The sequence below is a fragment of the Ochotona princeps genome, chromosome 4, assembly GCF_030435755.1.
Source record: "Ochotona princeps isolate mOchPri1 chromosome 4, mOchPri1.hap1, whole genome shotgun sequence".
In the NCBI taxonomy this organism is placed as follows: domain Eukaryota; kingdom Metazoa; phylum Chordata; class Mammalia; order Lagomorpha; family Ochotonidae; genus Ochotona; species Ochotona princeps.
In genome coordinates this window covers 96,313,236-96,384,330 of record NC_080835.1, presented here as the reverse complement: position 1 = coordinate 96,384,330, position 71,095 = coordinate 96,313,236, and the positions used below count along the sequence as shown (strand labels likewise).

General features: G+C 45.4%; 2 protein-coding genes across 10 annotated transcripts in view; both read left to right on the top strand.

Moving 5' to 3' along the window:
- The first annotated feature begins 21,575 nt into the window (after nt 1-21,575).
- MSANTD2 (Myb/SANT DNA binding domain containing 2) lies at nt 21,576-60,017 on the top strand. Of its 9 annotated transcripts, XM_058664045.1 has the most exons (7): nt 36,853-37,977; nt 39,780-39,960; nt 48,737-48,826; nt 52,818-52,901; nt 52,974-53,073; nt 55,205-55,265; nt 58,892-60,017. In XM_058664045.1, the coding sequence occupies exons 5-7, from the start codon at nt 52,998-53,000 to the stop codon at nt 59,739-59,741; spliced, it is 987 nt and encodes a 328-aa protein (XP_058520028.1). In that variant the 5' UTR covers nt 36,853-37,977; nt 39,780-39,960; nt 48,737-48,826; nt 52,818-52,901; nt 52,974-52,997; the 3' UTR covers nt 59,742-60,017. The 9 variants fall into 9 exon arrangements, 8 of the variants coding, with proteins under 8 accessions (XP_058520027.1, XP_036351687.1, XP_058520031.1 ...); XM_058664044.1 differs by lacking the exons at nt 36,853-37,977; nt 39,780-39,960; nt 48,737-48,826 and adding an exon at nt 21,576-22,220; XM_058664046.1 differs by lacking the exons at nt 36,853-37,977; nt 52,818-52,901 and having other exon boundaries at nt 39,532-39,960.
- Nucleotides 60,018-63,884: 3,867 nt separating this feature from the next.
- The window catches only part of ESAM (endothelial cell adhesion molecule), a 10,157-nt gene continuing 2,946 nt past the window's right edge, over nt 63,885-71,095 (top strand). Inside the window, exons 1-4 of the mRNA XM_004597677.4 lie at nt 63,885-64,287; nt 67,711-67,898; nt 68,949-69,150; nt 69,341-69,496. Coding sequence (XP_004597734.2) covers nt 64,026-64,287; nt 67,711-67,898; nt 68,949-69,150; nt 69,341-69,496 — 808 coding nt within the window. The 5' untranslated portion in view covers nt 63,885-64,025. The remainder of the gene's footprint in view (nt 64,288-67,710; nt 67,899-68,948; nt 69,151-69,340; nt 69,497-71,095) is intronic.

Genomic DNA, 71,095 nt, shown 5'->3' with positions numbered 1-71,095 from the left:
ATTGCCACAATAGCTGCGGCTTGGCCAGGCAAAAATGAGAAGCTTCTTCCAAGTCTCCTGCATGGGTGCAGGGACTAAAACAGTTGAGCCATCATCTGCTGCTTTTCCAGAGGCATTAGCAGGAAACTGGATCAGTACTAAAGTAGCTGCTACCTGAACAGGCACCCAGAGGGGATGCTGGCACCGCAGACAGCTACTTAAGCCAATATGCCACAACACTGGTCCCAATGTATAAATATTTTTTTATTTTTTATTATTATTTATTATTTTTAATTCATTAATTACATTGTATTATGTGACACAGTTTCATAGGTACTTGGGTTCTCCCCACCCCTCCCCAAACCCTCCCACCATGGTGGATTCCTCCACCTTGTTGCATAACCACAGCTCAAGTTCAGTTGAGATTCCCCCATTGCAAGCGTATACCAAACATAGAGTCCAGCATATTATTGTCCAGTCAAGTTCAACGGCTTCTTAGGTATACCCTTTCTGGTCTGAAGACAGAGCCAGCAGAGTATCATCCCAGTCAGTTGAAAGCTCCAACATACCATCAGCAAAAATTTACATCATTATGGAATTAATTGACATAGTAATGAGTAACCAATATGTTAAAAGTAAATGCGAGTTCCTAGCCACCTTCTGTGACCACCTCACTTACATTTCAATTTTAGTTTATACACAACATATAACATTCATAACATAACATGTTATACATAACATCATATCATCTTAAATTAAGGCAAACATGTGGTATTTAACCTTTTGGGATTGGCTCATTTCCCTTAGCATTATGGTTTCCAGTTTGGCCCATTTGGCCACAAAGAACTGCATTTTGTTTTTTTTAATAGCTGAGTAGTATTCCATGGAATAGATGAACCATAGCTTTCTTATCCAATCCTCTGTTGATGGGCATTTTGGTTGCTTCCATGTTTTTGCAATTACTGATTGTGCTGCTATGAACATAGGAGTGCATGTTGGTTTCTCATAAAACAAGTGTTCTGGATATATTCCTAGGAGTGCTATTGCTGGATCATACAGTATGTATAAATATTTTTTTTAAAAAAAAAGGAAAGAAAAGAAGTACAGTTCACACCTTATGCTTACTATTGGCACATGAAATGGAGGCATTCTTGTGGGCCGGGTTCTTAATCTATGAAAGATAATGTCAGCGAAGATTAGTCACTCTTCACCATGGTGTTGGGGACTTTCCTGCACACCCCCCCAAAAAATGTTCTGCACCTTAATTGTTGACAAATGTCTTGTTAGAGTTACAAGCCAGTCTAGATTATCCTAAAATCTGCCAAGATCAGTAAAATTATACTTCAACACAACAAATAGCTAAATACTAAAATGAAATAGACACGAGACAGCTGAATGGTACCTTATAGCCATTTTAAGGTAGATAGCAGCCGGTCCTGTATACAAACTAAAATTGAAATGTCAATGAGCAAATCATAGTTTTTTTTTTTAACATACTGGTTACGCAAAACCATGTCAATTCCATAATGTTACAAATTGCTGTTAATGTTATATTGGGACTCTTAATTGACTGGGATGATATTCTACCAGCTCTAACTTTGGAACAGAAATGGTCTCCCCAAGAAACTGTTCAACCCATCTAGACAATAAGTAGCTGGACTCTATGTTTGGTATATGTTTGCAAGGAAAGAATCTTGATTGAATTTGAACTGTAATACTGCACCAAGGTGGAGGAATCCACCAGGGGGGGGCATGGGGAGGGGTGGGGGGATTTCCAGAGCCTATGAAAATGTCACATAATGCATAATAATTAATAAAAAAAAAGTCAGAGGGCTGCGGGAGAGGACGTCTAGCTCGGATCCCGAACCCAGTCCGCCATGTGCCCATGGCTCATGGCGGGCTGGGCCCGGACATGCCTGGGTGCGGCCTGCTTCCTTCTGGGGTGAGTACGCCGAGGGGGGAGGCCTCCGTGACTGGGCATGTCCGGGACCCACCCAACACCCTCATTGGGTGGTGGGTGAACGGGATTGGGGAGGGGCGCAACCTCGGGCCTGCAGGATTTAACCTCCGGCTGCCAGAGGCGAGCCGAGGGCTGCGGGAGAGGACGTCTAGCTCGGATCCCGAACCCAGTCCGCCATGTGCCCATGGCTCATGGCGGGCTGGGCCAGGGTGGCCAGTGCGCCATTTGGCGCCAGGCTGTGTCTGCTGGCCGCCCGGCCGGGGAGCTCTGGGGTATTGGACATCTGAATCGCTGCTGAGATAGCTCTAGAGTGACCCCACTGTTTCTGGGATCTGAGTCAATCCTAAAGATTCCCAATGCCAGTAACTCTTCCTTTGAAGAACTTCCAATCCCTTAATAATGCTGAGCTTTGAACACCTATCAAGTAAAAGATAAGCTCCGGCTTGTGTAGCAGGCTGGCACCTAATGGTCCTCAGAGCAACCACGTGCAGGTGCGTGATTTACAGCTAGGAACGGTCCCAATCTGGGATGCCACAGCTGGGATGAGGTTCCCACCAAGGGGTGTATGTGCTGGAATGGGGGCTGCATTCTATCTAGGAAACAGTTGCAGTCACCCGAGGCACTAGTGTGGGCTGGGATTGGATGCACCAGGCCGGTTCAGATCCCAGCACCATCTGGTGTTATGGAGAAACAGGGTAGATGTGGGACTGACTAGGCTGGGTCTCAATCCCCTTCTGAGCCATGTGTGAGCTGTATGTGGGTATGGATGAGCCATGGCTGGGCTGAAACATCCAACAACAAGAGTCAGAATGGGGTGAAAGCCAGCCAGGAAAAGCCACTGTTCCTGCTAGGACAGGAGGTGAACTGAGTAGGGTTGGCTCAAGAACCCCCTGGCAAGCGCAAAATCTGGCATTGGGAGGGGTTCTGATGGAGGAGCCTGGGCAACTCCTCTGGCAGGACACAGTCCCTGCAGGTAAGCGCGAGAAGCATGATTGGAAACAGCCCAGAATAGGCCATGGAAAGTTTCCCACTGGCATGCATTCGGCATGGGTCAGGAGCAGGCCAGGCTGAATCAGTTCATGTCATCCTCTGGCAAATCCGATCACCAGAACAGAGTGTGGAATGGGCCGGGTCTGGTTGCGACAAAACCAGTACACATTCTGGAACGCCAGGGTGTGGTTGCCTGTACTGGATATGAATGCAGCACCCATCCAGCACACGTGAGATCCAGGAAGGGAGGGGCAGAGCTGGCGGGGGGGTTAAGGGGCTGGTCCCCTCGCTGGACAACCACTCCCACTGGAGAGTGTTGGCTGGGATAGAGACAGACACGACTAAGCAAGGCTACAACACCTGTGCGCTGCATGTGGACAAGATCAGGGCCACAGCATCAGCTGGCAGAAGCTGGCACTGGGGACTAATTCTATCGAGTCAAATCACAGGACCACCTAAAGAGTGCATAAACCGGGACAGAGAGACCTGGGAGGGAAAAAGTGGGTTCCCCCTTCTTGGGTCACTATTCCCGTGGGAGGGCATGAAAACTAGGACGGGGGCTGGGATGGCTAGACAGAGGCACTCAACAACATCTGTGAGGGCTGGATGGTTGAGTCGATTAGATAGAACTAAGCTTTAATACCCATTGACAAGTACCAGAGCCAAATGGGATGGGGGACAGACTGGTCTTCTGCTACACAAATTGGCAAACCAGGGTAGGGGGCAGGCTTGGTGGGGGTTATTGTGGGTCGCCCCGACTAGGCTGCAGCTCCCACTGGTTGATGTAAGGGCCGAACCAGACTGGACTGCAACACCCATTGGTTCCAGTGCAACTCGGGACTGAAAACAGAACCAACACAGCAATTGCAACCACCAGCTGATCAGGGTGATGGACTGTGCCGGGCCCTGTGCTTGCTAGAACATACAAGAATCTGGTCTGGGAATACCTCAAAGTATCTTTGGAGATCTCCCCACTTGAACTGCTGGACTCAGAATTCTAACCAAGAAAAGACAGAAGACAGAATAGGACAATCATTCATCTCAGCTACATGTTGGCAGCGAAATATGGGACAAATGGAGACTTCATGATGGACCATATCAATCAGTGGACCACCTCATCGAGCGAAACTGGCAGTGACTCATAACTGGAGAACTATTAACTCCACTTGAGCACATATCTCAGAGCATGCCCCACATCCGGGACTTGGGGTGGGCGGGAAACCGGGTGGGGCTTCTCCCTCAATATCCCCTTTTACCTCAGATACATGATGGAAACAATATGGACATAATAGCATTGCCCACCTCCCTATCCCCCTGAACCTTTTTTTTTTTTTTTTTCTTCTCTTTCTTGATTTTCCTTCAACTATAGTTAACTATGTAAAGATTGTCAACAACAATACAATAAAATGGATCATAAAAAAAAAAATAAAAAATAAAAAATAAAAAAAAAGTCAAAAAAAAAACTGCAAAAAAAAAAAAAAAGAAAGATAGTGTCAGGGCTGAATTGAAGTTGCCTTGGAAGGGCACCTGGAAGTGGACAGGCATCCACCGGAAAATTGGTTAGTGGATAGGAGACCAGCTCCTCCCCTTACACCTGGCGTCAACAATGTGAAACGGCTGTGTAAGAGAGTAGAGAATGGGGCAGATTTAGTGTGTGTGTGTTTTTCTTTACATGAGCAAATACTACATAAAACTCATTGAACTGCCACTAAGCCAGGAAGTGGCATCACAGAGATTTGGGATTTAAGGGAAATTGTTCTGTGTTGAGTAACAAGCGAAGGTGAGTGTATGATTGTTGGCGGATGCAGTGACAGACACCGAGACAAGGCGTTTAGTTGGGGAAGAGAATCATCAACAGGAGAATAGAGAAAGGAAAAGTGTGAGGATGAGCTGTGAGTAAGTCACACCTCAGAGGTGAGGAAGTTAGATAGTATCTGCCTCCTGACGCATGCTGTGGGCGTGGCATGTCAACAGAACCCTGGAAGTCTAAACTGAAACTTTCCTGGTGGAGTTTGCAAGACACTGGGTGGCATGCTCTAGGAACATGCATAATCTAAAATAGCAAATCCCCAGGTTTCTATAAATCCTCTAGATCCTGAATTTAATCTAGACGAGTCCTTCTTACATTTGTTCCTTAATGTCAGGAACAACCAAATGGCACTTGGAATAATCTGCCTGGTGAGTTCCTTAGTCGCGTGTTTTAAACGTTACTGAGTACATTTTCTAGCTTTCAATGTCCCACAGGCAGCGTCTCCCAGATTATTCTGTGACTGCATTTTTGCTCCTTCCCTAGCCTCCGGCAACTATTTGCTCACCACCTCTCCGGCTCTGCTGGATGTTGGCTCACCATTTCTCCTGCCTTTGCTTCACTTCCCTCAGGACTCTTCCACCCTCTACCTAGCTGCTCCAGTTTAGAATTTGGGGAGGATGAGAGTAGAAACTACAAGTGTCTACAAGGATAGGCTCTAGAACATCACTTATGTCACATTTTATAGGTCAAAGCAAGCCATGAGGCCAGTCTAGATTCAAATACTGTAGGAGAGTTCCAACCTACTGTGACGATGTGTTTCAACTTAGAGAATACATCTTTTAACACACATGTAGATTTATCTTTTAAACTAGTTGCTTGAGCACCTGCCACAATAGTGTAGTGGTTAAAGTCCTCGCCTTATACACGCCAGGATCCCCTATGGGTGCCGGTTCTTATCCTGGCAGCTACTTCCTCTTGGAGCCTTGGAAGTGCCCTGTGATTGGCCCTTTACCGCTTGCCTCCAACGTGTAAGCTGCGTAACGGAATTAACTGAATTAACTTTAGGCTTCTGGGAAACGAATTTAATGGATAGGATGGATATATAAGCTGGGGGCTTCTGCCCAAAGGAGGAAGAACTGAAGGTTGGAATAAAAGTGCCTCTGAAATGCTCTCCAGTACCGGGTGATTTCTTCCGCGGGACGGGAGACCCCAATACAGCTCCACTTCCCATCCAGCTCCCTGCTTGTGGCCTGAGAAAGCCAGGACAGCTCAAAGCCTTGGGACCCTGCACCAATGTGGGAAACCTGGAGGAGGTTCCTGGCTCCTGGCTTCGGATCGGCGCAGCACCAGCCGTTGCACTCACTTGGGTAGTGAATCATTGGACGAAAGATCTTCCTCTCGTCTTTCCTCCTCTGTGTATATCTGACTTTGTAATAAAAATAAATAAATCTTAAAAAGAATAGGTCCTTGAAGTGACTCTTGTAGCTTTGTGAGATATTACCACTTTTCCTTCTTCTTAAAAATTATTTTATTTATTTTTATTGCAAAGGCAGATATACAGAGAGGAAGATCTTCCGTCCAATGATTCACTCCTCAAGTGGCCACAGTGACCCCGGGACTGAGCCAATCCGAAGCCAGGAGCCAGGAGCTTCTCCTGGGTCTCCAACATGGGTGCAGGGTCCCAAGGCTTTGGGCCATCTTGGCTTTCCCAGGCCACAAGCAGGGAGCTGGATGGGAAGCGTGGCTGCTGGGCCCACCAAGTCTCCTTTTGTAGAGATGTGATAATTGTATTTATTTACTAAAATATTTACTTATTTATTTTAAAGGTAGAGTCACACACACACACACACACACACACACACACACAATTTCCCATCTACTGAGTTACTCTTCACATGGTTACAATGTAAAGGCTTTGCCAGACTGAAGCCAGAAGCCAAGAACTTCACATGTGTCTGCCACATGGGTGGCAGGCACCCAAATACTTGGGTCATCTTTCCTAATGTATTTGCAGGAAGCTGGAATAGAAATGAAGCAGCCAGGACTCGAGTTGATGCTTATATGGAATGCTGGCATCATGGACAGTGGCTTACCCCAGTGCACCACAATGCTGGCTCCAAGAAACATTTGTTAAAAACAAACAAACAAACAAACAAACAAAGCCTGGCACAGTAGCCTAATGGCTAAAGTCCATGCCTCATGTGTGCCAGTATCCCATATGGGCGCCAGTTCTAATCCCAGCAGCCCCGCTTCCCATCCAGCTCCCTGCTTGTGGCCTGGGAAAGCAATGGAGGATGGCTCAAAGCCTTGGGACCCTGTATCTGTGTGGGAGACCCAAAAGAAGCTCTTGGCTCCTGGTTTCAGATCAGCTCAGTTCTGGTCATTGTGACCACATGTGAAGTGATCCAGGAGATGGAAGATCCTTTTCTGTGTCTCTCCTCCTCTCTGTATATCTGCTTTTCCAAAAAAAAAAAAAAAAAACAAAAAACAAATAAATCTTAGAAAAAAATTTAGGCCCAGAGCAATGTTTCAGTAGCTAAATACTCATCTTACATATGCTGGGATCCCACATGGACACCGGGTTGTGCTCTAGCTGCTCTACTTCCCATCCAGTTCCCTGCTTGTGGTGTGGCAAAGCAGTCAAGGATGACTCAAAGTGTTTGGATGCTGCACCCTCCTGGGAGACTCAGAAGAAGCTCCTGGCTCTTGGCTTTGGACCAGCTTAGCTCCAGCGGCTGTGACCACTTGGGAAGTGAGTCATCGGATGGAAGATCCTTCTCTGTGTCTCTTCTTCTCTCTGTAACTCTGCCTTTGAAATAAAAATAAATGAATCTTTTTAAAAATAAAATTTTTTTTTTCCATTTTCAGTAAGCACAAGGAGTGGCTATGGCACTTCAGCCATGGGCTGCTCCATTTCTCGCCCACTCCCCCAGCTCAGTATGATAAAAACTCTTCTCAGAGCAGCTGTGGCCATGAAAAACAGGCTTTTCCTCCCCTGGAGGCCCCTGGCATTTCCTGGAATGCAAAAGTCATGTTTCAGAGGCTTAGTTTCAGGAAAGTGCTGCCAAGAGGTTGGAGGCTCTCTTTCTTCGTCTAACTCCCATTTTGCCCCTCTTCAGGGAATTTCTGCCAGTCAGGTTGAAGGGCTGTTGGCCCCCAATGTTTTCAGCTGGCTACACCTGGGAAGAACCTGTGACCTACAAATAACAAAGCATGAGAACAAAGACAAGCCATCACAGAAAAAGAAAACTAGGATTGGGCCCGGCAGCGTGGCCTAGCGGCTAAAGTCCTCCCCTTGAACGCCCCGGGATCCCATATGGGCGCCGGTTCTAATCCCGGCAGCTCCACTTCCCATCCAGCTCCCTGCTTGTGGCCTGGGAAAGCAGTCAAGGACAGCCCAAAGCCTCGGGACTCTGCACCCGCGTGGGAGACCTGGAAGAAGTTCCTGGATCCTGGCTTCGGATCGGCATAGTATCGGCCGTTGCAGTCGCTTGGGGAGTGAATCATCAGATGGAAGATCTTCCTCTCTGTCTCTCCTCCTCTCTGTATATCTGACTTTCCAATAAAAACAAATAAATCTAAAAAAAAAAAAGAAAAGAAAACTAGGATTATGTGTAACCAGTACTAAAACCAGCTGCATGCTACTTCAACCCACTTTAGAATATATCAAGGCTTATAATCATTAACAGGCTTTACTTCTGAGAGCAGTTTTAAGTTACAGAAAAACTGAACAGTGAGTACCAAAAGTCCTCATACCACAACTACCACACATACACACACATTTACCTTTTAATTGATTTAATGCCTTTGTTAAAATTTTCAAACCACTCTCGATACATTACTATAGCTACAATCCACAGTTTACACTAGGGTTGATTCTATTACTCCCCAGTAGGGCACATCAGAAGACTTTCATTGCCCTAAATGAGCCCTGTACCCTGCCTATTCATCCCTTTCTCTCTCCTCCCATCGCACACTGAGCTTTGAACAGTCCCTCCAGTTTTGTCTTTTCCAGAACGTCATCTGTACGGTAGGAATGATGTATGTGACCTTTTCAGATTGCTTGTTTTGCTTAGAAATATGCTTTCAAGTTCTGTGCGTGGCTTGACAACTCTCATTCTTGGCATCCACAGCCATTATGTGAATTACCACAGTTTATTCATTCATTCACCTGTTGAAAAACATCATTCTTTATTTCTCTGTTGTGTAATTATGAATACATTGTTGTAACACTCCCGTAAGGGGTTTTGTAGGGGCAATAGCGTGACTGCCAGATTGCATGGTAACTCCATGCCCAGCTTTGTAGGTAACTGCTCTATTTTGTATTTCTGTCAACCGTGAATGAGATATTCATTTGCCCTACATCCTCATCAGCATTTAGGAATGTCAATGTTTTGTATTTTAGTCGTTCTAATAGGTGTGTAGTAACAACACATCTTTTTAAAAAAATTTTAGTTTATTTTTATTGGAAAGTCAGATACACGGAGAGGGGGAGAGACAGAGAGCAAAATCTTCTGTCGTTCATTCCCCAAGCGGGCACAATGGCCACAGCTGAGCCAATCTGAAGCCAGGAGCCAGAAACTTCTTCTGGATCTCCTACGTGGGTGCAGGTCCCAAGGCTTTCGATCACGCTTGAATGATTTCCCAGGTCACAGAACTGGATGGATCCAGCAGGGAGCTGGATGGGAAGCTGGGCTGCTGGGATTAGAACTGCTTGGATTAGAACATGGGATCCTGGCACATGCAAGGTGAGGACTTGAGCTGCTAGGCTACTGCGCTGGGCCCACAACTCATCTTCTTAAAACCTTTTGAATTCATTCTGGTTTTCCACAAACTTTTTTTTTTTTAAAGATTTTATTATTATTGGAAAACCGGATATACAGAGAGGAGGAGAGACAGAGAGGAAGATATTCCATCCGTTGTTTCACTCCCCAAGTGAGCCGCAACGGGCCGGTGCTGCGCCAATCCGAAGCCAGGATCCAGGAACCTCTTCTGGGTCTCCCACGCGGGTGCAGTGTCCCAATGCATTGGGCCGTCCTCGACTGCTTTCCCAGGCCACAAGCAGGGAGCTGGATGGGAAGTGGAGCTGCCGGGATTAGAACTGGCGCCCATATGGGATCCCGGGCGTTCAAGGCGAGGACTTTAGCCGCTAGGCCAAGCCGCCGGGCCCTTCCACAAACTTTTTCAAATTTTTTCTTTTCCATTTTATTTGAAGGGCAGAGAGACAGGAAGAGACAGTGGTAGACAGAGGAAGATCTTCCATCTTCTGATTCTCTCCATTGAATGCCTGCAGCAGTAAAAATAGGGTGTGTCTGAATGTAACCAGGAATTGGGAACTCAACCTGAATTTCTCAGGTGAGTGCAGGAAACTCAAGCACTTGAGTCATTCCCTGTGCTTCCTTGTAAGTGCATTAGAAGTGCAGCTGGGACTTGAATCCAGGCACTGTGACATGGGGTACCAATGTCTTATGTGGAGAAGATCCAGAAACTCTGCTGGTTCCCCCAGAGGTGCTGGGGATCTTCTGTTGCCTCCCCAGGTGCATTGGAGGGAGCTGGATTGGAAGTGGAGCAGCCAGGACTTGATACGACATGCTAGTGATGGAAACACTGGCTTAACTTGCTGGGCCACAGCTCCTGGCCTGACACGTGAAGTGGCGTCTTAACTGCTGCGCCTAAAGAGCATTATCCTTAATGACATCTTATGATAAGCATATTTTCTATATGTATATATTTTTTGCTGGGATTTCTGTTTAGATCTTCTGCCCATTTAAAAAAATGAGTTGTTTGTTTTTAATTGTTGTCTATTAGAAGTTCATTATATATTTTGGATTGTGTTTCATGGATGTTTTCTCATTTGTGGCTTCTCTTTTTATTCTGAAAATAAGCTTATTAATTTTTCTTTCTTTTTAAAGATTCACTTGCTTGAAAGAGATGAGAGAGATAAAAATAAAGATAGATAGATAGATAGATCTTCCATTCCCTGGTTCTCTTCCCAAATCTCTGCTCCTTGCTCGGCCAGGTTGAACCCAGGAGTCTGGAACTCCATCAGGGTCTCCCGTGGGTAGTAGCAGACCTAATACTCAGGACATCTTCAACTGCTTTCCCAGGCGTATTTGCAGGAAACTGGATCAGAAGTGCAGTAAATGGGACTCAAACTGACGTTCACATGTGATATCAGCATTGTAGGCAGTTTAACCATACTGTGCCCCCTCATCATCCCAAACAACAAATACAAACATTTGAATAACAAAAATATTATAAAAATCTAAGTTAACTCATTTACCACATTGTTTTTATGTCAAAATTTTTTTTTGAAAAAAAAAAAAAATTACAGTTTCACTGGGAGTCCATCCTCAATCCAGAAGTAGAGCTGCATACTGCATTGTACCCTCACATCTGGACATGTCAGTCTCCACTACACAGTCACTACAAATTCCCTCCAAGTGAAAAGTCACAAAACAAATTCAACAACAGAAGAAAAACAGAAATTTACAATGCCATGAGGTTAAACAACATGCCACTGGATATGATAGTCTCCATTACACAGTTACTGTACATTCCCTTAAATGAACAGCCGCAAGACAAAATCAACAACAGGAATAAAATAAGAAATTAAAACACCATGCTGAAAAAATGAAAAAGAAATCAAGAACCTTCTTGAAGAAAATGATGCTGCTGTATGAGTCAGTGAAGAATTTAAGGAGAAAGAGTTTTGAAGAGATGAAACAAACAAAAAAACTCAAAATCCATGAGATACAGTTTCCACTGATATTTGTTGGTGAGATATGTCTTCTGTAGGCAACAAATAGATTTTTTTTTTTAAATTCAGTCTGCATATCTACAATGTTTGAGTGATGAGTTTAACCCGTTTACAATCAGGGTTAATATGAATGGGTGGTAATTTGGTCCTGTCATTTTAGCAATGGATTGTTCATTGATTTAGTCTTCTGCTATTATTTTACTGGGATGTTCTTCAAATTTGCCTTTGGTTTTGGTGGGCACTATGCCTCTTCCCTGTCAAGAGAACATCTTTAAGTATCCTTTGTAGGGGGCCTGGCAGCATGGCCTAGCGGCTAAAGTCCTCAGCTTGAATGCCCCGGGATCCCATATGGGTGCCGGTTCTAATCCCAGCAGCTCCACTTCCCATCCAGCTCCCTGCTTGTGGCCTGGGAAAGCAGTCGAGGATGGCCCAAAGCCTTGGGACCCTGCACCCGCATGGGAGACCTGGAAGAAGTTCCTGGATCCTGGCTTCGGATTGGCGCAGCACCGGCCCGTTGCAGATCACTTGGGGAGTGAATCATCAGACGGAAGATCTTCCTCTCTGTCTCTCCTCCTCTCTGTATGTCTGACTTTGTAATAAAAATCAATAAATCTTTAAAAAAAAAAAAAAGTATCCTTTGTAGGGCAGGTTTGGAAGAGGCATATTCTTTTAACTTTTCTTTACTGTGGAAGGATTTTATTTCATTTTCAAAGGCAAAGGAACGCTTTGCTGGGTACATTATCCTGGGCCAATATTTTTTTTTCTTTTAGAATCTGGAATATGATCCTCTGTTCTTTTCTGGCCTATAGAGTTTTCTGTGACAGATCAGCTGTGAATTTAATTGGCATTCCTTTATATGTTAACTGATTTTGTTTTCATGTGCACATTTAAGGATCTTTTCCTTCTGTTCTGTTGAAGAGAGTTTGATTATGTGTCATGGTGAAGACTGATTTTGGTCAACCCTGTTGGGAATTCTGTGCCCCTCTTGGATATTGTTTCCCAATTCTTTCTCTAGATTAGGGAAGTTACCCTTTATTATTTCGTTAATATTTTTAAATCCATTATCTCTTTCTGCACCTTCTGGGACTCCCATAACTCTTATGTTTGGTCTGTTAATATTGTCTCTTAATTCGTGAATACTTTTTTAAGCTTGACCCAGCTCTGCTCCAGCTTTTTAATTGTTTCCTCATTGTGATAAGAAATATCTTCCAATGCTTTCATTTCTTTTGAGGAAATATCTAGAAATCATATGGCTGCTGCTCATGACAGGTGTATGTTTAACTTTTTTATATAAAGATTTTATTTATTTTTATTTGACAAGCAGATTAACAGGGAGAAGGAGAGACAGAAAGATGGCCAGTCTGCCTGTTCACTCCCCAGATAACCATGCCTGATGCTGAGCTGATCCAAAGCTCTGGGTCTCCAAATTGGGTGCAGGGTACCAATCACTTTGGCCATCCTCCACTTCTTTTCCAGTGTATAAACAGAGAGCTGAATGGGTAGCAGGGCAACTGGGACACAAATCAGTGGCAATATGGGATGCTGGCATTTGCATGCAGAGAATTAGCTAATTGAGGCATTGCGCTGACCCAACATAAGCCTTATTATAAAGCCACAGTAAATAAGGCAGTATGTTATTGCTACAAGAAACACATATAGAAAAATTAAATGGGAAATAGATCAACAAAATAGAAGAGCCCAGAAAAAGATTCACAAACAGACACTTGATTTATATCAAAGATAACATTATAAAACAGAGAATCTCTTTGGTAAATAGGGCTGGAATAATTGGATATCCACATGAAAAAGAATAAGAAAGATATATGCTCTGAGTTTATAAAAAATACTGGCATACCACAGATGTAGGCAACTGCCTAGATTGCCCTGTTTCCTGGCAAGTATTATATTACTAGAATAAAAGTAGCCAATAGCTGGCAAATTCTGGGTTTGGTTAATACCAAAATTGTGTTAACTATACCAGTATAAGGGAGGAAGGCAGAGAACACTGGACTGGGACATGCCATCCTGGCCTCCAGGTCGGGGGGGATTTCAGATGGCCCAGGGAAGAGGTCTGAGACATATTGGTGTGGAAGCAGCTGAAGGCATATTTGACAGGGAAGGAATGATTTACAGTATCTTTCATGGATCAGGCCACTGCACTCGCAGGTAGGCAAGGGAGATGAACTAGAGTGGTTTGGTGGTGGTGGGGCGGAGCGGAACCATAGGGCATGTCTGGGTCAGGACAAGGCACCCACCCATGTGGCACACCTGGGGTGGGCTAAACATCATCACCTATTGCCCACAGGTGTGAGGAGCGATTTGAAGGTCATCACGGATAACCTGGACCCGGCGCCATTCCTTCTTCCTCACAGCTCATGAAGTTTGCGCTGGCCCAGCTATCCACCAATCGGATGTAACCTGGCATTCCACCTGAATCCCACCCCCATCTTCCAGCCCCCTCCCCAACTCCGCCCACTTGCCAATCATCCCTAGGCATTCACCTGCAGGCGCCAATCCCCTGGGGGCCTGCCCTCAATCCCTCCCAATCCCCATCCCCTACACCTGGCCGACAAAAAGGCCCCCCCAGGTGCGGCTCGCTCTCTTATCCCTCCCTCTCTTACCCTGCTCTTATCCCTCTCTTATCCCTCCTTCTCTGGTCTCTGTTTCTCTCTTCTCTCTCTTGCTCTTCTTTGCTCTCCCGTCTTCCTCCAGCCTCCCTTCCCCTCTCCCCTTCCCCTTCGCCTCCACCCTGTTCCTGCCCCGTTGGAATAAACCTCCTAAGATACCTCGTTGCGTCTGGTGTGTTTCAGCTCACGGTAAAGAGCCAGGTTGTGGGAATTTGCTGCGCGTAATAATATTGTAATAGTATCATAATAATATCGTAATATCATATGAACTAGAACTCTCAACTTTTTTAAATAACTAACAACAGGTGCTCACAAAAACTGGGTTTGGGAGGCATGACTGGGTGGGCTAGGCCACAGTACTAGCCTGTGAGTGTCAGAGCAGGGTGTGGGGCACATCAGGATGGGCTACAAAACTTATTGGACAGGAACTCACCTGACACTCATGGGGGCTGGGCTGGGGATGAGAAAAGGCCAAGAGGGGATAGGCTGCAGCAGTCACTGGTGCATTTAACGGCCAGAATTGAGGGCAGACAATGTCAGGCAGGGTTATTGCCTTCTCTGGCATGTGTGGGATCCAAAGTTAGGAGTGACTCACCATGGGAACTTGGGGAACAGTTCTACTAGTCTTCCTCTCCCTCTGGGGAGCACAGGAGTCAGGACTACGGGTGGGCTGGCCAGGCAAGGATATGGATATCATGTGGATATCCATTTGTGTGGGCCAGGTCTGGGAAAAGCCAGGCTGGGCTAGTCCTTGGCATTTGCTGATATGCACTGAGCCAGGACACGGTGTGTGCCACACCCAACTGGGCTGGGCTGCAACACCTGTCAGCAAGAACTGAGACTGCAGGTGAGCATCGCAGGCTGGGTCAAAGTACCTGCCAGCATGTGCAAAACCTGGGCCTGGAAATGGGCATGGAAGGGAAACTCTAGGAACTCTCCTGCTGGGCAACAGCTCCCACTGGCTGTTGGTGGACCAGGCTGGGCGAGGCTGTAGCATTGATCACATACTGTGGGCTATGGCTGTGGGTGGACCATGCTGGGCAAGGCTGCAGCACCCACTGTTATGGGGGCATGCCGGGGTCCGTGTGATGGATGTGGAAGACAGGAAGGTGTGAGGAGCATTGCTTCCATGGCAGGCAGGGCCGGGAAGGAACTCCCCGCTGAGCAGGGCGGGACGTTGTTTTGATCACCTGAATGCGGCCTGCTTTCCATTGCCGGACACCGGACTTCCTCACTGAGTTTTCAGTAATCTGCCTAGGCACTGTCTGCCCCTGCGGAGTTAACAGTTGACTATGGTACCTGTGCGAGCTTGGAAGCTGATGTTACTGATATTCGCTTTTAGCATAAAGGTTTTTACCTACTGCTGCTAAAGCTGCCACCATTGATATGTTAATCAAAGGTGTTCCGTCCCCAGGTGGTGGGAACTTGTTTACAGCCTTTCCTCTCCCATTGACGATATGCTAATCAAGGGTGCTAACTTCCCGGGTAAAGGGGAAACCCATTCTTTCCCTCTTCCTTTGATCTTTGGGTCCTGCCTCCTGTGTTACAGTTCCGCCCTTAGATGATTCAGGAGGTATGTGTTACTGATTGAGCTTGCCTTAGGTGAAACAAATGGCAGAATTATCTTTAGCAACACCCATTTGATCATGATGTAAAAAGTCTGAGCCAGAGTTTGACTGATTCTGTATAAATAAAGCGGACGGCTCTATTGCATAGTCCACTATCATCATGGAATCCTAGTGGTCCATCTCTTTCTTTCTGCGCCTCATCCACGCACCCTTCCCGAGTTCCGAAACCCAGGCTGGAGCTGGACTCCGGCAGGGGCATGAGTGTGGGCTATCTGGGGATGCGCCAAACTGTGTTGGGCTCCAGCACCTACTGATGCTCATAGGAGTCAGAATGGGTAAAGGCCAAATTGAATGAGAGGCAGAATGGGTACAGACCACCTGGGCTAGACTGCAGTGCCCACCAAAGAGTGCCAGGACTGGGAGCCAGCCACATCAGTCTGGCAGCAGCACCCAACAGCACACACTGCATTCAGGACTGGGAGCAGGCCTGGTAGGGGAACTTGGGGAACTCCTCTGCTAACCACAGCTCTTGCTGGTAGTGAGAGAGCTAGGGGGGGACAGGCTAGACCAGGCTGGGCTGCAGCATCTGTTGACACATTTGTGAGCTGAGTCTAGGGGCAGGCCTGGCAAGGTCAGTCCTCCAAACACACTGGCACAAGTGAGAGCCAGAACAGGGTGCAGGCCAGGCCAAGTTGGACCATAATATGCTGGGGTCTGTGCAGTAGGTGTGGCGGACACAATGTTCCATTGCAGGCAAGGCTGCAAGGAATTTCCCGCTGCATGGCAAGGCCCAGTGACTATCTCTACAACCACCTGAAAAACAGTTCCACCTCCGTTTGCATGGACACCGCACAACCCCGCTGAGAATTATGTAATCTATTTAGGCATTGTCTGCCACTGTGGAGTTGGTCTTTAGTATAAATTTGAGCTTGGAAGTTCTGAAGTTGCTGATAATGTCTTGGCAAAAGGACCTTTTACTATTCATGCTGTCTCGCTGCCCCATTGACCATATGCTATCCAAGGGTGTTAAATCCATAGGTGTAGCAGGAACCTATGTTTAGGATTTTCCTTCCCCATTGATCATATGCTAATCAAGGGCATTAAGTCCCTGGATGTAGTGGGAATCTATGCCTAAATTTTTTTCCTTCTTTCCTTGATCTTTAGGTCCCTCCTTCTGTGATGCATTTTTTTCCTTACCCGATTCAAGACTAAGTTGTAGGATGAGGATTGTAGTAGGAATGTGTTATTTATATATTTGTGTTGTCTACTGAGAACTTCCTGACCACAGGATTAGGACAGCTGATATCCTGCCTCAAGGTGAAATAAACGGCAGAATTATCCTTGGAAATACCCACTTGACCATGATGTAAAAAGTCTGTGCCAGAGTTTGTGACTGCTTCTTTATAAATAAAAGGGACAGCTTTCTTGCATTGTCCATTATGATCCTGGAATTGTAGTGGTCCATATCTTTTCTCTATGCCTACTCCACTCACCCTTCTCGAGTTCCGAACTCAGCTGGAGCTGGCCTCCGGCAATAATACTTGACAGTTCACATGAGGGCTGCAGGTGGGCTGGGCTAGGTTAGGGCACTGCAGCCACTGGTGAGAGCTGGGACTAAGGACAGGTCATCTCAGACTGGGCTGTGGCACCTGCTGTTACACGCAAGACGCAGGACTTAAAGAAGACCTGGTAGGGGAACTTTGGGGACTCCCTGCTGGGCTGCTGTTTCTACTGTTGAGCATTAGAGTTGCACTGAAGGTGAAAAGCCAGGCTGGGCTAGTTGTAATATCTGTTGCCATGGTACTTGCTGGCATGCATAGGAGCCAGAATGGGTGCTGTCCAGCCAAGCGAGGCAATGGAACTAGCTGGCAAATGCCAAAACTAGGTGTGAGTCATGTTAGACTGGACTGTTGTAGCCCCTGGCAAGAGGATTATTGGGTGTTGCCCTGACTAGGCTGTGGCATCCACTAGTATGTGTATGGACCTGGTCTGTGGTGGGGTGGCTGCACTGGTTCGTAGCACTCACTGGTTCAGGTGAGATACGGGGCTGAGGCAGAACTGACCAAACCGTATCTATCAGTTCGTGCATCGATTGGCTGGTGCAGGTGACAAACTGAACCTGACCCTACATTGGCTGGCACACGTAAGAGTCAAGTCTGTGGTCACCCTAGGTGAAGTTGTCTGGGGCACTTCCCAACTAGACTGCTAGATTCAGACCCTTGGCCATGATGGAAAATCACAGGATGTACAAGCTGACCTTGGGGTGCATATTGGGACCGGGCTTCAGTTGCTGATGCCTGAGCAGTGGACAGCATACCCAAATACACATGGGAACATGATGGCCAGGTCACGTAGGCCAAAAGAGGACATCAATAGGATGGAAAGGAGAATGGGTTGGAACACTCCCCTGCCCACGCTTTACAGAAGGCTCCAGGGTCTATGGATGCTCCAGGGTTGTTAAGATTTTCTCAACCATGTAGCAACAAAACCGACAATGTCTCAGAACTATTCACATCACTCAAGTAACACCCTCAGAACACTCTTTCCCACATTGGGGTCTCCAGGGCATTGTCAAAGGACTGTCCCTCAGCCTCAGGTGCTAATGTAGCTTGACAACAAGGAGCAGCCTCTTTCTCTCCTCTGTGGTCACAGGAGGAAAAAAAAAAAAGACTGAAACTTGTGTCCCATACACCTTCCTCCACACCTCTTTTTCCACCCTAATCAGAGGCCTACATGGGCATACTTCCCTCTCAACTATGTTAACACTATTAAAAACAGAATTTTAAAAAATACTGGCATATATGCATCAGGATATATGTATAGGAACATTTATAGCAGCATTAATAATATTCTGAACTTAAGACAATCTAAATCTCAACAGACTGTAAAAATAAAATGTGATATATTCATATATTCCCAGAAAAGTATTTTACAGGAACAAAACTTAATAAACTGTGGCTTCATAGAACATACATGAATTCTTAACTAAAAATAAACATTGGATGAAAGAAGTCAGACAGAAAACATGTTATAAAACATAAGTTCAAATCTAGAGAAAATGTAGAGTCTAGCAACACCTAATAGAATTATAACACTACAAAAATGGCAAGTCAAGATAGTGGTTATCTTTACAAGTGGGATAGGAGTTAGTATACAGGAAGAGATGAGGCAACAGTTTGTAAAGTTTTAATCATATTCCATCTCATGAACTGGGTGGTACTTGTGTGGTATTTGCTTGATAATAATTCATATGATAATCACGTGCACTTCATGTACTTTTCTCTATGTATGTGTATTTCACAGGAGAAAAGTTTGAAAAAGAATTGCAGTTGCTTCCGCCTAGGCAGGCAAATGTGTAAGCCTGGTGTCTGGTTATGAAGCGAGTGCAAGATGGTGGCTTGGACCAGGGTTTCCAGATACCAACTGAAGACTTGCTTTATAGGCAGGGGTGACAAAAGTCAGTGTGCAGTGTGAAAGCAGAAAAACACAGCAAGCACACAGACCGGTACACAGTGATAGAGCAAGCAACTGAACACCTGGGACAGAAAGCATTAGCATCAAGTACCCAGCTGTTTATTACAGCAGGGCTTTATAGAGAAGCCCAGAAAACGAACTCTGTCACAATGCATGGGGAAAATGAACGAGAGGAAGATGAGACATAAGGGGAAGTAACTGATGGTCCACAGGTTTCACAGGATGAATGTGTGTTGTTTTGTACTCTTGGCACCTGAGCTTGAGACATTACCTACACTATTTCTAAAACAGATTTTCAACTGCTTGCCATTTTCATTCAGATCTACTGTTAAAAGTGGAACACATTCCTTCAAACACAGTAGAGATCCCTAAATTCTGACGGAAACATGATGTCTTTTTTCATTGTGATGTAGTAGGTGCCATATGGACTACAGTTGTGTCCTGGCCATCTGGAACGTGAACCTGCAGATCTCTCTTTGTTTCTCCCTCTATGTAACTCTTTCACATTAATAACATGCTTTTTTCCCCAAAAAAGATTTATCTATCTATCTATCTATCTATCTATCTATCTATCTATCTATCTATCTATCTTTTGTAGCTATCTAAAAGAGTTGGAGTGGGGACAGAGATCTTCCTTCTGCTGGTTCATTTCCCAGAAGGCTCTAACAGCTGAGGACTGTTGCAGGTGGTACCACAAGGTTGTCCCTGAACTACGATGGTTTTGAACATGTACTTATACCCTCTAAAATCTAAGATCAGCCATGGCTACCCAGCATGCCAAACTCATGATCCTTGTCATCTACACAGCAGTTTAGTTTGAATGTTACATTACTGGAAATTATTGTACTGCTACAATTTTTTTTCTCATCAGGTAAACTCGATGGATATTGAAATGGGAAGAGAGGTAATAAAGAACGACTAGAAATAGAAGTTTGTGGAAAGACAGCCTTCTCAGTTCACCTTTTCTAGGAAGGTTTCCTCTAAGAGTCAAACTTAACCTTAGAATTATCCAGAATTAGGCAACAGAAAGGGGGGTTTTTTTTCCCCCAGGATTGTGGGACCCTGAGGATGGACAAAGCAGGGACTGTCAAGGTCTTTAGTTACTCAACTAGCCTATCACCAAGGCACAGCCCTCCACTTTATGCATGTTAATGTAAATTTGACTTCTGGGGTGAAGCAGTGTGAATTTTGCTTTCACAGGTGTTTGAGAGTCTATAAACACCCCAGGATTTCACCTAACCCGACTCATTTAATTTTCTTAACAGTGTGCAAGGTCTTTATCTTACTGGGGGTGCAACTTGACTGAGATGGCCAGAATTGGAGGCGGGGCATTTTGACTATGATCAGCACTCTTGACCAACATGTCAGACCACACCTTTCTCTTAGAACACAAGGAACCTTCGTAGGCTTCAGCCCACGGTTAATTTAGGAACTAAGGTGGTATTTTCAACAGGCAATTTTCACAAAGCCAATTATCTCCTCTATTTCACTCCTGTTGCTTAATCCTTCGGCCAGTGACAGCATCAGTCTCTCTCGTGGCTCTCAAGAGTCAACAATGTGGCTCATGTTGGTTTCTTTTCTTAAACCTAACAGATATTTGCTATCTTAAATATTTCGTGATTTAGTAATATCTATTGGTCAGCCTCTTCAGTCAGAAGTCTGGGAAAAAAAACCCCGCTGGGGTTTTCCTTAAGGACCCAGGATACACAATTAGGATTTCCAGCTTTGAAGAATTCGGCAGTACCTTGAATGCACTGGACCTTGTGTGCTACTAACTGTACATTAAGTTCCAGCCCTTGAAGGGACGTTCAAAAGTGACTAGTACACACACTTTATCACCAGGTGCCACAATAGCTGTCATCTCCTTCATCTGGTATATGAGAGTAAGAAAAGAAAACAACAACAACAAGATTATGTAACTTGCGAACTGGGAGAAGATGGAGCAAGGTGTTGCAGAGGTGCTTTCCCGCTAGGCTCACGCGTTCCTACTCCAGATGGAGTAAAATGACACATCCTGGACTAACTGGAAAAGCAGCAGATTCTAACTGGAGGCAAAGAGTTGCTCCAATAATCGGCACAGTCTAGAGAAGCCTGTGCGCTCCCTGCGGCCGGGCGCCTCCGAGGGTGCCCCGCTCCGGGGGTCCGCATTCGCCTCCGCCAGGGGAGACGGGCAGGGCCGGGGGCGGCCGGCGCGCGCGCGCGCGAGCCCGCGGAATGGTCAATTCCTCCTTCAGTCGGGGCCCCCTGGCCGGCCTCCCTCCGCCTCCCGGGGACTGAGATTGGAGAGGAAGTGGGGAGGCTCCAATCCGTCCCTCACTCCGGCGCTCTCATGCCCCCACCCGTCTCCTCAGCTCGGGGCTTCGGCGCTCCTCGCGCGCGCCCCTCGCCCCGCGAAAGGACCGGGAGGCGCGGGAGGCCTCGCGGAGCCAGGCCCGTGGCGGCCGACGGCCTCCGCCCGGCACCCGCATCCACGTCCACGACAGCAGAAGTCGGGAGCCGTCCGCCCGCAGGAGAGCCAGGCCCCACGGCAGCCCCGGAGACCGCGGCGGCCGGATGCGCGGGCGCGTCACTTCCGGGCGGTGCAGCGGCGGCCGCTTGGAAGATGGCTGCGCCCTGTGGCTCGGAGCTGCCCGCCAACTCGCCGCTAAAAATCCCGAAGATGGAGGTGCTCTCGCCGGCTTCTCCTGGTGGCTTGAGCGACGGAAACCCATCGCTGTCCGACCCTTCCACGCCTCGGGGTGCCTCCCCGCTCGGGCCAGGCAGTGCGGCGGGCTCGGGGGCAGCGGCGTCCGGGGGTCTCGGGCTGGGGCTGGGGGGCCGCAGCGCCGCCTCGTCCTCGGTCTCCTTCTCCCCTGGTGGCGGCGGTGGCGGGGCCGCGGCAGCCGCCGCCGCCGCCTGCCGGGGCATGTCGTGGACGCCGGCCGAGACGAACGCGCTCATCGCTGTGTGGGGCAACGAGCGGCTGGTGGAGGCGCGGTACCAGCAGCTGGAGGGAGCCGGCACGGTGTTCGGCAGCAAGGCCCCGGGGCCAGCCATGTACGAGCGCGTGTCCCGGGCCCTGGCCGAGCTGGGCTACGAACGGACCCCGTCCCAGTGCCGGGAGCGCATCAAGGTAACCGGCCGCCCCGGCCTGGGGCCGCGAACCACAGGCAGAGAAGGCGGGGCAGCGGGCCTCGGGGGCGGGGGCCGGGCTCCGGGCCCGGTGGGCGACGCGCGTCTCCTCCGCCTTTTTCTTCTCTCCCTGGCAAGGGGGCTTTTTTTTTTTTTTTTAATTTTTATTTTTTTCCAGATGGCCGCCAGCCCGTAGGTTTCCTGAGTTTGAAGTTGGGCGTGTCTGCCGCCGCCCCTCTTTCTTGCCAATTGAGGATATTCCTGCGCTCTGAAGTTGGTAGTTTGTCCTTGCGCGCCGCGCGGCTGTCCCTGTGCCGCGGGCACCTCGCGCCCCCTCCAGGACCCCTGCGCCGCCGCGGCCCCTTGCTTTGTTCCAATCCCGGGGGCTCGCAGGCAGAGGCTTTCTGGCCAAGGCAGGATTGAGGAAGGGCCGAAGGGGAGGGGGCCGTTGAGCACCCGCTGGAGTTCCCAAGAAGTGGTGGAGGCAAAGCCGGCTCTAGAAAGAGCATTTGGGAACAGCTGGCCTTTGTGTCAGGGACCTGGTTTCTCCCTTGAGCTGTGGTCCATGTGGAGAGGACGACTTGAGATGCTTTGGAGAATTGCAAAGGCTTGCTAGTAGCCAGACTCTTAGCATGGAGTCGGTGGGCATTGGGAAAGTTGGTCTGGAATCGTGGTTGTCGTTGCCTGTGGAGTTAGGTTGGCTTGGGGCTCTGCTGCTGGTGATGAAACCCTTCTTAGAAGACAGTTGCTCCCTGCTTTTAGTCACCGTGCCGGATGCGGCGACAGTAATACCCTCAGAGTACATCTGGCCATTCTTGTGTTACGTGTGTGTTAAGACACAGAGGCGTGGTTTGAGCTAAGGTGAGCTTCCACCAGCTGCCTTATCAGTGTGCTGTTTCTGCTGACTTCCATGTAGGCATTCATATTTGTATTCTGGGCGCATATGTATTTTAGCTAAAGTTGTTCCCTTGTCGTAGATAGTATCTGCTGAAAGATCCGAGTAGGATTCTCCCGGTTTTTATTGACTTCTACTTAGTCATAGTGTCTGGGTGCTTTTCTGGTAGGGCTGGCACGTTTTCTGGAAATTCCTAGAGGGATAGTCAGCTGCTAAGGACAGTACTCATCACACTGAGAGCCATCCTAAGTAAGCGTCATGCCACTGGAGCAGGGAAGTGGCAGGGAAGTTGGTGAGGTCCTTGTTTCAGCAGTGCTCATTTGGTGACTTTGTTGCTTAGAAACTTTGGTTCAGAATTAACTAACTGCCATTCAAGGAACCGTTGCTCATTATAACAGTAAAATAAAATTGTTCAAATACAGATCCCTTTGGGGCTTGTTATGCTTTCCCTCTCTCCCACCCTCCGTTTTTACACTGGAATGCCTTTTGAAGTTGGAGCAAATAGGAAAAACTGCTGTGCTCTGATCCTGATTAGTTGCCCCACTCAAAGTTGTTGAGGTTGAATTTTTGAACTGTACTGGTTAGCATCTGTCGGTGAACTTCCCTTGAGTTGAGAAGTGCACCCTAGACATTTGTAAGTTACAGCTTGGTTGATGTTGTGGTGAAAGTTTCCCAGAGGGGAGGAGTGTTGTGCTGTCAAAGCTTACCAAATAAAATTTTTCCATCAAATTTTTCTCAAATGACCAGGGAATGTGTAGTTGGATTGCTTCATTTTCCACATGTGAGGAGGAAACCTAAAACAAGAAAAGGAGATTGAGCTTCTTAAAAAAAAGAGGATGTTTACCTGTCCACAGACAGGTAAGACCAAGTTGACTTCAAGCTCTTGAAGTATTTTGAGAGTATGCAGTTGATGATGGGTTCTGATCCAGCGACAGTTAAGGATGGCAGATAACTGTTTTGGTTTTTAAAGTGCTCTCTCTACGCTTAGGGATGCCAGTCAAAGAAGAAAGAACCCCAGCTCCTTTGTTAACAGTGTTGGTCCTTCCTGCCATAGTCACAAGTTCTTTACGGTTAGGATATGATCTGATCTCTCCCATTCGCTGCCATATTAGCTTGTAGTGGACACTGATATGTATTTTTTAGACTCGCCAAATGAAAGGGAATTTTAGAAAGTTTAAAAATCTAGTTTTATTGAAATTAGAACTCAAAAATGTTGACTTTGAAATCTTGTTGGAAAAATACCACTTCAAAACTTAAGCCCTCTCCATTCAGAACACTGAATATGCATGTCGTCCTAAACACAGAAACAAATGTGGTTGCTGAAATCATAGTCTTCCATAGTTAGTAGGTGAATGCCCAAACCACCTGGTTATGCTTAGAAAAATAGATCTACATCCTGGATCTCAAGACAGTCTCAAACTCAAAAACAGATTCTTGGATCCCAGTTTTTAGAAATGACCATTTAGAACAAGTAATGTAGAAAGTTCGTTCACTTTATTGTGTTGCTAAGAGTGGCAAAAATTTTTCACTGTAGGTAGCACTATATAGCAATGGAGCAGTTTAATACAGTGCAGAAAATGAAGAACCTCTAATACCAGTTAATGCTCACAGCTCACGTAAATGCGAATTCAGAGGCTCACGGGGAAGGAGCATGAGTAAGTCAACCTAATTTATGCTCTAATATATTGAAACTGTATATTAAAGGTCAAGAAGAGAAGCCCAGTAAATATCCTTGACTCAGTTTGAAAGGAAGACGTTTAGAATGACCAGTTTTCCCATACAAACGTTCCTTTGATTAAATAGTTTCAGCATGTTGATGTTGTAGTCTTCGTCTCATCATGTGAAGGCATCAGAAAGTAGAGGCCTCGGCCAGCCCTTTCCTTGACCAAGCCCCTAATTAACTTTACAGTACATCATTTACCTTCTCTTGACTTTGCCTCAGTCATGTCTATACAATAAATGTATTGAATTGTAAATCCTGGAAGTGAATTAATAGCTCATGGATTTTGATATGAAAGTCTTCTTGATGCTATCCATATGCGTTGTATTTCTAAGCACTTAAGATTTTAATTTAATGAGGTTTAAACATTGGGTATTGCCACAAAGTGTTTCATTTTTTGTCTGTCTTATGATTGGTATTTGTTCTATCACTTAGATCAAACGGATGTGTTTGAACTGCCTTACTACAGAGATTGTTGTTTATTCTAAAGTTTTGTTGCTTTTTTGTTTGTTTGCCAGAAGAAAACTTGCTGACAAATTCCAGCCTAATTTTCGGAGTCAGATATGCAAATCTAGGTGATATTTTTGGTCTTGTCATTGCTTGATTTTTGCCTTCTCTTAATATAGTTACTTCAAAAAGCTGATGGAAAATTGTAATTAGATAAATCATGCACATTTTTTATGAGCCTTTTGAAAACCTTTTATACCCTTACCAAATACTGTAGTGCATACTATGTACAGTACTGTCCCCTATGTGTTAGGACAAATAAACAAAACTGATAGAGAATTCCCATTGTTCAAGAGTTTCCAACTGAAGCTTTATACACACATGCATCAAAGAGCCAACAATCTATGTTAAGACAATACTTGATTAAGTGTCCTGTGACAAAAGGAGACTCTTAAGTGTGATGATATCAAAGAAAGGGCTGTGATTCTATCAGCATCTGTATTGTAGTAGTTGAACGATCTTGGACTTGGAACTCATGAAAGCATTCCTTGTGAGCCAGATGCTGCGTTCACACTTCAGTCAGTAAGTCTGATGCACTGCAGAATTCGTTCTCAAGTCCCACATTTTTGGGTGTTCTCCAAAAATTGCCTCTTGAGAGTTGGCTTTATATCTTTGAAGCAGATATGCACTTCTAGCTCTGTCTCAAGATGAAATGCAGAGTGACTGTATGTGACCTAAAACACATGCTTTTGCTGAATTGATATTGGTTGCTTATCAGACAGATTAAACTTCTAGGAGTCTTCTGCCTGGTACATCAAATAATTAATTTGCTAGGAATTGGTTAGATTTATTCACTAGTAATTGTCATTATCTTTGGAAATAAATTTTGTGCTTTAGCACACAAATCATAATGTAGTAATAGTTGGTCTTTTTGGCTGTCAGAACTTTTTATTTTTTGGTGAGAGCTGAGAGGGTAAGGATAACTTGGAGCAAGGCTGCTCTTGTCCCTGTATAAGCATTTAATAGACTGCCCATCTTGAGGACTTCTGGTATTTGCAGGCAAGGCTTTCCTTCTGCCAAGAAATGTGGTTCACGACTTATATTCCTTTTTTAGACTGATTTATTCCATCAAATCTTTTGTTTCTTTAAAGATTTATTTATTTATTTAAAAAGAGATTTATCTGTTTATTTGTTTGAGTAGCAGAGTTACTAAGAGAGGAATAGGCAGAAACAGATTTTCCATCTGCTAGTTCATTCCCCAAATGGCTGCAATGGTTGGGGCTGGGGCCAGACCAAAGCCAGGAGCTTGGCATTCTCGTGGAGTCTCCCATCTAAGTATAGGGACCCGAGAACTTGGGAAACTCTCTGATGCCTTTCCAGGAACATTAACAGGGAACCAGAAGTGGCACAGCCAAATTTCAAACCAGTGCCCATATGGGTTGCCAACATTGGAGGTGGCAGCTTTTCTTGCTTACCACAGCACCGGCCCCTCCATATCTTTTGTTTAGAAAAGATTTATTTATTTAGAAAGCACAGTGACCGGGGATGGAGAGATCTTCCTTTTTTTGTGTCATTCCGTAAGTGCTCAAAGCAGCCACATCTGGGCCAGGTTGTTGCTAGAAGCCAGGAATTCGGTTTTGAGCCTTCCACTTTGGTAGCAAGAACTAAGCACCTGGGACAGCATTTGCTGCCTCTTGGGCATGTAAGCAGGAAGCTGGATTTGAGGCACAGGATTTGAACTGGTGCTGTGATATGGGAAGTGGACATCTCTAGAATTGGCTTTAACCTGCATGACAATGCTTGTCCTGATTTCATACCGTTTTTTTAAAAAATATATTCAGGTACAGTTGTTATCCCGTTAACACCTGGAAACTTGTCCAGTTTCCTTGTCTGTGACTACATCAGAAACTTGGTGTATGTCTTTAAAGAATAGACCATTCTAAGAGAATACATAACTTACCTTTTTAGTGTTTATTTGGTTTATTTTGATTTTTAATGCTGTCTACATAGTGGAGAGGGATGCCTTCTCATGTGGGCCTCTGATCAGGGCAGAGAGGGTCAGGTATGAGGAAGGTGTGAGTGGCACACATGTTTTAGTTTTATTATCTTTTTTTTCCTTTATTCTCCTGTGTCTGCAGGGGCAGGAGAGGAGAGGGCTGCTCCTTACTGTCAAGCCACATCAGCACCTGGGGATGGAGGACAATCATCTGATGACACATTAGAGGCCCCGATGAGGGGAAAAGTTCTAAGAGTACTACTTGAATGGTTTTGATATGTCAAAGAAGTTGTTGGTTTCGTGGCTCCAGGGTTGAAAAAAATCTTTCCAAGGTTGACAGTGTCCACCTTAGTGCATCCACAGGCCCAGGAACAGCTGTGAAATTTGGCCAGGAGAATTCAAATTTGGCCTTCCAGTCTCTGATGAGACAGTTGACATCACCTGCTAGCCTAGATGAACTGGCCATCATGTCCCCCATGTGCATCTGAATGTGCTGTCTACTGCACAGGCATCAGCACTGATGGAGGACCACTCCCAGTATATGCTGTCCAAGGTTGACCTGCAGATCCTGTGATTTTCCCTGTGACCACGGGTCTGAGTCCAGTCGTCTAGTTTGAGAGTCCTCTAAGAAACTTGCTGGGGTGACTTCAGACTGGACTCTTAGTGGGACAGCCAGTGCAGGGTCAGGTTCAGTATGTCCCCTGTACCACCCAGTGCACATACTGGTGGGTGTAGCTTGGTCAGTTCTATTTCAGCTCCATGTCTCATATGGACTGACCTGTTTTGTGGGCCGGCACAGCCAGCCTGCCACAGACCTGGTCATCATGCATACCAGTGGATACTGTGACCTAGTCAGGGCAACCTCCAGTTATCTCTATCACGCCCTTTTCTAGTCTGGATTTGTGTGTGCCAGCCTCTGCTGCAGACTAGCCCAGCCTAGCTTACATCCCTTCCTCTCTCATACACACCTACGGGTCTGTGGCTTAACTCAGCCAAACCTGCCCCCAGATCTGGCCCTCATGTATGCTGACAGGTGCCGCCACCTTGTCTAGCCTGGCCTATGCCCAGCCCTGGTTCTTGTGCTCACCAGCAATAGGTATAGCCTAGCAAGGAGTTCCCACAATGCCCCTGCCAAGTGTGTTCCCAGACCTGGATCCTGGCTCTTGCTTGCCAGGTGGAAATGCAATTCAGCCTAAGATGACTCAAATACAGTCTTAGCACTGCCAGCTGGTGCTGTAGCCTTGCTCAGCTGCACTGTACTTGTTAGGGTTCTCGTGCAGGTGCCAGCAGGTGCAGCAGCCCAACCTGGCCTGCTCTCAGACTGTCCCACCCCTAGTCCCAGCTCTAACGCTCACCAGTGGAAGCAGCAGCCCAGTGGAGTGTCCAAAGTTGCTCTGCCAGATCTGCTCTAAGTCCTGGGTCTTGCAAGTGCCAACAGATGGCCTGCCCTAAGTTTTAGCACTTGTCAGCAGATGCTGTAGCCTGGCTTTGCCTTGCTCGCCCCCATTGCCAGCTCTTGCTGGCAAGTACAGAGGCTAGCCCAGACCATCCCATCCCTCAAGTGAACTGGTGAGTGTTACAGTCCAACCCAGCCTGGCCTACATCCTGTCTTGGCTCTCATTCATGCCAGTGTATTTTGTGGTTTGACCCTGCCAGGCACGTCCCCAGATCTAGCTCACACGTGTGTCAACAGGTGCTGCAGCCCAGCCTGGTCTAGCTTGCTTCCAGCCCTACCTCTTGTGCTCACCAGCAGGAGCTGTGGTTAGCAGCGGAGTTCCCCAAGTTCCCCTGCCAGGCCCACTGCCAACCCTATCCTGTATCCTACATGTGCTGTTGGGTACTGCTGCCAGACTGATGTGGCTGGCTCCCAGTCCCGGCACTCATTGGTGGGCACTGCAGCCTAGCCCAGGTGGCCTGCACTCATTCTGGCTTCATACAGCCTCATAGCCTGGCCCACCCCCAAACCAGGCTCTCATGTGACTCAGCAGGTGCCATGACCTACCCTGGCCTGTTCACACCTGTTCTGGCTTTTACAAGCAGTAGTGGGTACTGGATCCCAGCCCAGATTGGTCCACCCTCAAATCCACCCCACATACATGCGATGGATGTTGCAGCCTTGCCCAACCTGGTCCGCCTACAACCCTGGCTCTCGCACTTACCAGTGGGAGCCATATCTCAACAGAAAATTCTACCGCGCACAGAGTTCCCCTAACAGGCCCATTTCCAGGCCCAGGTCTTGCACATGCTGGTGGGTGAATCAACCGAGCCTGCCCTGGCTTACCTACAGTCTTGGCAATTACTGGTGGGCCAGCTAGCCCAGCCAGGTGTGACCTGCAGCCTTTCCTGGCTCTTGTGCATACCAGTAGGTGCTAAGGGTTGGCCTGGCCTGCCCCCCACCCCCAGCCCCAGCTCTTTTGCTCCCTGAAAGGAGCTGAGGACTAGTAGGAGAGTCCCCCAAGTTCCCATGATGGACCTGCTCCCAGCCCTAGATCTCATGCATGCCAGTGGGGGCAGTGGCCCTGTTTGGCACTGTCTGCCCTCAGTCCTGACCCCTGCATGCACTGATGGGTGCTACAGCATGTCCTTTCCCACCCAATCTTCTCCAGCCCCAGCCCCTGCAAGTGTCAGGTGGGTTCCTGTCAGGTGAGTTCTGTGGTCCAGCCTGGCTTGGCCCATGACCACCCCCAGCTATCTGCACAAACAGTGGGTGCTGCAGTCTCATAGAAGCAATCTCACAAGTCCCCTGCAGAACCTGCCCCAAGACCTGGTTCTCTCATGTTTTGGTGGATGCTGTGGCCCAACCTGACATGGCCTATCCTCTGCTCAGATATGTAGTGTGGCTTATCCCCACCAGTCATGCCCTACAACCCCAGCTTTTGTGAGCAGCAATGGGTGGAGGGTGATGCTATTTAACCCAGCCCAGGTTTCCCCCATGGGCGAATTCCTTGGCCTGACCCAGACATGCCTTCCAGTTTACCCCCCTAAATCATTCCATCTTACCTCCTTGCCTACCTGCAGTTTGCAGTGGCTTGGTTTGTGGAAGACCCCAGAAACTGTTTTTTCCCTGTCAAATATACCTCCTGCTGCTTCCACTCCAGCAGCTCTCCAGACCCCTTCCCTGGGCACTGTACAGGCAGCCCCTTCACCTGGGGCCGGGCTGTCGTGTCCCAGCCTGGCATTTCCTGCCTTCCCCCTTAGAATAAGCAACTGTGCTGGCATACTGATATAGATAACACAAATTTGGCATTAACCAGGCTCCCATGTTATGACTGCTTTTCTCCTAGCGGTGTAGCATTTACCTAGGTACAGGGCAACATAGGCAGTTGCTGGCATTTGATATTTATTTGTTTATTTTTTATTTGAGAGGCAGAAAGCAAAAAAGAGAGAGAGAGAGAGAATAAATCTCTGTCCATGGGTTCACTCTCCAAATTCACACAGTAGCTAGGACTGGGCCAGACTTAAAGGGGTGTGTTTGAGCACACCTGCTGCATCCCATTATGCTCTTCAGCAGGAAGCAGGATTGAAAGAGAAGTAACTGAAACCTAGGGCACACACAGTGAAATGGAATATGAGTGTTCTGAACCACGGCTTAACCAGTTGCATCACAGTGTCCACTCCAGACCAGAGAAAGAATTCTGAAATGCATATGTTAAATGGATGAATAGGATTCTGAGTTTATTTCCTGGCCTTTTGAGAAATGAACAGAGTAGAGATGTGCATCCAGGAAATTTCATTTAGAGGATGTGTAAAAAGAAAAAAGAACTTATAAAAGAACTTATGGGAACTAAAACTCTCCAGTAAAACTTTTTTTTAATAACGATGGAAATGTTCTGTACATTGAATGTTCTCCATTCAATTTAATTTCCACTAGTTACATACAACTCTTCAACCTTTGAATTGTGGCTAGTGTGCCTGAGGAGTTGAATTATGTAGTTTTAAAAGTCCAGGTTATTTAAATCTAAATGATAAATAGTCGTTTGTGGCTAAGTGGCTACCATATTGAATCAGAAGTATAGAATAAGAAGTTCACAGACTTGTAGTAGTCTTGGAAAGAATTCTTGGTACCACATGCTCAAACCTGTAGGGGGGCTCAAAGTTCCTCCTGGTTGCTCATCACTTCACCCTGTTTGAAGCAGTGTTGACAAAAGTAAGGAAATGATGTTCTCTGATTCTGTCATTTTAATGCAAGGAATGAACAGATACTTTATAACCAAATTGTGCAAATTCTTGTTTCTTTAGAACAGTGCTATCCAATAGAAATTTCTATAGTTAGAGAAGTGAGTTATGTACATTGTTCAATATGGTAACAGCTAGTCATGGGTGACTTGCACATATGAAATGTATCTAGAGTAATGGTAAAACTGAAATTTTATTTTAAAATTACCTATTATTTATTTGGTTAAGAGAAAAGGAGATCTTCTGTCTACTGGTTCACGCCTCAAATACCAGAAACAGCTGGGGCTGAGCCAGTTAAACCCAGTATCTGGGAATCCAGTCGGCTCTCCTGTGTGAGTGGCAGAGACCCAAGGACTTGAGCCACACCTGCTGCCTCCCAGAGTGTGTTAGCAGGAAGCTGGGCACGCTGATGTAATGTGATATGTGAACATCTTGTCAAATGCCTGCCCCCCAAGGAGTTTTAATTGATGTAAATTTAAACAGTTACACATGTCTAATGGTGATTGTGTGATCAAAACAACTTTGGAATAGTCTGTCCAAATTTACCCTCTCAAATGTAAAGTTTAAGCTGTTTTTTTTTTTTTTTTAATGTGTTTGAAAGGTTATAGGAAGTTAATAGGATATAGAAAATATTAGGCCTAGGATTTTATGAATACAGTGAAGATTGACTGTATCTTATATTGAATCATGTGATCTTTATGTGAAAAAAATCCATGCAAAATTCTTACCTGTGGGTTTTATGAAATGGGTCTTGAAGATATTGGTGACTTGGAAACATCCCAATTACAGTTTAAGAAAGTATCATTAATATAAATCGAGGAGCAAAGTTTTACACCTAAACACACGCACACACACACACACGCGCGCGATTGGGGAGGATAGGAGTCACTAAGGTTTTAAAGGACCTTGATCTGTTCTTTGAACAAGGTGTATGGCTATTCCAAATAAAGTCTGTTGCTTTAAAATTCTACCATCTTTTTGATTTTTCTTTGCTATTAGAGATAGACTAGGATTTTGAATTCCAGTATCCAGAGGGAAACAGGAGGGCTGTCAGGGAAAGGTGTGGAACTTAGCCTGGCTTAAGTCCTGACATCTGGTGGTGTGTTTATGGGTGTAGATTTAGATATCTTGCCTGCCTCCTCAGCTGGACAGATTCATACAGAATTTCTTAAATAGTAAGATACCTGAAATGGGGCTTAATTTTTTAAAAATTATTTGCCAACAAATATTTGAGTGCCTACTGTAGTAGAGTCTGGAACTGCAGCAGTGCAGTGTTGTAAGCTTGATTTTGTTTGTGTCGTGCTAATGTTTTGCTCATGGAGCTCATCCTAGCTTTAGGCAGTGAGCTATAAATGTGACATGGAACTTTACTGGGTAGAAGGGAACAGAGTAGATGAGCTCAGAGATAACATAACCTGGAACAGTGCAAACATTGTAAAATGTGCTTGTCCAGGATCCCAAACTAGAAGCAGTGAAATTGTTAGAAATTTTTAAAGTGATTCTTTGTTGAAAAGTCATGTCTTCACATTGAATAACAGTTTACCATCATGCTTTGCATGTGGTGAACATGTGATTTAGGATCTAGGGGTGGTGGGTTGGTGATGACATAAAAAGCCATGTTTTACTTGGTAGAAATGGTAGTTTTTGAATGAGATTGTGCAGGGACATCCTGGTGCTAGATAACTTACAAGTTTTGATTTATGGGTTGGATTTAAGTTATACAGACACCCATTATATTTTTCTTTCCTTGATTTGTATAATGAAAAGGAAAACAAAGAATGTGGCTTTTTTTTAATGCAATCTGCAAGGAGTCATATTTGACTTTGGGGCCTAGTACTCTCATGAAATGATGTATATATAGTGGAAACAAATTTCATAAAGAAATTACAAGTATAGTTAACAGTAGCTTTTACTGTGTGCCATGTGCTTTTTAAGTTCTTTGTAAGTAAGTATTGAGGTATTTAATCCACAGAAATACACTCCATTGAACTCCATGCAGCACCTTCTCGTATGTTCTGTTTGAGCACACTGTAACCCCAGAGCCTCTCATTCAGCAGTATATGCACATGAAAGCGCCTGATGCATCCTGGTTTTCCATCTTCCTACTCCTCTTCCCATGCTTTTTCAGTACCCTACCCCTCTGGCACCTCTCACCTTTTCCTCTCCCTAGCTGTAGTCAGCTGTTCCCAGAAGATCCTTACCCAAACTGCTGCCGAGAAAACCTGGAAGGTTAGGGTGGTTCTCCCACTGGTGTTTGACTTACAGATTTACCCTTTAGGGGCCCAGCAACTTGGAGGTGGGAGGTGGCAGGGTGAAGAAGCTGGAGAGACTGAAGATGGGCTAATTGCAACCCACACTGATGGGACTCGGAGTTCCTTCCCCTGCCTACACACCCTCCCTGCTCTGCATATACCTTTCTGTCACCCATTTACCTTTCCAACCCCTTATATTCAGTTGTTTGAAAGTAACCTGCCTGATCCCCCTGTGCGATACAGTGGGGTAGGGAAGTGTGTGCTTCTCATTCACCCATCATGTTGAGTTTTGGAGTTTTGTTGCTGTGGCCCCTGGTGTGCTTTGGCTGTCTTGCATATTCATAGAACAGCAGTAGGAGCCAAAATCCTCCTGAGGCTCTTCACTGACAGGGACACCTTCTGGGAGTGCTTGGAATAGATTTGGGGCGCTCCAGATTTGCCCAACAAGACTCCATTGGTGAAGGCCAGCACCTGGTGGGTGCATGAAGCTTCCCATTATGATTACACAGTCCACAGTGCCCTGGTAGGCTGGAGTTCTCTCCCCAGACTGGGCTTTCACATGCTCCTGACAACCTTCTAACCTGTGCCAGCTCTCCACCGTCTGTCTCCTCAGCCACACTCTCACTGCCCCTGCGTTCCTTTCGCCAGAACAGTTCCTGTTCTCTGCACTGTCTCTTCATCTCCCACGTAAGTGTTTGGGAAGGTGATTATACGTGACTAAAATTGACTTCTCATCCCACTAATGCTCCGAGAAGTACAGTTAGATAAAAGAGGACTGGAAGATACATTGTGCTCTTTTAGACTTAAGATATCAAAACCCCAGAAACTCCATCAGTTTGCAGCAGCTCATGTCCCAGTTGGCTGGAGCCTAGGACTTAAACATTAGGAGAGATTGGTCTCAGTGTGATGGCTCAGTGGCTGAAATCCTTGTCTTGTATGCACTAGGATCCCTTATAGACACTGATTCATGTCCTGGCTGCTCCACTTGTCTTCCAGCTCCTTGTTTGTGGTCTGGGAGAGCAGTAGAAGATGGCCCAAAGCCTTGGGCTCCTGCACCTGTGTGGGAGACCCTGAAGAAGCTCCTATCTCCTGGCTTTGGATTGGCTCAGTTGCAGTTATTGCAGCCACTTGGGGAGTGAACCAGCAGACTGAAGATCTTTCTCTCTGTTTCTTCTCTTTGTAAATTTGCTTTTCCAACAAAAATATGATAAAACGTTAAAAACTGTGAAGATGGACAATTACTAAGAAATGAGATTGGAGTCTGTCATTGTGATTCAGCAAAGTTAAGTCATTGCCTGCAATGCTGGTATGGATGCTAGTCTGAATCCTGGCTGCTCCACTTCAGACCCAGCTTCCTGCTAATGTTCCTGGGACAACAACAGAAGGTAGGTCAAGTGCTTGGCCACTGCCACTCATGAGGGAGACTCGGATTGAGTTCCTTTTCTTGGCTTTGGTCATTCTGGGAGTGAACCAGTGGATGGAACATCTCCCTCTCTACCTCTGTCTTTAATTCTGCCTTTCAAGTAAAATAAGTAAATCCTAAAAAATGAGACTGGAAACATTGGGATATGGTCAGGGGATATGATTGGGCTCTATCCTGTCATTGTGGGATGATGTGGACATCTTGATTCTTACTTCAGGCCTAGAAGGATTTCCACATATTTCCAATCTAGCAAAACTAATTGCAAGGAAGAAGACTCCTGCCATAGCAGTCGGGAGGGAAACTCCAAGAAAGGAGTTGCTAAAGAAACTTGGAAGTGCTGGCTCTTCGGTAAATGGTTCTCTCTGATACCAAAATCGCAGACAGGCAAATCCAGATTTAATGTCTGGAGGAGTAGAATAACAGTCAGGGCTGGGATAAGAACCAATTGGGCTGAGGAGAAGTAACTGATCATAGCAGCATCTGAAAGTAATATTGTGTGTGTTTTCTCCTGTCACTTTCTCCCTCAGGGCTCCGAATAACATCATAACATCCATAACATCGCATGTTTTTGTTTTTCTTGGCTGGTGGGAGGTGAGGGCGTGGTCAGACAATACACAGAGACTGGAATCCCTGTCGCTGTTCAATAATGTTTTATTAGTTTTTTTTTTTTTTTAATTGAAAGGTAGAGGTAGAGAGAATATGTTCCTCTCACTGCTCGCTCCCCAGATGGTTGCAATAGCCAGGGCTGGTCCAGGCTGAACCTAGGAGGGTCTTCCTTGTTTCTAATGTGGGTGCAAGGGCTGAGGTACGTGGGCCGTGTGCTTTAGCAGGGAGTTGGATTGGAAGTGGAGCACTGGCACTTGAACTGACTCCCAGATGCGATGCTGGCATCACAGGCAGTGGCTTAAACTGCCAGGCATAAATGCTGGCCCCCATTCAAAGGATTTTAAGTCTCGAATAGTAACGTGGTTAGTGTTAAATTTTAGAAAGAGTTACTAGTTGCAATATAGAGAAGGAGAGAACCAAGACTGGAAACAAGTGCCAAGAGAGATGAAAGAGAGGAGTGTAGATTTCAGGCATATCAAAATCCGAATGAATGAAGGATTTAGACATCAATTAAATAGGATTTGTTAGGTCTTTTTAAGGACACAACTCACTACTTGTCTTTCAGTTTAAACATGATTCTCAATATAGTTGTCGGAACCATCACAGTACTGTATTGTTTCAGTTTTTGGACTTGATTTTTAAGAACCCAGTGAAATCCAACTAAAATGCTGTATTAGGACTGTCTTCTCTGCATGTGTTTCCTTTAGAATCAACGCTTCACGCCCTTGGATTCTGATCTGCTCCCCTCGGGGGATAAGCTTCCTCCCCCCACCACCTTTATCATTACCAGAGCCGGAACTGAACTTCAGATGTAAGATTTCAAATACTAATGGTCATAAGAGTACTCTGAGAGTAAGGTAGAAGTGCGGTTTTTCCCCTGACTGTTTAAACTAAAATAAAATGAGGAGGGATTTTTTTGCGTTTCAAAAACGACAGAACCACACCATAAAAAGCTTTAGATTTTAAACAGTTGACCGTTACGATTATGGCACTGGTTAGGTGCTTTGTTCTTTTATTACTGTTGTGAGTTCCATGCACTGTGTTCTGCCTGTTATTTACTGAAAGTTAATTTTACAGAAAATTCATTCAGTCCTTAAAATGAATGCTTAATCAAGTGTGCATCTTAGGTATGTTATAAATTACTAGGAACTTATACTCTGTGCTAAGTTTCCTGCTATTCCTGCCCCATTATTCTGAATAATTGAAAATATGTCTGAATACTTAAATGTGTATAATTCTATATATATGTAGAGAGTCCTTGATCCAAATACTTTTTTTTTTTTACATAAAACAAGTCAGTGTTGTTTTCACCTAATAGGATGTGTTGTTACCCATTAGTAAAATACAAACCTTTGCCTATTTTAAGGCCTTTTAGGAAAGTGACCATCATTTTATTTTTACATGTGTATGCTTGGCTGTATTCATAAATTATATACATTTGGAGTTACCGAATAGTAAGTATGTTTGCTGCAGTAGTTTGGAAGCTGTTAGATAGTTTTCTAGTTGCGTTTTCTCAGTCTTTGTAAGACTACTTTGTGTAATAGCCTAAATTTTTTGAAGTTTACAATTCTGTTTTTCTATCATTGGCAGATTACTTCATTTATCCAAATAAATCAGTTGTGTTTGTAATTGATATGAATAAAGCCAGAATAAAAGTTCATGTCCATCAAATGCTGCTCTTAACTGTTTTTTTAAGTTGCAAATATGTTTCTCCAAATGGAAAGAGCTCATTTGTAATTTAGAAGGAAGAGCATCATAGGTCTGAAGTACCTCAGTTTTACATTTGATATCTCAGCTGTTTACAGTCTTAAAAAACTGTTCTTTATTTTTTCATTGATTCAGCCAAAATTTCTTGAACCCTTTCTACAAGCTAGACATTGAATTAGGTGTTGGGAATGTATTAATGAATGAGACTTACCAAAAGTCCCTGCTTTGAAGATATTATATTACAGTAAAAAAAAATTAAAATATGACTAATTTAAAACAGTTAACACCGGGGAGGAAAGAAAATCCTGATATATGATATGCTTTGATAAAGCCTTCTTGGTCTTAGAATTTCAAACTCTCATTTTACATAAGAAATAGAAAATTATTTGCCTATATTGATAATGATTTACATGATTTTATATTATTCTTTGTATTATATATCCAACTATCATTGAGATTTGCACCATGGAGCTGCAAAGTAGTACACAGTAATTATTCATTCAGTGACTAGTCAGGCACCATGCAGTGTCCTAAAGGTATGGTCATGAACAAAATCAGGTAATGTCCCTTCTGTCCTCTATAAATTAGGAAATATGGTTAATTGTTTGGCTTTTAGAGATCAGAGCTGTGCCAATTCTAGCACTGTATGAAGTAATAACTTTCTTTGCATAACTAATAACTACATTATGCAACTAAGGAAAACTCAAGGGAAAAGCTACCTTTTACAACATAAGCACATATCCGTGAAATGTCTTGTTGTTCTTTAAGAAGTGGTGCTTATAATTCTGATTTCAATTTTAGTACATTTTCATTTACCAAGAAAGAACAAGACACATATATGCTCTTTGTTCTGTCAAACTCCCAGGGAAAATAATACATAGGTCATTTTTACTCTTTATGTCTGTTCATGCTGGGTTTTACCTGCCTCCTCTTCTTGTTAACGGGTTGCCCAATGTGTAAGGCTAATTCTTACTTTGGATGGGTTGCTAAGACCCTTTGTTTCCTCTTGGTTTGTTGGTATTAGTCCACATTCATACCAAGAAGTACTAACTTTTATCTATGAAAGAGAAACTGATCAAGAATTGCAGAAGCTGTGTTAGAACCAAATATTTTAGAACAGTGCTATTAAGTGTACAAACCTACATCCAGGCCTAAATACCTGGATATAGAGCCAAAAATATCAAAAATAATTTAAGGCAAATTTAAGATCTAAATACTAATAAAAGAAGAAGTAATTTAGCATTCCTTTAGTAGTCTGATGATGTAATTTAGGTGAAAGTTAACTGCTTTCCTTAACATGACGGGTACCTTTTGCTACAGTGGGGTTCTTTTGAATGTATTTTTCCTTCCATGTCCCTTGTGACCTACACTTTAGTTTTACTGATTTTCTCTCTGAATAAAATTTGAGTACAAGCAGTTAGGTAGACAATTTTGAGTGTTCTACTTTTCTTTTTTCATTTTAGTGCTATTCCACTGTACAGATGGAGAAAGTAAGATACAGAAACTTAACTGTTGAATTCCAGAACCCATGCTTTTTTTTTTTTTTTTTTTTAAATTTATATTAGGCAGACTTACGGAGAGGAGAGAGAGAAAAAAAGATCTTCCATCTGTTGGTTCATTCCCCAGGTGGCTGCAGTGGACAGAGCTGAGCAATTTGAAGCCAGAAGCCAGGAGCTTCTTTCAGGTCTCTCATGTGGGTGCAGAGTCCCAAGGCTTTGGGACATTTTCCACTGCTTTTCTAGGCCACAAGCAGGCCACATCCACCAATGGGAAGTGGAGCAGCCGGAACATGAACCAGTGCTTGTATGGGATGCTGGCAGTCACAGGTGGAGACTAAGTCAGTTGAGTCACCGTGTTGTCCCCGAACCCATGCTTTTAACCAGTTGTTTCTACTACTGCTACCTTATGAGTCATCAGCCCACCTAACTTTTTATGTATTTTGCTTATTTCAGGGGCAAGCACAGATCTCCCATCTGCTGGTACACTCCCTAGCTGTTGGCAACAGCCTGGCCGAAGCCAGGAGCCAGGACCTTATTCCATGCAGGTGGCAGAGAACCAAGCACTTGAGCTATCGGATGCATATTAGTAAGACGCTAGATCAGGAGCATGTCAAGCCAGGCCTCAAACCTGGCACTCTAGCTGGGGATACAGGCTTCTCAGCTGCTAAGCCAGACACTTCCAGCCTTTATTAACTGTTGAGAATGAAAGTAATGTTGCAAGCAACAAAGTGATTGTGAACAGGAATAATGCAATACACGCATCATGTAACATCTGGATGGGCATCGTTATGATCATATTTCTTGTAGAAATGAAACACAAACTTTTTAAATTCTTGCAGAGAATTCATTTTCTAAGATCATAAGCGCAAGGAGAAATGGTGACTTGGAAGTTTTAAGGAAGATATTAAAACAAGTATTGAAACAAAAGCCATGCTGTTATTGTAGAAGACTCATTTGGTCGTTCATTCAAGTCTGTATAAATGATGGTATCTTTTGGACTACCAACTCCTCTTAATGGAAGTAAGTTTGACTTACAGCAGGAGGAATATTTATTAAGTAGAATTAATAGAGTAAATCAGACCATGTGTGGAAAATGGTTTAAAAGTTTTAGTAAAAAAAAATTGAAATCCATGCATAAGTTTTTCGTAGAACATATTTTCTACGAGCTCTTTGAAGATCCTTCACACTTTGTGGCAGTAAAGATGGGTAAGAAGGAGGTTTACCGAGAAAGTCCACGGAATGTCCAGTGCTTACTCCTGTGGTCGTTTACCTAAGGTACCAATGATTTGAGCACAATTGTCTTCAAAGACAGATGATGGAAGTGAGAGAGACAAACTATTTTGCCAAATGTGTTTGCACATTGAGAAAACAAAAAAATCAGAAAACAACAAGTTGGGAAATACAGAGAATATAATAATCATCATGCTAAATATGATTATTTAAGCTAAAGATCAAAAGGAGCTATGAATATGAACTTCAGAATTGGTGAAAAGGTAAATTAGAGTGACTTTCTGTGATTTTCAGGGTTTCTTGAAGAGAATCATACTGGGTCCTGGGTTGTGGCTACTGATTTTCTGAAAGGCAGGGTGAGAGATCTTTCATCTGCTGGTTCACTTCTCAGATGACCATAAAAGCTGGGACTGAGCCATGGGGCCAGGCCGAGGCCAGGAAGCAGAAACTCCATCTGGGTCTCTCTAATGAGCGGCAGGAAGAACCAGTGCATGGGCCATCATCCACTGTCTCCCACGCAAGGAACTGAGATGAATCCAAAGCGGAGTATCCAGGACTTGAGCTGGCGTAATGTGCTGTGCCACAGGTGGGCTCCTGGATCCTTGCTTGGAGATGTTAGATCAATTTAAAGGCATTGCAGTAGAGCCTTGGATAAGCTCCTTTCCCTAGTCTGGTCTAATAGTCTGTAAAACAGATGTACCATGTATCTCTCCTTGTATGTGTGGGTTCCTCCTCCAGGAACGAGACCTTGGTCTGCCCAGCTGCGGAGTGCCCACTGCTCATGGCTTTGGTCCAGTTCCTGTTAGGAGTTTGCCCTTGCTCCAATGAGGCTTTCTCTGGTGGCAGCCTGAATTCAGTGACTGGTCATTGTTGAAACACAAAGCTACCTGGCCTCAGTTTAGGTCATCTGGGTCCTGTGCTGGCTTTAGGTATAGCAGAAAACTCTGTTGCAGCTGTGTTTTTAAGTGTCTGTCTGTGGCTCGTCCTGCGTTGCAGTCTTTTTTCTTAGGTGTCGTTTTCAGGCCGTCTGTCTCCTGAGTGTGTCTTGGACTATGTTCTTACCATTCTTTTTCTTTCTTTAAAGATACATTTATTTTTATTTGAAGTCAGAGTTACAGAGAGGGAGATACATAGACACACGTCTGGCCCCCCTGGAATGGGGCAGAGATCTCTCATCCTCTAGTTCTCACCTCAAATGGCTGCAAGTGCCAGAGCTCAGCTTGTCTGAAGTCAGGAGCCAGGAGCTTCTTCCGGGTCTCCCATGCGGGTGCAGGAATGGAAGCACTTGGGCCGTCTTCTGCTGTTTCCCCAGGCCATTGAATGGAGAGCTGCATCTGGGTTGCCGATGCTGCAGGCGGAGGCGCAACTGTCTTTGCCATGGCGCTGGCATAACATTCTTTTAAAAGATAAGAATGCTACTTTAGCCCACGCCTCAGGAAGTGGTAGTTACGGTTTACCTTCCATAGTGCACCAGGCTACATAACGAAAAGGCTTAACTTTTGTAGAAGATAGTTTTCTCACGTAGGCATTTGTCTTAGCAATACTCATAAAGCTAAAGATCAAATATACAAATTAGAGTAAAAATATTGTTACGATCATCTGAATGTCTTTGTAACAAGTTCCTGAGTAAATTTAAAAGTTTTTTAAAAATGGGGTCAGGATATGAAAATGTGTTCTTTTCATACATTTATGATTTGTACTTTACACAGCGTACTTGAGAGATGGCATTGGTGTTGGTATTTTTTTTTTCACAATTGGCTGACTTGATTCAATGTTTATACATAAGTGTCCTGATAGGGGATTCTAGTAGCCTTTTTGGTGATTTTTATCTAGAAGTCAGGTTCTTTTATTTATGTATGTATAGACCATCAAATACGTAAAATTAACTGATGGGAAGAGAGTGCATTATAGATTATGTGGTCCCTTTTAGTTCAGTGGTAGTTTTTAGCAAGAAAATAATAGAAAATTAAATAGTCAACTTATAATTATAAACCAGCCCACTCAGTAGGAAATTGGGGAAAACCTGCTCTTGACAGCTTTTCTTTTAAACTTCGATATAGGGATGATTTGGGGAGCGGCAGAGGTTTTCTTGTGTGTACAGGTAGAGTTGAGGGTTGAGACAGTCCATAATGAACATGTTTTACATGGCAGGATGAATGGTTCTCAACTACAATGTCAGAAATATCTTAGGAAATTGTGTTGAATGTGCTTTTTAGATATCGCGTACTAGTAAAAAGTTTACATTAAGAATACCTGCTTTTTAAGTTCCTGGCTCCTGACTTCAGATTGGCGCAGCACTGGCTGTTGCGGCTCACTTGGGGAGTGAATCATCGGGTGGAAGATCTTCCTCTCTGTCTCTCCTCCTCACTCTATATATCTGACTTTGCAATAAAAATAAATAAATCTTAAAAAAAAAATACCTGCTTTTTTCAACATTTGCATTATTTAAAGACAGGGAGACAGAATATCCCACCTTGCGAATTCCTGCAATTTCCAAGGGTGGGCCAGGTTAGAACCAGGAGCTCAGAACAAAAGCAAGGTCTCCCACATACAAGTGTATCAGGGACCCGACTGCTTGAGCCAGCACCTGTTGTTTCCCAGGATACACCTTCGCAGGAAGCTGGAATTGGAATTGCACTGGGATTTGAACTCTGTCTCCCCAATGTGACATATAGCTATGCCAAGCTTTGTCTTAGCCCTACCAGACACCCACTCCTTTGTTATCTGAATACCACTTTGAGATTTGCAAGAGTGTGAAATACTGAGGAAGAAATACAACATAGTATTTGTATTGATATAGTGGCTTCAGAAGTGATATAGGAGATCCATTGAAAATGACTTCCAAGGTAAATCAGTTCTCTGCTTACCTTTTTTCCCTTTTCAGGAGAGGAGGGCATTCTAGACCAATAGTGTCATCTGCCTCTCTTTTATGACTGGAGCTACCTGTCCCTGCTTATATCAGATGATTAGTTCAGTTTACCCTATTTTTTTTAAAAAAGATCTACCTTTTTTTTTTTTTTTTAATTGGAAAGTCAGATGTACTGAGAGGAGGAGAGACAGAAAGATCATCCATCCACTGATTCACTCCCCAAGTGGCCACAGTGACTGGAGGTGAACCTATCCGAAGCCAGGAACCAGGAGTTTCTTCCAGGTCTCTCACATGGGTGCAGGGTCCCAAGGCGTAGGACCATTCTCTGCTGCTTTCCCAGGCCACAAGCAGGGAGCTGGATGGGAAGCGGGACTGCTGGGATTAGAACCGGCGACCATATGGAATCCGGCATGTGCAAGGCAAGGACTTTAGGCACTAGGCTACTGCACTGGGCCTAGTTTACCCTAATTTTTTTTTTTTAAAGATTTATTCATTTTATTAAAGCCAGATATACAGAGAGGAGGAGAGACAGAGAGGAAGATCTTCCACCTGATGATTCACTCCCCAAGTGAGCTGCAACGGGCCAATGCGTGCCGATCCGAAGCCGGGAACTTGGAACCTCTTCCGGGTCTCCCACGCGGGTGCAGTGTCCCAATGCATTGGGCCGTCCTCAACTGCTTTCCCAGGCCACAAGCAGGGAGCTGGATGGGAAGTGGAGCTGCTGGGATAAGAACCGGCGCCCATATGGGATCCCGGGGCTTTCAAGGCGAGGACTTTAGCCGCTAGGCCACACCGCCGGGCCCTACCCTAATTTTTTTAAAAAGTAGTGTATTTATTTGAAAGGCAGGGTTATAGAGAGAGACCTTCCACGGTCGGGTCTGGCCAAAGCTAGGAGTTATGAGCTTTGTTCAGGCCTCCAGCATAGGGGCAGGGGTCCACATACTTGGGCTATCTTTTGCTGCTTTCCCAGGAGCATTAGCAGGGATTGGCTCTGAAGTGCAGCAGCAGGGACTCAGCTGGGGCCCTTGAGGGGTGCTGGTGTCACAGGGGTAGTCCCTATGCCACAGCACCGGCACCTCCGTTTTGTTTGACTTTTGTTCTCACTGGAGACAGACTTGAGGATTTCATGTCTTGAAGGGTTATTATTTCCTGAAGAAGTCCTGATTCACAAACATGCATGATAGTGTGTGGCTTTTTTTTATAGAATGTTGAATGTCCATCTGAGATATGTACTGTAGAGGATTAAAACTTTATGATCATAGGAGGTTAGTTAGTTCCCTGAACAATGAAAAATGTTTTTGACAGCCTTGCTGGAGAAATTTTCTTTTTCCTTTGTGATCTGAATGGCTAAGACCTTCGGCTGCTAGCATGAAAAGATTAGAAATTTTAGGATTTGCTACTCATTGGACATCAAAATTTCCTAAATTGTGAATTCGGTACAAGCTCACTTCCTGACAACAGAACTGAGCAGTTTAAACACGGAGTGAGTAGGTTAATGGCCAGGTGGAGAGTGAAGAGCAGGTGGGTGGAATCCACCCCAGTCTGTACTGTACACAGTCTGCAGCCATGGCTTTGTAGTGATCATTCTTCTGTCTGACTTCTTAAAACCCAAGTAGTCTCTACCTTTGATAGAACTGCTGTGTGTTCTTGAATACTTTATTTGCCTCATTTGTCAGGCATAAAGATTAAGATTTGAACAGGTTTGCTGAGCCCTACTCCCAAAGAGAGCTATCAAGATTGATAAGATATTTTTTACAATAGCTTTGCCCACTGCAATTAGCCCTCCCTTATTACAAAGAAATTAGTTTGCCTAGCTAATGATAACTGTTCTGTGTTTTATAATCTCTCTTGCTCCTACTTTTTTCAAAGATTTTAGGAGCCTCAGCTAAGTTGGAGTTACTGATTTTATAAATGCAGTCTATTGTTGTTAAACAATGAATTCCCTGGTTTTCTTAACTAAGAAATACTGAATCTCCCTGATAGTGATTTAATGCTTTAAAGTTAGCATAGTCATTAATTGTTAAATATTTATTGAATAATCCTTACTTGATAGGCAGTGTTATGAAAGCAGGGGAATGAAGACACTGAACACAACATCCTAACCTTGTGGAACTTAAAATCTAATAAAGTTGTTTTCTTAGGAAGCATCAAAGTTTTCTTAGTGATACTGAACAATTTTCACATGCCAAGCCTCTTGAGGACTACTTAGTTGACTTTGGGCCGTGCTTCCTCATTTAGAAGTTGAGCTGCATAATCTTTAAGGCTCTTGCCCATTTAAAACTTGCAGGATGTGTTAGAAGTTGCAGGCTGTGGAGCATTGGGCAGCTCTACTCACCCACTATGAATCAGTGTGGAAATTGTACTAAGTGCAATTTGGCAGGGATAGTGTGTTTGATAGGTGATAAGGAGTGTCAGCTGCAGCAGGGACTTCAGAGCAATTGAGGACGATTGAGGATCTGTTTTTTTTTTTTTAAACTGTATTTTTTTTTAATTATTTATTATTTAACTTCAGTAATTACATTGTATTATGTGACACAGTTACATAGATACTTGGGTTCTCCCCACCCCTCCCCAAACCCTCCCACCATGGTGGATTCCTCCACCTTATTGCATAACCACAGCTCAAGTTCAGTTGAGATTTCCCCATTGCAAGCGTATACCAAACATAGAGTCCAGCATCTTATTGTCCCGTCAAGTTCAACGGTTTCTTAGGTATACACTCTCTGGTCTGATGACAGAGCCAGCAGAGTATCATCCCAGTCAATTGAAAGCTCCAACATACCATCAGCAAAAATTTACATCATTATGGAATTAATTGACATAGTAATGAGTAACCAATATGTTAAAAGTAAATGCGGGTTCCCAGCCACCTTCTGTGACCACCTCACCTATACTTCAATTTTAGTTTATACACAACATATAACATTCAAAACATAACATGTTATACATAACATCATATCATCTTAAATTAAGGCAAACATGTGGTATTTAACCTTTTGGGATTGGCTCATTTCCCTTAGCATTATGGTTTCCAGTTTGGCCCATTTGGCCACAAAGAACTGCATTTTGTTTTTTTTAATAGCTGAGTAGTATTCCATGGAGTAGATGAACCATAGCTTTCTTATCCAATCCTCTTTTTAACTGTATTTTTGATGGTGTTTACATAGTTGATCAGAGTGAGGATCTGTCTTCATAAATGAGATACTGCTGACCAAAATATGAATGGTGTTGGTGGAATAACAGCAGACTGTGAGCTGGAAATGTCATAAAGAATTTTACTTCTTTCTGAATGTATTTCCCAGTTTTAAATGGTGACCCTTGGTTACTTACCTAGCACTGTGTTGGTAGTCAGGCAGATAACGAACAACTGAGTATGTTGTGATTCAGGTGGGACAGATAATCGGCATAACTAATGACTCTGTTAGTATTGTGTTAAGTACTGTTTCAGAAAAGAGTTTCCACCTTGTTCAGCAGGTGGAAAAAAATGCTACATTTTTGTGAAGAGTAAGTAGTACCTTTATTTGCCTTTCCTGAGTGAAATTGTTCATTTCAAGAAACAGGGTTGATTAATTTACATTCTGAATGAGTGGGACACTGAGCAGAGTGGTTAGTTGTATTAAGCTGGTTGTCTCTGTCTTTACAATTTCTTGATAAGCCTAAAACACAAGTGTACCTTACTTTAGAGTTTGTAGTCATAATTGTCTTTTAGGTATCATCAGGGTATTGGTTCTAGAACCCCACATAATAACCAAAACCCACAGGTGCTCCCGTCCCTTCTGTCAAGTGGTACAGTATTTGGATACAGTCTGTGCATTCCAGTATGCTTTAAATCTTTTCTGTATTACCTGTAATACTTAATACAGTGTAAATGCTATGTAAGTAGTTGTTATCATGTACTGTTTAGAGACTAATCACCAAAATGTATATGGTCAGTAAAGTCACACTCTGGGTCCCCCAAATCTGTAGTTGGTTAAATCTGAGCATGTAGAACCTGCTGTAGCTGTGGAGGGCCAACTCAATGTTACATTTTTCTGTCAAAAAAAAAAAAAAGTGAAATAGTATGTGGCTGACTTGTTAACTCAAGTGCTGCTTAGGTGGGCTCTTCAGTGGGTCCACATACCCCTTGGTATGTAAGTGTGCACTTTCTTGGGAAGGGGAACTCTGTGACCCTTTAAGAATTTCTGTTCTGGAGAGGAACAGTGAAAATGAAATATTTGGGAAAAAAAACAGTGTAAGTTTGTTAAAGTATTTAAAACATTTTTTGAAAGGCAGACTGTCTTCCAACTGCTGGTGGATTCCCTAGGTGTTCGTAACAGCCAGATTGGGACAGGTCAGAGGTGGATGCTAGAAATTGTCTGGGTCTCCCACCTGGTTGGCAGCAACCCAGGTGCTGGAGCCATCACCTGCTGCCTCCCTGGAAACACATTAGCAGGAAGCTGGAACTGGAAGAAGATCTGGAACTGTAAGGCAGACCCTCCAGAGGACAAGCAGGTTTCCCAAGCAGTGTCTGACCCTCTGCAGTAAATACCTGGTCCTATTTGGGGAGGCGGGTTAAAGAATTTAGGTGATTGGCTGGTCAGTTTGTGAGATACTAATGTCAGAAAATTCAAGGCGGCGATAGGTAGTAAAAGTTCTGCTGGACCCAGATAGATTTTTGCCTTAAATCACTTTCTAATCATTAGTTATAGCTCTATGCCAAAACATGAGTTGCTACCATGTTCTTAACATTCCCTTAGGGTACACAGAATGTGTTCATTGACTTATGTCTGCTGTTTGTTTCTTATTTTATGCTCACAGCAACAAAATATAGCTAATTAAATAAAATCTTGTCTTAAACATCCTTACACGTTAAAGTTTGAGTTGTGTTGCCTTGTGTGGTAACAGCAACTAGTTATAGTTATTACAGTGAAAGTAACTTTAAAGAAGGGAGAAAAGATCTGTTGCACACTTTCGCTTTAAAATACATGCCTGCTTTAGCCTGAAGTATTGTTTCTAATGCTTTTCTGAGAAAGGCTTTGTTTGTGGATAAGTGCATTCATTATTTAATAACTTGTGTCAAAGGAAATCGCATGTTCATTGAATTAGTTGACAGAGTTGGGCTAAGGTATGTAGTTCATTTCTGGTATGGCCAGTTTGACATCTACAGTTGAAAATCTATTTCCCTGCCTGTTTTTTCTTCTAATGTTGTTTCCTGCTGTTATAACTAAACTATCCTCCCTGCAGATGGACTGGTTTTCATCTGACATCTTAGACTGATCAAACCAGTGTTTCCTAAACGACACATGGGTAGAGCTGTTATGCCTTATTTCTGTTCCTTCTTATTATATGCTCTGTTCCACTTACGGTCAGTTCTGTTAGAACAGCGATTTTGTCATGGTGATTATTTTATGATTGTATGAAATGGGAAAATTTCTGAAAATTATTGAACCATTAGTGTAATTGGTTGGTATGTGCCTCTGCGATTTAGTTTAGTTTGCTCCCTGTTTTGCTGAACCAAGGAAGAATTCACTTCCTCCCATTTCTGGAAAGTCAAAGGAGGGATTGGAAAAGAAATCTTAACTTTACCACCAAAGTAGTTTATATGATGTCAGGACGGGCTTTGGTGAAACCACTGGCCCTGCTTATAGATCTTATTTTCCAAGCCTTTCATTATTTTATTTGCCCTTTTCTGAACTCTACAATTTCCCTCTCTTGTAGCTGGTTCGATGCCCAGAACTGAATGCTGTGCTCCAGCTGTGGCCTCACCGGTGCTGAATAGAGAGGAAGAGCCACCTCGATAGCTTACATGTGATTCCTCTGCTTATACAACCCAATACTGGATTTACTTACTTTGGCAAGATAGCTGCATTGTGCACTGTATTTAATGTTACGTGTACTGTAACCCTGGGTCTTTCTCTGCATTGCTGCCGTTAAATCCCCCAATCCTGCCAATCTAAAACTCCTGCCTTGTTTACCTGCCCTTTGCCCCCATAGACCCCCTCCATACATTCATCCACAATGAATGTCTTCTTTTAACTCTCATTTCCTTTTACTCTAATCTTAAACTTTGGGCAAAACTTTCAGTCTGTCCTATAAATTGTCAGTTGTCAGCCATCATATGTTTTTCCCTGCTTTGGTAATGGGACATCTTTCAAGTCTTTTCTCTGTTTTAGTTTCTGTTTTTTCCTTTTGTAGTTGCTGACCACTTGACATGGTGGATTTAGTAAGCATTCAGCTGGCATTTCCTCTGAATCAAATGCCCATGAGCCTCTGGGCTGACCACCTGATCAAGCTGTTAGTTCTTTCCAGATTTTCTTGACTCCTCTGACATCTGTCCCTATGGCTTCATCTGAGATATGATGTTATTATTACATTTCTGCCTCCAGGGTGGAGCCAAAAACAGTTTCAGTTTACTGGGGAAATGTTTTTAATAAGATTTGTTCATTTTTATTGGAAAGACAGATTTACAGAGAGAAGGAGATGCAGAGAGAAAGATCTTCCCATCTGCTGGTTCACTCCCCAAGTGGTTGCAACAGCCAGAGCTGAGCTGATCCGAAGCCAGGAGCTTCTTCCAGGTCTCCCACATGGTGCGGAGTCCCAAGACTTTGGGCATCCTCCACTGTTTTCCAGACCACAAGCAGGGAGCTGGATGGGAAGTGGAGCAGTTGGGAAATGAACTGATGTCCATAAGGGATGCTGGCACTTGTGCAGGTGGAGGATTAGCCAGTTGAGCTATCACACCTACCCCCAAATTTGTTATTTTAATTGTGAACAGTATTGTCTTTAGTAATTTCAGCCAGTTCTTGCCACCTCCCACTTCTTAGATTTCAGAAATCTTTTGGAACTTAAGTTACTGTCAACTTGCCAAGTCAATGAGGTAAAGGAAGAAGAAGGAGGAGCAAAGTTTTTGTGTTGAGTAGTACACGTTCTCTCAGAAGGCCAAATTGAGGTTCGTGCTGGATTGGTAGCTGTCTGAAATGGAAGCTGAGATTTTGTTTTTCGTAGGTTCTGAATTACTGTAATCTCAGCGTAGGTTTTTAATTTGGTTGATTTAAGACTGTTGGCACAGACATACAAATTTTTAATTACTTGCTTTGATTAGTCATTTAGACAGTGAAATGTTTGGCCTTTTCTGGTTTATTATGGTGCAAAGAGTTGGAAGGTCTTTGTATGTCCTTTTTATCCATTTCTAAACTCCCTCAAGTTTAAGTAGACCCTAGTGTTTCTCATAGTAAACGGTAGAAGTGCTGTGTAAGTTCTTGCTTTTCCCTGTTTTAATTGATGTGTCCCATTTAAATGACCTCTCCTAGGATGTGTGGTCTTTTCCCAACTCAGAAGTTCCTTCTTGTAATTTTTATATCTTTCAACAGTTAAAATCAGTTGACGTCTTTTTAACATTAATTCAATATATCAAATTCCTGACATAGGGATTTAGAAGATACCAAGCATCTTTCCTTCAGGCACCTGATAGATATTTTATATATCAGCATACTACACCATAAAAGTGTGTTTGCAAAGTGCACTACGAGTAACAGGTGTCAGTAGAGCACCCGTTCTTTTATTCCATAGCCATTAGGCACTGCTAATTTTATTATACATAATTATGTCAGCCAACAGTGAATTTTTAAGCTCAAGTTGGTGATTTCAAAGAGTTTCAAAGGTTTTTTTTTCTGTGATTTTTCTACCACATACATTGCCAGAATTTGGTGGCTTTGCTTATGTCTGTGTCACTTCCTGATAAGTATGGTAACTTTGTTCAAAGGAACATTATCCTTGGCTTCTGAAATTATCCTCAGTGACAGAGCTGCCTGGGCTCTTCTGTGTGCTGGATGTTTTTCTCTAGGCAGCCAGTAAGCAGTGAGCAGTGGCAAGGTTTCCATCTCCATTTATGGCCTTGGAAGGGTGAAAGGGACATGATTGGGAGTCTCCATTTACGGTCCTTGGAGGAGTTGAGAAGAGTGGTTGGGGTTTTCTTGGAGGCAGAAACTAGGCATTGTGAGATAAAAATAAATTGGCAGGGGATGTTTGCGATTTCAAATTCCAATCCCGGCATAAAGGGCAGAAAGTGCTGGGAAAGAGGGAGTGTGTAGAAAGTCAAATGGGATCTGCTGCAGGCACTTGTCTCCTTCCAGGGGAAGGTTTATCCATGACACCCATTTCCTGAGTTTATGTTTCTGGTTTGTTCTAGAAAGTTTTGTCTCATGTGGGTTGCAAAGAGAAGAATAAACACTTGTAAATGAAAATTGAGTATGTTTTTAGGAACTTAATTCTCTAAGGCACTAGAAGAGCTCTCCAAGAAGAGAATGAGACAGGTGCTTGTGCAGGAGGCAGACTGACAGGTGACCCTTAGTCATTGCTCTGGTCATGTCTGAACAGGATCATCTTATGTATCATGCTTTTATTCCTTTTGCTCATCTGGATTTCTGGTCTCAAGAGACAGGTTTTTCATGTTTGACGGAGTGTCTTGCAGCTTGCTACCTCTGGCTTCAGGGTCCTAAATTTTCCTAGAAGCTCTATGAAGATTAGTTTGGTGAGAATGGGAAGTTTAGTGGCTTATGTGGCTTATGGAAAGTAATCTTACACTTAGAAATTTGTGTTGTGGGTAATGCCCGTAAGCTAAGTCTTAGGTGAGCCGATTTTGCTCTTGAGTAGAAAGTATTTGGGAGTCCCCACGGGAGGGGGTCTTAGTTGTCATGACAGTCCTCAGCGTGAAACCCAGGAAAGTAGAGAGAAGTTAGGAGAAGGAGCACAGGGAGGCAGAGCTGGATGGGATAGAGAGTGCATCAAACCAGACGAATTTTGAAGCTGGGACTGAGTCCTCAATTTACCTTTTGAAATGCATGCCAGTGCAACATGTACCATTAATCTTAGGAAACTGTTCTAATAAGCTGAAATATGCATTGGAAATATAAGCCTTGAAAACCATTGAAGAATTGTACAAGGCAGTAATTCCAGTCTTTGTGAACTTGCATAATATTCATTTGCTGTATACCATGTGGCATAAAAAGAAGTAAAAAAAAAAAAAAAATCCCTCCACCTCATCCTCCCCCCATAAGAGAGGATTGGCCTCCTTGGCTGGTTGGTTTAGCTGGCAATGTGATTTAGCAGAATAGATGAATGAACTTGTCTAATTTTCAAAGGTAGATGTTAGTGTAGTGTTTCTTGGTGATTGATGTTTGAGACTGGGAATCTGTGGCACTGTTGACTTGACTTCTGATTTACATTCAGCGGCTTCCCTACAGAGGAAGTTAGGAAGGAACCTAGATTATCTAAGGGATTTGGTTTACTAGCTAATTTGTGTAGGCAGTAGTTTCTACCCTGTATCTCTCCTTAAGAGTAAGGAAAATAGCCTTTGCTTTTGGAAAACTCTTCATTCTGTCCCCCCTTCCTTCACTTTTTCCAAATTCTGGGCACAATAGCAGCTCTCTCTCTTCTGTGGCAGGTGTGCATCCTATTGGCTGGCTGGTATTTCTTGTTTTTCCCCCGCCCCTTATTCTTTTTAAATGGGGGTGGGGGTATTTAAAATATGTGTATGGGGTATATGCAATAATGTTGTTATGTTTTTTGTTGTTTAATGGATAATTAATTGCAAAATAATTGTTTGAATTATAACATGTTTGAGTAAATGCTAAATTAGTATTTTTTTCTAATATAATAATGAATTTGAAATGTAGCATTCCTGTAACAATGTGTCTATGTTTGTCTGTCTATGTCTGTCTAATAGTAATTAATATCTGTGGTCCGTATCTGGAAGAGGAAGTACAGCTTTAAAGGAATAACAAAAGACTTTGTGTCTTAGACCCTTCGCAGGTGTTACAGTCGGGTGAAAGAACATGGTGTTGGGAAAAGAAAGAGCAGTTACACATTTGAACAGTTGGAACAGGTGTTTGGTCAGGGAGGATGGGATGCTCAGCCCTGCCAGCCTGTACTTATTAACAGTAGTGGCTTGTACCAGGAGCTGGAGTCAGATGGCAGCACTATGGAGGACTATTCACAGGAGGACTGGGGAAACCACAGTCAGGATCTCCATGGCTATCCAACAGATCAGGAATTGGGTAAGGAAACCAATGTTTACAGGCTGTGTGTGTGTGTGTGTGTGTGTGTGAGTGAGTGATACCTTTCTGTCTACACTGACACTTGAATGTCTTCTGGTACCCTGCATGCTCCCTACACAGGGCATCCAGCAGTCTTCTGGGAACAGTATGTGATGTCTTAGACTGCCAACTAGTGCTTGGTGTTGGTCCTTAGGTGATTTGGGTGCCAGCAAGATTGCTAAAGACACATAGGAGACGGCTGTGCCATTCTAGGCACCCTGCACCTTGTAGCTCCCTGATGACTGCCAAGAGCACTGACGTTTAGCCATATCTTTTCCTTCTTTCAACCCAAATAGTTTTTCTTTCCAAAGGTTTGTGATTTGGAAAAGTTTCCCTCCCAGACTTCAGCCTGAACAGAAAGTGAGAGGAACTCCCCGTTTATCCTTAAGACAGCTGTTAATTGGAATTGTGCCAGTGGTCACAGTTCTTCAGACTTCCCAAGAGAACCCATCCCAGCAGGCTGGAGTGACTTATACACAGTCACAGGCATTTGAAGTGGAAATTGAACGTCCTACCCCTCACATCTACATTTGTGCTGCCTAATTAAGAGCTTCTGTGCAATAAGCGCTCCCATTTAGATTTTCATAATTTGAAAGTACTAATGAAGTTTATGCTGCACCATTATACACTAACAGCAACTGGTGTAATGAACTCTTACTTCTAAGTAAATGTTCTTACTCCCCAGCGCGGTACTCAGGCAGCGTCTCAGTAGTACGGACAGTACAATGTGTTTACATAGCATAAGATAAAAGTCACAGGCACTGTTTCTTACAGAATTCCTCATGATAAAGAAATGCTAATTCAAAAGGAAAAGGACTAATTTAAAAAAACTGTTTGAAAGAGTTTCAGAGAGAATGGGAGAGACAGAGAGTCGACTTAGTGGACTTCCATGTGCTGGCTTACTTTCCAAGTATCCAATGGCCAGGAGCTTCATTTGGGTTTCCAACATGGATGGCAGAAGCCCAGATACTTGAACCATCTTCCTGATGCTTTATCTAGGCCATTAACACAGAACTGGGTTGGAAGTGGAGCAACTGGAACGTGATCCTGTGTTCATACAGGCTGCTTATGTCGCAGGTAGTGGCTTTATGTGCTATGCCACAACACTGGTCAAGGATTAAATGTTAAAATTCATGGGGCTGGTGCAGTGGCTTTTCAAGCTAATCCTCCACCTTTAATGTTCGCATCTCATATGGGCAACAGTTCAAGTTTTGGCTGCTCTACTTCAACCCAGCTTTCCCTGCCTATGGCCTAGGAAAGCAATGGAGGATGGTTTAAGCCCTTGGTCACTTGCACCCACATGGAAGACCTGGAAGAAGTTCCTGGCTTAGGATCAGCTCAGCTCTGGCCAAATTGTGGCCATCTGAAGAATGAACAAGATGGAAGATTCTGATAGAAGATATCTCTCTGTCTGTCCTCCTCTAAATCGGCCTCTCAGATAAAAAAAAAATCTTTTTAATGTTAAAATTTCTTAGGAGTACTCATTTTTTTATTTAAGCTATTAGGAGAGAGGAAAAAAGAGGCTAAGAAAATAACAGTATGTAGGAGAGGAACTTTAACATTAGAAGAATAAAACATATAGGAGCCAAGTGATCACATCTTAATCTCAGGATAGTGATAAGGTCCGAATTACTCTGGCATCCTGTAACAGTGGTTTTACCAGAGTTAAATTACACAAACCTTTGGGGGAAAAAATAACATGCAGAATATGTTGATCCTGATATTGAGGGAATAATTGCTCTGTAAAACCTACACTGAAAATCCAAATTGAGCAGAATTATTTCCATTCTTGTTCTTTTAAAATCATGTTTGCAGTGAAATTAAACTTTAAGCTCCTGGCTAGAAATCCGCTGGTGACCTTGAAGAATTTTATACTTGTAGAGCTGGTTTCTGATCTTGCATACAAATGTATGCATCTCATTATGTAAGACCGAATGAAATGTATGAATCTGTCATTGGGTAGTGTCGGACACCAGAATGGAGGCCTGGCACTGAAAACGTGGGATGATCAGTAAATATAGCTTTTTATCTGTGTGTAAGTGTCTGCCACAATGTGAAAAAAAATAATTTGTTTCATATCTTTGCTTTTCAGATGAAATACCTGTTACAAAGAGAACATTAAAAATAAAACAAGAATCTTCTGAAGAAGCACAGTAAGTAGCTGCTTCACATTTCTGCTAAGAGCTATCCGGCTGAGCTTAATGCATAGGGACAGGATCAGAAAGTAACTAGATGTGCTGTGGAAGTCCCAGCCATAGCACCAAGGAAGCACCTCTCTAGTTTTCTCGTCTCATTGACTTGCCTTCTCTGTAGGTTATCTGGAATTTTGTATATAGCAAGCAAATAAACATGTTCCACAAAACAGGTGTGTTGGTGGTGTTAGCTTGTGTGTGAATGTGGATATCTGGCGCATTAAATAAGGCTCAAGGGTGATTCCCAGGAATTTGAGCTTACCTGGGTTTAGGTAAGATGATAGGACGGCCCAAGACACACTTGCCTTCCTTTTGGTCTCACATTATGAGAATCGGAATGCAAGCTCTGAGGTGACCTGTTTGCACACTCTGGAGGAATGACTAAGCAGGTCCAGGACAGGGTCCCCTGAGACTCTGCGTCATTTCCGCTTCTAAAGCCGTCATAGCTCTAAAAGTTATGTTAGGGGTTCCTTTTGAATGGCTTTAAGTGAGCTGGCTAAATCCAAGAGACAAGTAGGGAATGCCTGGTTACCCCCTCGTAGCTGTGTGCATCAGGCCACACATGTGGTTGGTATTTTAGAGATGGTGGGAAAAAGGCTAAGAGGCCTGTGATAGGTAACAAAATATACAAGGAAGACTCCCAGTTACTTCCATTCAAGAAACCACCATCGCCACCACCCTTGTGTGTTCTCATTTCTCTCTCATAATAATATCCTTTGGTAAAGTTCAGGAATGAGGAGTTAAAAATTGTAATCATTACCCTGTTCTGGAGTTTATGATCCAGATCAGTAGACTTCCGGCCAACTTTTGTTGCAAAGTAATTATCTTTTAAGACTATGACATCAGAATGACGTCAGTGTGCCAAAGGAAGGGATATTGAATTCTGTTTTTAAAACCAGTTATCGCCAATCCATTTCTTTCAGATCTCTGGGGGAGAAAAAAGCACAGGTGCTTTCATTGAAAGACCCAATTCTCTGGCTGCTCCAGTGGTCCTGTTAATGTGACCATGGAGGAACCTGTTCAGCTTTGCCAGAATTGTAGTCACTGACCTTAAGCCACTTGAGCTTTTTCTCGTGGTTGAAACTTGAAAACCAGGACATTGAGGTAGTGGTCCAGTGCAGTGTGGGGGCCACCTGCATCCTGTATGAGCATCAGATGGAGTTCCAGATGCTCCGCTGCTCCACCTCAGATCCAGTGGCACCTGGCCTAAGTGCTTGCTCCTTGGGTTGTGCCTGGCCCACTCCCTGCTGTTACAGCCATTTGGGGAGTGAAACAGTGGATTGAAATCTCTTTCCCTCCCTAACTCTGCCTTTCAAATAAATCTTTAAATATTACATCAGGAAATTGATGTGATATAGTTCTTAGGGATGTTTCAATAATTGGATCTAGTTCTCATTGTGCTTTAAATTTTAAATTAAATCTAGTTCTCACTGTAACTTTAAGCAGTAATCTGTTTGAGAGAGCTCAAGACAGTGGTGGTGGGAGAGGGAGAAATCTCATTCTGCTGGGGTCATGACCACAGTAGCTGCGGCTGGGGCAGGCCATGGCTGGAAGCCAGATGCTACCCAGGTCTAGTGGCAGAGACCCCGTTATTTGAGCCATCACCATTGCCTCCCAAGCATTAGCAAGAATATGGATTCAGGAACCAAAGCTGGGATGAAACCCAGGTACTCTGTTGTGGGAGGAGTGCTGCCCCTCCAAGCTAAGTCTTAAATCCAGATTCAGACTGAGATGAGCAGTGCAGGAAGCAGACAATATCTGTGGAAACCTCCCGTCCATGCTGCCTGTTCTCTGGGTTTTAACTTAGAGGATAGGAATCTGAAGATAGGGCCCGGCGCAATAGCGCAGCAGTTAAGGTCCTCACCTTGAACGCTCTGGGATCCCATATGGGCGCCGGTTCTGATCCTGGCGGCCCCGCTTCCCATCCAGCTCCCTGCTTGTGGCCTGGGAAAGCAGTCAAGCACGACCCAAAGCTTTGGGACCCTGCACCCGTGTGGGAGACCCGGAGGAGGCTCCCGGCTTCTGATTGGCTCAGCTCTGGCCGTTGCGGCTGCTTGGGGAGTGAACCATCGGACAGAAGATCCTCTTCTCTGTTTCTCCTCTCTGTATATCCGCCTTTCCAATAAAAATAAATAAATCTTAAAAAAAAAAAAAGAATCTGAAGATGATCCTTGGTTTCCAGTGTGACAGTTTCTTCAGAACTGTTTGTTGTTTTTCTTTTCTTTCTTTTTGTTTTTTTAGCAATATCTGCCCAGTATTACTGACTTAGAGCCCTGACAGTGACCTTGGGTCATTTTCTCTCAGTCGAGACCTAGCTAGTACAACACAGCATCCTTTATCCACAAGAAAAAGTCCCCCTTATCAACTGATTTTTCAACACTTAGTTATCAAATACTTAGAATATGCCAAGTTCTGGATACATTGGTAGGCAGAAGAGACAGAAAGCCCCGCTCTGTGTCCCATCTCCTTTGTGCAGTTCCCCTTGAGCTCAGTGAAGCATTTCAGAAGAGGACAGGGAAGGAACAGCGCTGAGCTGCGCAGAAACCACCCTGTTTCTTAGCCTCACAAGCAGCACGGTCAAATGGAAGAGTGACCGAGCACCTTTATGTCCTCTGGGAAAAGCAAGGGCTCCCTAGAAATGTGGCGGTTTCATCTTGGTGGCCCCCCTGATTGCTTGGGACGCTTTCAAGAAAATCTCAAGGAATCCAGGGGCGTGGGAGGAGAAATCCAAGGCAGTGCAAGGATCCACGCAGTTTGTGACAGTAGGTTAGTAACTCACTAACGGCGTCACCTCGTGTAAGAGCAGGTACAGCTGTGGAGACTCCCCAGCTCCCTGGAAGCTCCTCTAGAAGGTGTGAGAATTTACTAGGAAGGTCTCAAGGGCCTGCCGCCTGCCAAGGTCTGCTTTCAAGAAGCTGTTAGGCCATCAGTGTGCACACCACCTCTCTTTGTGTGTTGTGAGTGTGCTAGTTGAGTGTTTTTTTAGGTTAAGCCCTGTAGTTGATGTAGTGCGGTTGTTTTTCCCAAGTTACCTTTTAACAATAACACTGATCTTCCCATACAAAGTTTTGTCATATACGAGAAGCAATCTTAAAATTACACATCCTCATCTAGTACAGAATTATACAATGTATCAGTTACAATTACATGAATTGAGGAGCCTGGGAAGCATTTTCCCAGCATTCCTGTCTTCTCACTTTTTTTAACTCTGTCATACATTGACTAATTTCTGTATGTTTGCATGCCTTTAAAAGGGTTTTCTAGTATAGCCTCAATTCATTTTATTTAATCTTTCTCTTTAAATCCAGGCCTAAAGTAGACCTTATTCATCTGAATGCTCAGATCTTAAATCTGTGTAGTTAACTTAAATTCATTTTGTTTCTGTGTCAAGTCATTAGTCATTAATCAGTTGTAGACTTCATGTAGTATATATGTATAGTCACTTCATCCCTCACCTCTGCGTAGTTGGGGCTCACGTCCGTCAGCCGTGCTCTGAGTTGTATTGAAAGACTGCAGGCACTTCCATGACTTTCTGAACAGTGCTGTTCTCAACGCCTGAAGAATTTGACTCTTGTTTCTCTTTCTAGGAAAAGAGACATTATGCAGAACATTGTACAGATTTTGGAATCAGTACAGTTGAAATGGGAACTGTTTCAGAGCTGGACAGACTTTTCAAGGCTCCATCTTTCCAATAAACTGGCCATTTTTGGAATTGGTTATAACACGCGCTGGAAAGAGGAGATCCGTTACCATTATGCTGAGATCAGCTCCCAGGTGCCCCTGGGCAAGCGACTTCGGGAATATTTCAACTCTGAGAAGCCTGAGGGACGGATTATTATGACCCGAGTGCAGAAAATGAACTGGAAAAATGTTTACTACAAATTTTTAGAGATCACTATTAGTGAAGCCAGGTGCCTGGAGCTACACATGGAAATTGACTGGATACCCATTGCCCACTCCAAACCAACTGGTGGGAACGTTGTTCAGTATTTATTGCCAGGGGGCATCCCTAAAAGCCCTGGCCTTTATGCCATTGGCTATGAAGAATGTATTGAGAGGCCCCTCTCGCCTCAGGAGCGGCGTTCTCTGGACCCAGGAAAAGAGGGCCGAGCTGACCTGGAAACGCTTTCCACACAAGCCTCATTACAGGTGGAAGTAGAACCCACCCGCATCACCTATTGCTACCTCGGGATTGCTGAGGTCAGGACTCTGCAGCAGTGCTTATTTTTACATTTCCAAGCAAATACCAAAACCTTCAGCAAAGATTGGGTTGGTATCAATGGGTTTTTGTCCCAGAACTGTATTGTAGATCCTGGAGTTTCCCCTAAATCTATCTATATCAAATTTGTAGAAGTAGAGAGGGATTTTCTCTCTGCTGGCTCTCTCGTTGAGTGCCTGGAAAAAGCCATTGGCTATCCCTTAAAGTTTAACAACTGAACGGCATCCTTCATAAGGATCGGCTCTTACCTCCCTCCCGTCTACTCACCTACCATTACCCCAGACCAGCCCTCATCCAGATGCTGCCAGCAGACTCTTCATGGAAACTGTTTCCACAACTGGGCCAGTACAACTTCTAAGGAGTCAGTCATAACAAACTCTGGGCAGAAAGAAAAAAAAAAAAACAGACCTCACCTGAAATGCTCACTTTTTGAGTGAGCAAGAGATACAGCAAACTTGCATGGTGGGTCAGCTGTTCTCTCTCTCTCTTTTTTTTTTTAATGAAAAAGATTTTTACATGGATTTTAGAGCCCTAATATAAACAAATATAGGTACATTCCATATTGGACAAAACTTACACTTTTGAGTTTCATACGAAATGGAAAAATTGTATTTTTTTCACAATGTTTCATTTTTACACATCTCTGTCTCTATATAAGTATTATTTACAACCTTGAATAAATAAGCAATAGATAATGGAAAGTTAAGTCTTGAGTCACAGTAAGGAAGACTGTTTTTCAATACCACCCTTAGCTATGATTGTATATAAATTAGAGTTTCATTTTTTGCACCAGCCAAGTGTTTTGCTATTTCCAATCAGTGTTGCCTGCAATGACCTTTGTTTCTGTGATGTACCAATTTTATGGTTGTGTTGCATTTAAATGTTTTTCTTTTTTTAAAAAAAGCAAAAAAACAAAATTAAAGTAATTCTTGGCCTCTTGTCATGCTAGTTGAGCTTTTCGTAGTCTGAGTGTGGCCATGCCAACAGTAGAGGTTGTGCTCTGGCCTCACTGCTAAGAATGAGTGTACACAAAACACCTTCTTTCGCCCTGTACGGTTCACCAGTGTCAGACTGCCAAAGGTCATTGGACATCTCATTTTCTATATTTTCTCCCCTTAAACCTTGACTAGGATGTTCCTTCTTGCCCGAAGCACACAGATTTGTAAGAGACTTTGCCTCCTCCTTGACACTCAGCAGGACAGATGTCTCAAAGAGTGTGTCGTCTTGCTGTCCTCCAAAAGAGGAAAGTGAGGAGCCTTTGGGAACACCTTCTACTAAAGGAAAAAATAAGGCTTTAAAAGTGATCTGTAGAGAGGAAATTGGGAGGCTTGTGTCCATTAGAAAGGTGACTATCTCATGGTTAGATCTTGGGAGGATTCCTACTGGGTTCACCACCACTCCACTTAAAAGGTTAATACTTTTGGCTAATAATATCTTATTGGTATACTAGAACAGTCAAGGATCACTTTGGCCTCCTGACGGGAACTTGACAGATTGGTTATTTTTCGTTAATGATTTCTCACGTACTCTACTTTAAATGTGCCAGAAGTTCAGGTAAGAGCTGTAATTCTTCCTGCTTTTCTGTACAACTGAAGTGAATGTTACATATTGATTTTTTTTTTTTTTTTTAGTTTTTTTTTCTTTCCTGCAGCCAAAAATATGGCCTCAAACCAGTAATTTTCTCATTTGGATACATCTTGGGTAGTTATTTTTCTGATGGTTAGAGAGTTTATAGTCAGTGAGATGGCTTTTATTCACATTATTTGAGTCTGCATTTACGAGTCGGCAGTTTTGTGACATGAGCTATCACATGGACACCAGCTCTGGGAGAGTTCAGATTTCCTGCGAATGTTTGAGTGCAGCAGCCGGCCTCCTTGGGTGCAGCCTATGCAAGAGCACTATGGAATTCTCACAAGTTTGCTTTTCTGGAGAATGAGGAATTACAGTCCCAAAGGCTGAGGCACATTGGCCATCTTGTAGCAGTTGCACAGTACCAGTACTAAATGCTGAAGGGAAAAGAAAGCATCCTTACCAAAACTGCCACCGACTGATCCTGAAACTGCTAACTGTGCTCCATGCACTCCAAGCCCACACCTTCTGTTTTGTCCTGGCGCTAGTTGCTTAGCTGGTGCAGGACATTTTGGAAACAGTTGCTTGAGGCTGTTTCAGGCCTCCCTAATGTTAACTTAGGAAGGACATTGCTAGACCACTATGAGCAGCAGGAAGATGGCCAAGACTGGCCCCAGGGTGTGCTGCTGTGCCTGGGCTTGGGATGAGACGGCAAGGAGGGTGGCCAAGAGGACGGTGCAGAGCGTTGGGTAGTGGAGGCAAAGTCACATGTTGATAGTGATTGCATCAGCTGGAACAGTCTAGAGAAGAAATGTCAGATAAAAGTATTGCCACAAGCAGCAAACAGATTATTTTAGGCCATAGCGAAGCCTTACAAACTGACTCATAGAAAAGGAAGACAATATTCAAACGTAAGAACCAGTGTTAGGAAACGCTTCCGAGATGTAAGGAGAGGTACAACTGGAAGAAATGGTAATGACCCCTGTGTCTAACATGAAGCTATGAACTTAGTTCTTGGCATAACTTGACTGCGTAAGTAGCTCCTGAGTCACACACAGATCATCTGTGCCCGCACTGTCATTTCAGACCAGGAGGAGAACAATGAGCAACCTAAAATACGTCTCAGTGAAAACTTTCAGAAAAGTGATGTAGATGCTGTGCTGGGCATAGCACCGCTTGACTGCCTCAGTGTCCAAAGAAGGAAGTCAGTTGTCGGAATGGGCAGGGAGGACGATTCTTGGGTGGGGATGCCACTCACTGCTCCTTTACTGCCCATGTGGCAAGTGAGCCTGCAGTCTGAATTCTGAAGAAGTGATCTGCAGGGAGTGGCCGTAGAAGCCATCCCTGTGCAGCCCTTAAGGAAGATGTGCACAGCTTGTGGGGTTAGATCCTTTGGTGTTCCTGGGTTTCAGCCAGTAGTGCCTTTTGGGGGATAGGGTTACTTACTGGGGATGATTTAAACCTTGTCTGGAATCGGAGGAATGATTACAAGAGATTGCCAATGTACACCGAAGCCAAGAACATTTTGAGTGTGATAGAATGTGAAAAAGCCAAGTCTATAACGTCCGCCACTTCCGCCGTCTTGACCACTGGAAGCTGCTAGGCCTCTGCCTAAAGGTGTGCCACTGGCAAGTATTGGATTCCAAGGGTGGTATGCAGTGTCTAGTGTTTGCATGGGCATTTCTCAAACACCGTGTGGCAGGTATTTGAAGGGGAGGTCAAACTAGGAAGAAACAGCTGAGCTGATTTGCGGAGCATTGTATGGAGAGACCTTGTCTAGTGTGGACGCAAGGACCACACTTGGTGTTGGCACAGCTGAGCCATGTAGGAGTGCATGGAATCCAAAAGGCTTAGCTAGTTTTCTTCCCAGGAAGCTCCACCTCCCAGAGCCAATGGCTCCAAGAATTTCGTCTTCTGTCTTCTGCCCTCCAGTGGCCGAACTGTGCGCCTGCCCGCAGTTTGGAAGCATCTCCCTTCGGGGGCTCTGAGAGAAGAACAGGTGCGTGGCCTTCTGCGAGAGAGCCGTGGCCGGCAGAGGGCGCACAGGTGCCTTTTGGTTGAATAGCTGGGGTGAGGGGAGGGGCTGCCAAATTAAATTCCCACCGAACAAGATCTGGTCCCTGGAATTAAAGGATCAACGCGGGCCTGAGCCGCGCACTGTAGGGATGGGAGGCAGCGAAACTATCGGGATAAAGAGGAAACGAAAATTTTGTCAGGTCTGGCACCCCGCAGCCACTTCATCCCCTGCCAATTCTGGGATGAGAAGGGGCTGGAAATGGGTCTCCTGTCACCTGTTTCCCGCTCACTCCAGGACGATACTGCACACACATCCCTGCTCAGGACACAACACTGGGACAGTCCCCAAGCCTGGGTTTTAGGGAATCTGCAGCAACTTTGTGAGGCCCTCGCTCATCTCCCTAGGCCTGCCGAGCAGCGTGCACGCACCGGGTCCCTGTCGTCTGGCGCGCTTTGGCGCAGCCCGCACCTGCCGTTGGAAAAACCACATACTTCATCCGCTGGCCTTGGGAGCAACAGACTGTCCTCCCCTCTTTGAGGAAGGCCGCCCTGGTTAGGCTGAGGCCACGGCGCTCCCAAGCGGGTTATTTGAATCAGCCTCTCCAACCGGAGCTGGGGGTCTTTTGTAGTGTTAGGGGTGCGGGTGGCTCCCGGACTTCGGAAAGTCCCAAGCCTCCCGCCCTTCCTGATCACCCTCTCCACCCCACACCGGCGGAAAGGGCGGTCGTGGCGCGGAACTTTAGATCTGAGCCCCCTCGCGGGGCGGCCCAACTTGCTGCCCCCGACTGCGCCCCAGCCGGCCCTGTGGAGGCCTAGAATCCCGCATTCCCGGCACTGGGAGTGACCCTTCCCCCCCGCGGCGGGTCACTGCCTCCCTCCGCCCGCCCGGGAGGACGGCGACCTCTCCGCCCCCTAGAATGCCCCGCCCCGCTGTCGCCGTCGGTCCCCACCCCACCCCACCGGCACAGACACGCGCGCAGGATTGGGCTGCATCCGCCCGTGCCAAGCGCCCGGCTCTGGTGCGCGTCCGCCAGTTACGCATCCTCCACACCTGTGGGACGTGTGTCCCGGAGCTGACGCCCCTGACTCGGATGAGGCCAGGGCAGGCCATGATTTCTCCACTGGGCTCTCCGGCTGCCAACTTGCTGTGGCTTTTGTTCCTGGGACTGGGTGTCCTTGGTAAGTGAAACCTGGGACCAGGAGGGGATTCTTTGGATGGAATTGGTTGAGTCCTGAGAGAAAGGTACTGATGAGGAACTGGGTCATCCGGGACTCCTGCCCTTCCTCTTTTCCCTTATACCATCACTCCACTCCTACGCCCGACTGCCCTCTAACCCTAATGCCCCACTCCAGGGCATCATTGACTGGTGCTGAAACAGCACCGTGTGTGTGTGTGTGTGTGTGTGTGTGTGTGTGTGTGTGTGTGTGTGTGTGTAGTCAGGGTGCTGGCGTCGTTGGGAGAAGATCCGGATTCCCTGGAGTGATTTATCACATCCCACCCCCCTTCCATCCCGTTCAACAGAGCCGGATGAGCTAAGTCGCTAGATGAGACCCTGCCTAAAGAGCTTAAGGACTTAGCTCCAGTGCCCTCGTCCACGGCCCCTGCTAAGTTGGCCGAGAGTTCCCCGGAGCAATGGCTTGGTCCTCCGGCTTGACGCAGGCACAACACGTCAACCCCCCTAGGCCAGATCCTCCCTTTTCCTCAGGAGGTGCCCCCAGGGCATGACCGTGTGGACACAGGAAATGGTTCAGAAGCTGGGAGCATCGTCACACCCTGCCCCAGGTTCACCATCTCTGTTCCCAGAGGCAAAGGGGACAGGGTTAGGGAGTCAGGAAGTGCTTAGAGCTCCAGCTAGGAGAATGCTTGAAGCCCCCTGGAGTCTCTGCCTCTGCAGTTAGGGGCGGACCTAACCCTGGAGAACACTTGAGCCCCACTTGAGAGAGAGCTTTCTCTGGGCTTTCTTGGTAAATGCTCTTAAGGGATCCTGAATGAGCGTGAAAGGTGGGTACTCATTCTGTACTCATTTCTCTATGGACAGTGCCTGGGCAGGGATGACCTAGAACAATGCAGAGCAAAATTCTGCCACAATGACGGGCATTGAAGTGGGAAACAGCTTCTGTCCATCTGCTTCTGTCCACGCCTTGTTAGCCTGGTCTGCACCCTGGGGGTGTTGGGGACATGAAATGTTAGGGTCCTCAGGGTGGGTCTCCAGAACAGCCCTTGAGCCACCCCAAAGCCTGCACAGCCTCCTGCCCCTCAACTTCCCAAGTCCCACTTGGCCAAACTCAACCTCAGCTCTTCTGCTTTCTACTCCCCCATCCCTCTTCCTGACCCAGGCCTCCCGAAGCAAGGGAGTTTGCTGCCTGTGCCTCCAAGGCATCACCTGCTCTTCGGAGACAACCCTTTCCCTTTCTCCCTCTGCTCGGAGCTTCAGCTCGTCATCCTGAAGGCCCGCACAGTGGTTCCTGCCTGCCCAGCCAGTTGAGGGTTAAACGGACCCAGGAAGGCACCCCGCGACGGGCAGCGTTCGGGCCACCCCGACCCGGCTCAGCGCTCCTCCAAGCCTCCTGCTCTGCTTGCCCCTGGGGCGTGAGAAGCCCGCGGGGGGAGTTTCTCAGAGAAAGAGGGAGACTAAAAATAGTAGCCCTAGGGGAGCAGCAGGCCCTAGCTTAAAGCTCACTCTAGCCGGAGTTCTCCCGCCCCTGGACTGCTCGCGTCCTTCACTCCGACCCAACCGTGGTCCTTTTTCTCCTCCGGGAGCGAGCAGCGCAGAACCGTCAGGAGACTTCGCTCTGGAGCGCACATCACTCCCATGGCTGGCAGGCTCGGACCGTGTCCTGCTCCTGGTTCCAGCTACGAGGGCAGGGGTTGCTGGGACGCACAGCACTTGCACAGACCCTAGAGTGTGTGGCTGTCATATTTCAGCCCCCACTGCCTTTTTTTTTGCGAAGCGCAGGTACAAATGCAGGCCCCTAAACCAGGGTGGAAGCGCTCAAGGCAAGGGAAGCTCGAGCCCACTCTGGGACTCCTGCAGTTTCCGGGCAGGAACCGTTTCTGCCCCTCCGAGTGTGCAGTAGCCAGGCCTCTGGAAGAGAAGGCACCGCCCTGAGGTCCAGGTTTGCTGGGCCTCACAACAGAGGCATAGTCCGATGGGCCTTCGCACTCCTTGAACTGGGTGTTGTTTTTGCAGGCAAAACCTCTAGCCTAGCTGCACCCCCCTTCACCCTCATTGTCTTCGGCCTTATCACCGGGCACAAGTTTCCTGCCCAGCCCTCAGGGATCCGCCAGGAAACGGGAAGGGGACTGCCGTGAAGGCCAAGGAACTGGAGTGGGGGTGCTGTGAAGACGCGAAGCCGGAAAGCGGCGGGGGTGGCGCGGCCTACCCTCTTTGGGCCGCCCCTTCGAGGGGGAGACCTGGGCTAGCTCGCGGCCTCCGGCCTCTGCCGGCGCAGCGCACGGGCGGTACTGTGCACCGCCAACGCGGAGGTGCAGGAGCAGCACCAGGGTGGGGCACAAGCTCCCGGGAGGCCACAGTGCCCTGGCCGGCCCGGCCTGAGGACAGCCCAAATAATTCCCCCTTAGGGCCTAGCGCTCAGCTGCTTCCCTGCCTTCCCCAAGGGCAAATCTTTGCACTCCCTGGAACACCAAACTGTAGACCCGTCGGAGCCCCAGGCCGCCTCCTGAATGCTTGCTTGGAGAGGGCCACCTATAGTTCTGTCACCAGAGAGGACTCGCCCCGTGTCACCCAGAGCCCCAGAGGGAGCTGAGCTGATTACTTGCCTGGGGAAGACTGTGCGCCAGGACACAGGCTTGAGGGCTGCCTGGCTGCGTGGGGCCTTGTAAGCCTTGCTCCGTGCAGTTCAAAAAGGAGCCGAGATGAGGTTAATCTGTAACCCCAGAACCTCCCAACCTGTTCCTCCCCCTAGTCATCGCCTATGGGGTTGAAGATTTGGGAGCAAGGTAGCCTCGTGGCCCCTTCCTGCCTCGGTGCCCTCCTTTAGCTCTCACCCAGGTAAATTGGGCGTACAAGGGATGCAACATGGAGATGCCAATAGCTCTGGCTCTTTTGGAAGGCATGCAGCCATCTGTGGCTCTGGATACGAATAAATGCATGAAAATGTCTCCCATTCCCACTACAAAGCCACGGCCTTGGGTAGGGAAAATAAGCCCTGATCTTCTGAAAGCAGGATGCTGGGTCATTGGCCCCTGGGCAGCTGACCAGGCCGCCTGGGTCGCGCCTCCAGGAGTAGTGTCCTGCTCAAGCCTCCTTGTTCTTTTTTTTTTTTTTTAATTATTTATTATTTTACTTCATTAATTACATTGTATTATGTGACACAGTTACATAGGTACTTGGGTTCTCCCAGAATGGGAGAAGATCTTCGCACACGACATAGGTGATAGAGGGCTGATCTCCAGAATATACAAAGAGCTACAAAACAACCAAAATGTCAAAACTAACAAGCCACTCAAGAAATGGGCACGGGAAATGGGCAAACACTTCACAAAGGAACAAACCCAAATGGCAAATAAACATATGAAAAAATGCTCAAGTTATAAGGGAAATCCTTGTTCTTTTTTTTTGTTTGTTTGTTCGTTTCCAGTGACCCCCTCGCGGGCCCAGCTGGAACTGCACGTGCCCGCCAGCTTCACCAAAGTGCAAGCTGTGGAGGGAGAAAGCGTGGTGCTCCCCGCGTGGTACACTCTGCAAGGCGGAATGTCCTCCACCCAGCCCGGAGAGGAACCTATCGTGATGTGGTTCCTGGAAAAGAGAGGAGAGGACCTGAAACAGGTGAGCAGCGAACGCATCTCAGCCTGCTGGGGGTTGTGCCAGGCCCGCGGAGGAGGCGTTGGGAAGTGCCTGCCAGGATGGCGAAACAGGTGGCCAGGTGGTGCAAACCGGGTGGGGGTGGAAGGGAATGTGTGTAACGGAGGTTTAGAGCAAGTAAACACCTTCTGAAAGATGAATGTGTTTCTCTTTTCACACTTCTTGGGCTTTCGCCACTCCTTGTCCCCAGTGAGTACCATCTGCCCTCGCGCCCAGTTATGCCACCGTGAAAGACGCATTTCCCACCATGTTCCTTAATGGCACCAGACTTACCAAGGGGAGGCAGGTTCACCCACAAGCCAAGAACGAAATGTTCAAAGCCCCTCACTTGCATGGACTTCCCAAAAGGTCCTGAAAAAAAAATGTGTTCACTGAGATCTTTGATCTTGTTTCTAAAATGTTTTTGTTTTTAAAAGTTATTAATTTGCCATCCAGAGTGACAGAAGAGAGACAGAGCTCCCACTTCCTAAATGTCCATAAGCAGCCAAAGTTGGGAACCAGAAATTCAATCCAGGTGTCCCACAAGGGGGAGGCAGGAGCCCAGTGACTTGAGCCGTCACCCCTGCCTCCCCAAGTGTGCATCTGCAGAGCTTGATGTGGATGGCAATTACTCTGATACATGAGGTGGGCATCTTAAAGTCTAGACCCAATGCTGCTCACCCCATGAAGGCCTTTTTGAGCTTCCTTTCCTGGAAAATGCGCCCCTCCTCCAACTGTATTACTTTCACGGCTCACAAAACCTGGATCTCCACTGCCATCTACGTTGTTGTCCCCCAAAGCCACTGTTGACATTATCCCTCCGTGTCCCTGACACTACCTTTATTGTGCCACCCAAGTGGGCGATGAAGAACTGGTGCGGAGGCAAACAGGAGCAGGGCGAGAGAGGCTGAGAGACTGTTCGAAGGACAGGTTGCAGGTCAGGGGCAGACGAAGACAGCCATTCTGGGGGAGAGGCATGGCCTGCTCTCAGAGCACTGTGTGTGGTATGATAACAGCAGGTGTCATCCCCCCAAGGTGTTGGCCTTCATCAATGGGGTTCTGACCAACCAACCTGGAGCATCCCTGGTCTACAACATGCCCTTCCGGAATGTGTCCCTGCGGCTGGACCGCCTTCAAGAGCAGGACTCTGGCTTCTACCTCTGCTCCGTGAATGTGCAGGATAGTCGGGGCGTAAACAAGGGCCACAGCAGTAAAACCATAGAGCTCAATGTGCTGGGTGAGTGAGGAGGCCACGCTGCCCCAGCTGACTCTGCCCCAGGCCAGGCAGCTTTCTCCCAGAAGAGAGAGTGGCAGAGCTGGGGGGGCTGGGGGGGAGGAGGACAAATGGTGTCAGAAGAGGGTATGTGAGGGGCACAGCATCTGTGGGACCCCCACGTGTGAGTTTTAGCCTGTCTGCCCTTCCCAAGTTCCTCCAGAAACTCCATCCTGCCGCCTCCTGGGTGTGCCCCGGGTGGGGGCCAACGTGACCCTGATGTGCCAGTCCCCAAGGAGCAAGCCTGCAGCCCAGTACCAGTGGAAGGGTCCGCCACCATCCTCCAAGGTTTTCTTTCCACCTGTTTCAGGTAAGGGACCTTCTGAAAGCAATTGAGACTGTGGCCAGGGAGGGGGGCAGTGAGAGGTACCAGAAGGACAGGGGTGGAAAGAGAGGCAATGCTGAGACATACAGCAGGAAAGGGGAGAGGCAGAGTCGGGACCTCTCAGAAACAGGCACCACGTCAGGTGCTTTCCTGTGCGTGCGTCCTGTCACACATGTGGCTAGACTGCCTACCTGCAAACTCCAGCTCAGCCCTTCACTGGCCATGTGGCTTCTTCATGCTTCTGTTCTCTCATCTGCAAAATGGGTGTCTCATTAGCTCTGATTTGAGCACATCACCACTATAGACATATTCGAGGGAAGAGTTGGAACATTTTAAATGTGAAATATTTGGAGAGTTTAAGGTTTAATTCCTAAGGCATGCCAATGGTATTGTAGCTATGTGGGATAATTTCCACATTTTCAGATGTCCATGCTAAAGTATTACGTTAAAATATCAGAAAAAAAGAGAAATGAAATAAGCATGGGAAGATGGTAGCATCTGCTTGATCTGGGGAGGTAGGTTTATGGATTTTCATTTTATTCCTTTGTCTTTCCACTTGATTATTTGTATAGTAAAAGCCTTTTCTTTCTTTCTTTCTTTTTTTCTCCTAATTTATGTTTATTTGAGAGAGGAGAGAGATCCCATCTACCTGGCAACTGCCCTTGAGCTGAGAACTCAGTGCAGACCTGCCCTGTGGGTCTCTCGGACCTGCTGCCTCGCAGGACGTGCCTTAGCAGGCAGCTGGAATGGGGGCAGAGCCAGGACCTGGACTCTGCCCTCCGACATGGCATGTGGGTGTATCAGAAAGAGTGCCAAGCCCTAGCCAAATGCCCATGCTCCCTTCTTTAAAAAAGACTTATTTATTTTTATTTGAAAGGCAGATTTGTAGAAAGAGAGAGATCTTCCATCCATTACTTCATTCCCAAATGACCATAATGGCCAGAACTGAGCTGATCCGAAAGCCAGCAGCCAGGTGCTTTTTGTAGGCCTTCCACTTGGGTGCAGGGGCCCGAGGACTTGTGCCAGCCTCTGCTGCCTTCCCAGTCCATAAGTGAGGAGCTGGATCAGAAGTGGAGCAGCCAGGACTAGAATCAGCGCCCATATGGGATGCTGGTGCTGCGGACGAAGGATTAGTCTGTTAAGCCACTGTATCAGCCCCTCCTTTTCCTTTTTTAAAACAGTAGTTACTTCTTACAGATAACAGACTCAGATCAGCACTAGACATTAGCAAAACCATAAAGACATACAGGGGGAATCAAGAGTGATCCTGACAACCTCTTAACAGGAGGTCAAAGGCACGGGGGGTACCCCAGAGTGGAGCAGGTGGACAGGAGGAGGCTTGTATCCAAACCCTGGAGACTCCCGGATCTTCACCAAGGCCTATCAGTACGGGCACCAAGGGCTATATCCCAACGGCCAAGGAGACCACGGGGAATTGGACTGCCCTTGTAGGCCAAGAACTCTGAGGTCATTCACTCCCTCTCGGATCTCCCACATGGGATGGAAGATGCTCAGATCCTTCCTCACAGGATCTAATGTCAGTGGAACAATAACCGGGAGCCCTGAGCGGACCTCAGAAACAGA

Excerpts from the sequence above, each read along its gene's own strand:
- MSANTD2 (XM_004597675.4), top strand. The coding sequence starts at position 21,711 with ATGGCTGCGCCCTGTGGCTCGGAGCTGCCCGCCAACTCGCCGCTAAAA. Across the intron at positions 53,074-55,204 it reads TCCAACAGATCAGGAATTGG|ATGAAATACCTGTTACAAAG; the intron begins GTAAGGAAACCA and ends TTTGCTTTTCAG. Across the intron at positions 55,266-58,891 it reads GAATCTTCTGAAGAAGCACA|GAAAAGAGACATTATGCAGA; the intron begins GTAAGTAGCTGC and ends TTCTCTTTCTAG.